The sequence below is a fragment of the Anolis sagrei genome, chromosome X (genome assembly GCF_037176765.1).
Source record: "Anolis sagrei isolate rAnoSag1 chromosome X, rAnoSag1.mat, whole genome shotgun sequence".
Classification (NCBI taxonomy): domain Eukaryota; kingdom Metazoa; phylum Chordata; class Lepidosauria; order Squamata; family Dactyloidae; genus Anolis; species Anolis sagrei.
Genome location: NC_090034.1, coordinates 61,662,411 through 61,720,397, shown reverse-complemented (window position 1 = coordinate 61,720,397; position 57,987 = coordinate 61,662,411). Strand labels below are relative to the sequence as shown.

General features: G+C 44.7%; 3 protein-coding genes across 3 annotated transcripts in view; 2 read left to right on the top strand and 1 right to left on the bottom strand.

Annotated features, from left to right (window-relative positions):
- The first annotated feature begins 3,314 nt into the window (after window positions 1-3,314).
- Window positions 3,315-16,775, top strand: LOC132780891 (low-density lipoprotein receptor-like). The gene is made up of 5 exons (XM_060784751.2): window positions 3,315-3,459; window positions 8,004-8,297; window positions 9,277-9,336; window positions 13,637-13,782; window positions 16,267-16,775. Exons 1-4 carry the CDS (start codon window positions 3,333-3,335, stop codon window positions 13,768-13,770), a joined length of 615 nt encoding a protein of 204 aa, XP_060640734.2. The 5' UTR covers window positions 3,315-3,332; the 3' UTR covers window positions 13,771-13,782; window positions 16,267-16,775.
- Window positions 16,776-28,405: 11,630 nt separating this feature from the next.
- LOC132781463 (potassium voltage-gated channel subfamily V member 2-like) lies at window positions 28,406-34,700 on the top strand. Its single transcript, XM_060785737.2, has 2 exons — window positions 28,406-29,984; window positions 31,304-34,700. The coding sequence occupies exons 1-2, from the start codon at window positions 28,746-28,748 to the stop codon at window positions 31,901-31,903; spliced, it is 1,839 nt and encodes a 612-aa protein (XP_060641720.2). The 5' UTR covers window positions 28,406-28,745; the 3' UTR covers window positions 31,904-34,700.
- A 7,263-nt stretch (window positions 34,701-41,963) lies between these two features.
- The window catches only part of LOC132780268 (bone morphogenetic protein 2-like), a 22,681-nt gene continuing 6,657 nt past the window's right edge, over window positions 41,964-57,987 (bottom strand). Inside the window, exons 4-5 of the mRNA XM_060783879.2 lie at window positions 57,766-57,973; window positions 41,964-42,974 (exon numbers count right to left, since the gene is read on the bottom strand). Coding sequence (XP_060639862.2) covers window positions 42,538-42,974; window positions 57,766-57,973 — 645 coding nt within the window. The 3' untranslated portion in view covers window positions 41,964-42,537. The remainder of the gene's footprint in view (window positions 42,975-57,765; window positions 57,974-57,987) is intronic.

The window sequence follows — 57,987 nt, the reverse complement described above, 5'->3', positions numbered from 1 at the left end:
GAATTCCAGAGTTGGGGGGCTACCACCAAGAAGGCCCTCTCCAGATGATCGAAGAGATCGTGTGGGTTCGTACAGAGAAATGCGGTATATATTTACATGTACATGACAACCCAGCACACATATAATAATAAATTATTGGATGGTATCCTTGAAGAGACTGGATTTACCTTGAAGGAGCTGGGGGTGGTGATGGCCGACAGGAAGCTCTGGCATGGGCTGGTTCATGAAGTCACGAAGAGTCGGAAACGAATGAACAACAACAACATCACACTTGGGAAGTGTCTGACGTGTGATCCAATACAACAGCCAGCAGAGTGATCTTGTCTGCTGTGGACTCATCTTGTTGTGGTTTAAAATAATAATAATAATTTTGTTTTAATATTTTTGTATATACCAGGCATGGGCAAACTTCAGCCCTCCAGGTGTTTTGGACTTCAACTCCCACAATTCCTAACAGCCGTTGGCTATTAGGAACTAGCTGTCCCCTGGCATGCATTGCTGTGGCCCAGCCTGGTGATCTGGAAAATAATGTAATGAGAAAGTGTTGGTTTCTAATATATGCAATTACTTTCTGCTTGTGAGTAAACAGTATTTCTTGTTGTTTCTTTGTCATTCAACCTGTGGAGAGGGTCCAGTTTGCCTACTCTGGAATATGCAACATATCATAGTCCTTCTTTAAGGGTCTCTTTCAAATCTATGATACTATATCTGTGTGTGTGTGTGTGAGAATCATATCTATCTATCTATATCTATGGCTGGATGGCTCTTTGTCAGGAGGGCTCTGATTACATTTTCTTGCCCTGGTGAAGAGAGTTGGACTGGATGGCCTTAAGTATTTTCTGTTGGTCATGGGGGTTCTGTGTGGGAAGTTTGGCCCAATTCTGTCGTTTGTGGGTTTCAGAATGCTCTTTAATTGTAGTGAACTATAAATCCCAGTAACTACAAATCCCAAATGTCAAGGTCTATTTCCTCCAAACTCCATCTGTGTTCATATTTAGGCATATGGAATTTTTGTGCCAAGTTTGGTCCAGATCCATCATTGTTTGAGTCCACAGTGCTCTCTGGATGTAGGTGAACTGCAACTCCCAAACTCAAGGTCAATGCCCACCAAACCCTTCCAGTGTGTTCTGTTGATCATGGAAGTCCTGTATGCCATGTTTGGTTCAATTCCATCATTGGTGGAGTTCAGAATGCTCTTTGATTGTAGGTGAACTATAAATCCCAGTAAGTACAAATCCCAAATGTCAAGGTCCATTTCAGTGTTTCTCAACCTTCCTAATGGTGCGACCCCTTCATACACTTCCTCATGTTGTAGTGACCCCCCAACCATAACATTATTTTCCTTGCTACTTCTTAACTGTCATTTTGCTATTGTTATGAATTGTAATGTAAATATCTGAGATGCAGGATGTATTTTCATTCACTGGATGAAATTTGTCACAAATACCTGATACATCTGAATTTGAATACTGGTGGGGTTGGGGTATTGATTTTGTCATTTGGGAGTTGTAGCTGCTGCGATTTGTAGTTCACCTACAGTCAAAGAGCATTCTGAACTCCACCAACAATGGAATTGAACCAAACTTGGCACACAGAGAACTCCCATGACCAAAAAGAGAATACTAGAAGGGTTTGGTGGGTATTGACCTTGAGTTTGAGAGTTGTAGTTCACCTACATCTAGAAAGCACTGTGGACTCAAACAATGATGGATTTGGACCAAACTTGGCATGAAGACTCAATACGCTCAAATGTGAACACTGGTGGAGTTTGGGGAAAATAGACATTGACATTTGGAAGTTGTATTTGCTGGGATTTATAGTTCACCTACAATCAAAGAGCATTCTGAACCCCACCAATGATAGAATTGGGCCAGACTTCCCACACAGAACCCTCATGAGCAAAATAAAATAATGTGTTTTCTGTTGGTCTCTGGCGACCCCTCTGGCACCCCTTCGTGACCCCCTCAGGGGTCCCGACCCCCAGGTTGAGAAACACTGGTCTATGTACTCAGGAGGTGGCCAAGCCTCCTCCCAGCTGTAGAGCGCCAGCCAATCATCGTTGAGCCGGGAGAGGGGCAAGAAGCAGGAAATTCAAACCTGACAGCTCTGTTTTATGTATAAAAAGGCCTTTATTTGTGTACACTGTATGCTTTGCTTGGTGAATTATTGCAGCTTTGCATCCTTTCCAGCTGGATCACAATAAAATCAACTCGGTGGCGTTTCATTCTGCTTTGGTGAGATTCTTTTGGGAATTTAGGCAAATCTTTTAATTGCGGCTTCTCCTTACCTTTGCTCACCAAAGTAGCGAGCCCTCTTTGGGTGAAATGTTGGGAAAGAATGCTTCTGAAGCATGGCCTGGAAAACTCACAACAACCCAGTGATTCCAGCCATGAAAGCCTTTGACAATACAATAATAATAAATACTAGCTGTCCCCTGCCATGCGTTGCTGTGGCCTAGTCTGTTGATATGGAAAATAAAGTAATGAGAAAGTGTTGGTTTCTAATATATGTAATGTCTTTATGCTTGTGGGTAAACAGTATTTCTTGCTCTTGGTGTTTCTTTGTCAGTGTTGATGTGGAGAGTGTCTGGTTTGCCTACCCTTGAACAAGCAACATATAATTGTCCTTCTTTAGGGGTCCCTTTCAAAACTATGATACTATATTTGTGTGTGTGTGTGAATCATGTCTATCTACATCTGTGGCTGGATGGCTCTTTGTCAGGAGGGTTTTGATTATATTTTCTTGCCCTGGTGAAGGGAGTTGGACTGGGTGGCCTTGAGTATTTTCTGTTGGTCATGGGAGTTCTGTGTGGGAAGTTTGACCCAATGCTGTTGTTGGTGAGGTTCAGAACACTCTTTGATTGTAGGTGAACTATAAATCCCAGTATCTACAACTCCCAAATGTCAAGGTCTATTTCCCCCAAACTCCATCTGTGTTCTTATTTGGGCATATGGAATATTTGTGTCAAGTTTGGTCCAGATCCATCATTGTTTGAGTCCACAGTGCTCTCTGGATGTAGGTGAACTACAACTCCCAAACTCAAAAATCATTTTTTTTTGAGTGGAGGACATAAATTGGACTGTTAGGTGTCTTGTGTCCAAATTTGGTGTCAATTCCCCCAGTGGTTTTTGAGTTCTGATGGTAGGACGAACCAACATTACATTTTTATTTATATAGATAGATAGATTGTGGCAGTTGAAGACCAAAACAAAGAGAGAGAGAATGGCGCATGTGCAGTTGGCTCCACTCAGTCAGGAGGGGGATAAGAACTGCGCATGCGTCCTACAGGGAGGCGTTGCTTTCTGAGCCTGCGAACATGTGGCTCCTCGCGCATGCGCAATCTTTCACCGGCTTACCTGCATGCCCGCGGAGAGATCAGTCGGAGTGGCGCTCTTGTCAGAGCCGGCATGGAGCAATGGCTGCTTCCTTTCCTCTTCCTCCTGGCAGCGGCGGAGGCCGGTAAGCTATCTGGAGAGGTGGAAGGCCTAGGCGGGAAACCATGCTGAGGTAAAAAGCGGTTCCCCCCATGTCCCGAAACCACGCTTCGTCTGACGACGCCGATTGGTGGGTTGCTCCGCCGAGTAGGGCGGCGATTGGTCAGACCGGTCTCAATCATCGCCCCGCCTGGTTGGCTGCGCCCTCTCATTGGCTAATTCCTTTCCCGCCCCCGCCCTTTTGGGAATGTCTTTGAGATGGGGCATTCTCAAGCAATAGGGGCGCTAGAAGCCTTTGCTCGCGTGAGCGCATCAGCTGTTGTAGACTCCAACTCCCAGAATTCCTGCGCCTTGGCAGCAATGGCTAAGGCTTCTGGGAGTTGCAGTTCTAAAACATTTTGGGTCTTTTAAGACTTTTTTTTTTGAGGTTTGACTGTTTTGATGATTAAATATGGAGAGCCACATTGGCAGTTTGTTTTATAATTAGCCATTTTGTTACTTTTATATAAGAATAAGTCTTCTCTAGACATTCTGGTGTTCCATATGGGACACATTCTGATTTTATGTATTTATCGTGTCAGGCAACCAAACAGTTGTATTACATTTTTGACAGAACAAACAAACAAACATACAAAAGACACAGAGTTTGCAAGCTTGGTAGTTGATTAAATTCAAATCCGGGGAGAGGTGGATGAGCTCCCTCTATCAGCTCCAGCTCCTCATGCGGGGACATGAGAGAAGCCTCCCACAAGAATGATAAAAACATCAAATCATCCAGGCGTCCCCTGGACAACTTCCTTGCAGACGGCCAATTCTCTCACAGCAGAAGCTACTTGCAGTTTCTCAAGTCGCTCCTGACACGACAAAAAAAAAAGTTGATTAAATGTCCTTTGACCAGTATCTGGCCACTTGGAGTGCTTGGAGTGCTGGCCACTTGGAGATCAAGTACTTTGGCCACTTCATGAGAAGAAAGGAAAGCTTAGAGAAGACAATGATGCTGGGGAAAATGGAAAGAAAAAGGAAGAGGGGCCGACCAAGGGCAAGAGGGATGGATGGTATCCTTATTTATTTATCGTGTCAGTGCAACCAGTCGATTATATTACATTTCTAACAGAACAAAGCAAAAAGAACAGACAAAATACAGAATTGTGAGTTTGATAGTTGATTAAATGTCCTCTGACCAGTATCTGGCCACTTGGAGTGCTTCTGGTGTTGCTGCAAGAAGGTCCTCCATGGTGCATGTGGCAGGGCTCAGGTTGCATTGCAGCAGGTGGTCCAGTGGTTTGCTCCTCTCCACACTCACATGTCGAGGATTCCACTTTGCAGACCCATTTCTGAAGGTTGGCTCTGCATCTCGTGGTGCCAGAGCGCAGTCTGTTCAGTGCCTTCCAAGTCACCCAGTTTTCTGTGTGCCCAGGGGGGAGTCGCTCATTGGGTATCAGCCATTGATTGAGGCTCTGGGTTTGAGCCTGCCACTTTTGGACTCTCGCTTGCTGAGGTGTTTCAGCGAGTGTCTCTGTAGATCTTAGAAAACTATTTTTTGATTTAAGTCATTGACGTGCTGGCTGATGCCCAAACAGAGGATGAGCTGGAGATGTCTCTGCCTTGGTCCTTTCACTATTGGCTGCTACTTCCCGGCGGATGTCAGGTGGTGCAATACTGGCTAAGCAGTGTAATTTTTCCGGTGGTGTGGGGCGCAAACAACCCGTAATAATGTGGCATGTCTCATTAAGAGCCACATCCACTGTTTTAGTGTGGTGAGATGTGTTCCACACTGGGCATGCATACTCAGCAGCAGAGTAGCATAGCGCAAGGACAGATGTCTTCACTGTGTCTGGTTGTGATCCCCAGGTTGTGCCAGTCAGCTTTCGTATGATATTGTTTCTAGCACCCACTTTTTGCTTGATGTTCAGGCAGTGCTTCTTGTAGGTTAAGAGCACGGTCCAGAGTGACTCCCAGGTATTTGGGTGCGCTGCAATGCTCCAGTGGGATTCCTTCCCAGGTCCTCCTCAGAGCTCGGGATGCTTGTATGTTCTTGAGATGAAAGGCACATGTCTGTGTTTTAGAAGGGTTGGGGATCAGCTGGTTTTCCCTGTAATAGGCAGTAAGAGCACCTAGAGCTTCGGAGAGCTTCTGTTCTACCATCTCAAAGCTCCCTGCTTGAGCAGTAATGGCACGATCATCAGCATAGATTAAGCTCTCTGTCCCTTCTGGCAGTGGCTGGTCATTTGTGTAGATGTTGAACATGGATGGAGTAAGCACGCTCCCCTGAGGCAGGCCGTTCTTCTGTTTCCGCCATCTGCTTCTCTGGCCCTGGAACTCAACAAAAAAGCTCCTGTTTTGTAGCAGGTTTCCTATGAGGCGGGTGAGGTGGTAGTCCTTTGTGATATTATACATTTTTCTCAGGAGGAGGTGGTGGTTTACAGTATCATAAGCCGCTGACAGGTCTATGAAGACAGCTCCTGTGATCTGCTGCCTTTCGAAGCCATCTTCTATGTGCTGAGTCAGGTTCAGCACTTGCGATGTGCAGCTTTTGCCTTTCCTGAAGCCAGCTTGCTGTGGGATCAGACATGGGTCTGATGGGAGACATCCATTATTCACCGATACATCACACAGTCCTAGACACTTGGGAAGTGTCCAACGTGTGATCCAATACAACAGCCAGCAGAGTGATCTTGCCTGCTGTGGACTCATCTTGTTGTGTTTCAAATAATAATAATAATAATAATAATAATAATAATAATAATAATAATAATATAAATGTAATACTAATAAATATAATATGCATACAAGTAATTATAATAATAATCTGTAAATAAATTAATAATAAATGTATGCATAAAATAATTACAGTAAAATAATAAATATAATAGGCATATAATAAATATAATAATAATAAATATAATACTAATAAATATAATATGCATACAAATGAAATAATAATCTGTAAATAAAGTAAAAATAAAATAAAAATGTATGAATAATAATAATGTAATAAATATAATATGCATATAATAAATATAATTCCTGCCCTTTAGAAAGAAACTGGCTTTGGGACCAAGCATTCGAACAGTAATGGCAGCAATTTGAGAATGAGACCCAATTTGTATGGCTGAAAATGGATTGACCTGGACTACAATTTTGAACTCACGTGATTTTGAATAATTGTTTTTGTAGTTGTTTTGTTTTAATGGATTTTTTTCATTATATGTTCATTTATGGAATTGACTGAATGCCTGCTTTGAAGCTGCCCTTCGGGAGTGAGAAGGATGGGATACAAATACGTGAAAAAAATAAATAAATAATGTGGGGTGTAAATAAAGTAAAAAAATAAAATAAATATATGCATATAATAATACATGTAATAATAATAAATATAATATGCCTATAATAGTCATAATAATAATCTACAGAGAAAGGTGAGGTATAAATAAAGTTAAAAATAAAATAAAAATAAATATTTATGTAAAATAATAATAAAGGTTAGGGTTATAAACCATAATATATAATTTATGGCTTATGTCACACAGAGGTTTCTTGGAGTAGTAACAATAATAATTGAAGGCATTGGCGTGCTGGCTGATATATCTCACCATGCTAAAACAGTGGATGTGGCTCTTAATGAGACATGCCGCATTATCATAGGATGTCTATACCTACCATATCTGGAGAAATTATACTGTTTAGCCAGTATTGCACCACCTGACATCCGCCGAGAAGTAGCAGCCAGCAATGAAAGGACTAAGGCAGTGACATCTCCAGCCCATCCCCTGTTCAGATATCAGCCAGCACGCCAACGCCTTAAATCAAGGAACAGCTTCCTAAGATCTACAGAGATACTAGCAGGAACACCTCAGCAAGCGAGAGTCCAAAAGTGGCAAGCTAAAACCCGGAACCTCAAGCTGTGGCTGATACCAAATGAGACACTCCCTCCTGGGCACACAGAAATCTGGGCGACTTGGGAGGCGCTGAGCAGACTGTGCTCTTGCACCTTAAGAAATTGTGCCACAAAGTGGAGTCCACGACGTGTGAGTGCAAAGAGCAAACCACAGACCACCTAAAAAGGTAAAGGTAGTCCCCTGACTTTAAGTCCAGTCATGTCTGACTCTGGGGTGTGGTGCTCATCTCCATTTCTAAGCCACCGGGGGCTCCACAGACCACCTACTACAATGCAATCTGCAATCTGAGTCCTGTCACATGCACAATAGAGGACCTTCTTATAGCAACACCAGGGTCACTCCAAGTGGCCAGCTACTGTTCAAAGGATATTTAGCATCAATCCAAGTTTTTTAAACTTTGTGTTTTTTAAATACATTACAACAGTATCCTTGGTTCATTTCTGATACGATAAATAAATAATACGATATTATTCAAATATAGGGTTTATTGCTTACATCACAAACTCAGAAGTTTTTTATAATATACTTTATAGTTTATGTCACAGACTTCCAGGTATCTTGTAATAATAATAATACCTCACTTTCTGTACTGTAGTTCATGCTTTCCCCCCGTTTATGGTGCTCACTTGGTGCATTGGACTAACTCTCCTGCCTTCCTTTCCTCTCGCAGATGGCTCCCAATGTGCCAATGTGGGGGAATTCCTCTGTCCTGGCGGCGGGCCTTGCCTGCCTTCACAGCGCCTCTGTGACGGGCAACGGGACTGTGTGGATGGCTCCGACGAGGCCGAGGAGAGCTGTGTCTCCAGCCGCAGCGCCTGTCGGGAGGATGAGTTCCGGTGTTCGCCAGATGCCGAATGTTACCCGCGGGCCTTCCTGTGCGACCAGCACCCCGACTGCTACGACGGGTGGGACGAAAGGGGCTGCACTCCCCAGGCAACGGAGGTGACAGAAAGGAGCCAGACAGGTGAGTTGGCCGCCATCACAACAATTCTCCCATTATTATAACAATATAATAATAAAACTTTATTTATATACCGCTCTGTCTCCCCGAGGGGACTCAGAGCGGTTCCCAAGTAATATCACAAAACATACAGAGTAAAAACAACATAACCATATGATTAACAAAAAATATATAAACATAAAAATTGTCACCATACACATATATTAAAAATATTCCTGCCTGTTCAAGGCAATTAAAAATTTAATATTATTATTATAGTGTTAACATCATTATATCATCGTATATATTATTATTTTGTTATCATTCTATTATTGTATTATATTATATTATATTATTGCATTATTATCATAATTATATCATTATATATTGTTATATTGTATTATTGTCATATTATATATTTTTATTGTGTTATTATCATATTGTTTTTATTGTATCATTGTCATCACTAATTATATTTTATTGTATTATTAACATATTATCATAATTATTGTATTTTATTGTATCATTGTCATCACTATATTACCATTTATTATTATGTTTTATTATTGTATTATTAGTATATATTATATTACTAATGTATTATCATCATTATATTATCATATATTACTATATTTTATTGTTGTATTATTATCATATTATCCTATATTATTATATTACTATTGTATTATTGTTATCATCATTATGGTATCATATCATATATTACACTTCTTTATTATTATTTTGTCCTTATCATAATTATATTATGATATATTCATTTTAAAAAACAAAGTACAACCAAATCCTCAATTTCTTCCCAATCTTCAGTTTGAATTATGACAAAAAATAAAACAGCTGGTATGACTGAATGCACACCAAGTACTAAGTACAATTTCTCTCTCTTTTCGTACTGCTTTGCTTCAAAATGCAAATCAAAATGATTTGCTTCCAAGATCAAAAAGTGTTTGTATGAAGCATCCATTGCCTTGTTTCTTTCTTTCTTTAGAGCCCGTGGATGACCCTGAAAGTACGGCGGACAAACACTGGGACATTCTTACCATTGTTGGTGAGTAACCACAGGAAGTAATGGATGGACATCTTTCAGGAGTGCTTTCCTTACATAATTCCCATGGTAGAATGGGGATGGGATAGATGGCTCTCAGATTCTGTCTTCTCTAATGAGACTTAAGCATACAGTCCTGTGTGTTTTACAATTCTGCTCAATACAGCCTACTTTCTTGTCTGTCCTATTTAATTATTATTGTTGTTGTTGTAATATTATCATCATCATCATAATTATATCATAATTATATATATATATTATTATATCATCATTATATATATTATTGTATTGATATCATTATATCATCATATATAACTCTTCAGGCAGCACAGAGCATTTTGTCCCCTATCTCTGAAGCCAAGAGAGAATAGTGGATAAAGATGATAACAGAAGTCGATATGGACAGGAGCAGTCAGAAGGCATGGAGGCTGATCAACTGCCTTAACAGCAATGACGCCTCACAAACCAATACCCATGCCAACATAAATTTATAATATCACAAAGGATTACCACCTCACCCGCTTCATAGGAAATCTGCTACAAAACAAGAGCTTTTTTGTTGAGTTCCAGGGTCAGAGAAGCAGATGGTGGAAACAGAAGAATGGCCTGCCTCAGCCGAGCGTGCTTGCACCATCAATGTTCAACATTTACACAAATGATCAGCCATTGCCAGAAGGGACATAGTTTCATCTATGCTTACGATCATGCCATCACCGCTCAAACAGGGAGATGGTTAAACAGAAGCTCCCCAAAGCTTTAGGTGATCTTACTGCCTATTACAGGGAAAACAGCGGATTCCTAATCCATCTAAAACAGACGTGTGCTTTTCACCTTAAGAAGAGACAAGCATCTTGAGCTCTGATAATGATCTGGGAAGGAATCCCACTGGAGCATTGCAGCACACCCAAATACCTGGGAGTCACTCTGGACCGTGCTCTGACTTACAAGAAGCACTACTTGAATATCAAGCAAAAAGTGGGTGCTAGAAATAACATCGTACGAAAGCTAACTGGCACAACCTGGGGATCACAACCAGACACAGTGAAGACATCTACCCTTGCGCTTGGCTACTCTGCTGCTGAGTACGCATGCCCAGTGTGGAACACATCTCACCACACTAAAACAGTGGATGTGGTTCTTCATGAGACATGCTGCATTATCATAAGATGTCTACACCCCACAACGCTGGAGAAATTACACTGTTTAGCCAGTATTGCACTACCTGACATCTGCCGGGAAGTAGCAGCCAATAATGAAAGGACCAAGGCAGTGGCTCATCCTCTGTTTGCATATCGGCCAGCATACCAGTCCATGACATGCGAGTGCATAGAAGAGCAAACCATAGACCACTAACTACAATGCAGCCTGAGCCCCGCCTCATGCGCAGTGGAGGACTTTCTCACAGCCACACCATGTTACTCTAGGTGGCCAGCTTCTGATCAAAGGACATTTAGCATCATTTAGCCAAGTTTTTTTAAAACTTTGTTTTTAAATGCATTTTAAATGTACCCTCAACTTGCTTTTGACACAATAAATAAGTACATAAGTAAATAAATCATATATTGTTATATTATAGTATTATTATGACTGCATTATTATCATCAGTATTATATCTTATAATATTGTTATATTATTATATATTTATGATTGTGTTATTAATGTAATCATTGTATTATATATTATATTTTTATTATTCGTATTATTATATTATATTGTTATATTATCATATAATATCATAAAATTTTCATATGATTATATTTTATTATTTCTGGTATTATTATTGCATTATTACCTTATATGATTATATATTATTACACTTGAAGGATACTGTTGACCACGGTATCCTTCTGGGATGCCTCGCGGAAATGGGACTTGGATAGTACTGCTTTGCAGTGGCTCCAATCCTTCCTGGAGGGTTGGTCTCAGAAGATATTACTGGGTCCCTGTTCAACTCCACAACCATTGTCTTGTGGAGTCCCTCAGGGTTCAGTACTGTCCCTGATGTTGTTTAACATCTACATGAAGCCGCTTGGGGAGATCATCCGGAGTTTTGGAGTAAGGTGTTATCTTTATGCAGATGACGTCCAAATCTGTCACTCCTTCCCACCCGTTACTAAGGAGGCTGTTTAGACTTGGCTGCTGTGTCAGACTGGATGAGGGCTAACAAATTGAAATTGAATCCAGACAAGACAGAGGTCCTCCTGGTCAGTCGAAAGCTCAAACAGGGCATAGGGTTACAGCCTGTGTTGGATGGGGTCACACTTCCCCTGAAGACGCAGGTTCGCAGCTTGGGAGTGATCCTGAACTCATCACTGAGCCTGGAACCCCAGGTCTCGGCTGTGGTCAGAGTAGCTTTTGCACAACTAAGACTTGTGCGCCAGCTGCGCCCGTACCTTGGGAAGTCTGACTTGGCCACGGTAGTCCACGCTCTGGTTGCATCCCGAATAGATTACTGCAACACTCTCTATGTGGGGCTGCCTTTGAAGACTGTTCGGAAACTTCAGCTGGTACAACGGTTGGCAGCCAGATTACTAACTGAGGCGATGTACAGGGAACATACCATCCCCCTGTTATGTCAGCTCCACTGGCTGCTGGTCCAGCTCCGAGCCCAATTCAAAGTGCTGGTTTTGACCTATAAAGCTCTATACGGTTCTGGCCCAGCTTACTTGTCCGAACACATCCACCCCTACGTCCCATCTTGAAACCTAAGATAATCCGGGGAGCCCTGCTCTTGCTTCTTCAACAGCACAAATGTGCCTGGCGGTGGCTCCCCACCTATGGAACACACTCCCAATTGAAGTAAGATCGGCCACCTCCCTCCTGGCTTTTCGAAAGAAATTAAAGGCATGGTTTTGGGACCAGGCTTTTGGACAATAGATGGAAGCAGCACCTTAAAGAGATGGATTGGAATGACGACATGTCTGATGAGACTAGTTTAATGTTTTAATGATGGCTTATGTATTTTAACTATGTATTTTAATTATGATGTGTTCAACTGGTGATTTTATTGTTGTAACTGTCTTGTAATAGCCTCATAACAGGGCCCACTGTTAGCCGTCCTGAGCCCCCCTTCGGGGGTTGAGATGTGATGGGATAGAAATGCGGGAAATAAATAATACAATTACCGTATATACTCGAATATAAGCCGACCTGAATATAACCCGAGGCACCTAATTTTAGCACAAAAACTAGGGAAACGGATTCACTCAAGTATAAGCCTAGGATGGGAAATGCAGCAGCTACTAGTAAATTTCAAAATAAAAATAGATACCAATAAAATTACATTAATTGAGGCATCAGGAGGTTATATGTTTTTGGGTATTTACATAAAACTATGATTTAAGATAAGATTGCCCAACTCTGTTTAAACCATTATTCTAACCTTCTTAAATGTAGATGTGTTTACATATCCTTTGTAATAATAGAGTAAAATAATGAAAAAGTGATAATAACTAATAATAAAGTAAAATAATAAATGTAATAATAACAACGATAAAAAAGTAAAATAATAAATGTAATAATAATAGAGTAAAATGATAAATGAAAAATAATAATAAATACAGTATAATAATAAATGTAATAAAATAATAATAATAACAGAGTGAAATAATAAATAACCTTGACTCAAGTATAAGTTGGGTGAGACTTTTTAAGCCTAAAAAAAGGCTGAAAAACTAGGCTTATACTCGAGTATATACAGTATATAATATGTAATATTGTATATGATAATATTTTATCATTACCTGTATTATTATATTTTATTATTTGTATTATCATCATTATGTTATCCTATTATTACCATATAATATCATCCAATATTTTTATTTCATTATTTTTATTATTGGTATTATCATATTTTATTATTAATAATATTAATATTATGTTATCATATAATATATTATTATAATTACCTATATTATCATATTATATTTTATTATGATTTGTATTATAATTTTATGATATTAACATATGTCATCTAGTATTTTTATATTTTTATTATTATCTGCATTATTATTGTATTATTATATTTTATTATGATTTGTATTATTATCATTATGTTATCATATTATTATCATATAATGTCATCTAATATTTTTATATTATTATATTCATGTAGTGAAACCCACAACCCAGTTCACAGCTTCCATCTCTCAGATCTTGCCTATATAACAAATGCTGTGAAAACTCTCCTGCATTATATAATTATAATGTATAAGTATAGTAGAATATAGATTTTATATATGTATATAGATACATATAACCATAGATAGATATATATTTCTCTCCTGTCTCTGCTCCATAGCACTCCTGCTCTTGGCGGCCACAGTCCTTGTGGTCAGTGTCCCATGGGTCAGTCGCAAAGCCAAGCCCCTCCTGTTGAGATTCCGTCAGGATCAGGCCTCTGAGGAGCAACTGATGAGGAAAGAGCAACCATGAAGTCCGCTTTGGGTAAGTGTCCTTTTGGATTTAATGCAATTCAGAACCCCCTTCCTTTTCATAATGGGTCTGTGTGCCAGGTTTGGGTCCCATCTGTTGTTGGCAGGAGTCACAGGGGCCACCTTGGAGAATACATGCAAACACAGATGGAAACAAATATACATACATACAAAGACATTTTTGCTTTTCTTATACATATAGATATTTTAATTTTAATTTTTAGTTAATATTTTAGTATTAATAATTTCATGTAATAATTTGTTTTAATTTATTATTAAATAATATATATATATATATATATATATATATATATATAATGATATTGTATTATATGTAATCATATATGATATTATATCAATATAATTATATAATTATAGTAGAATATAGATATATAGAAAGATAGCGATATATTGAATATAGACTATAGAATATACATGTCAATAGATTTTATATATGTACTAGCTGCCCCTTGCCACTCGTTGCTGTGGCCCAGTCTGTATATATGTTCTTTGTGTGTGTGTATATGTGTGTTTGTGTATATATATGTGGTTTTGCACATGTGTTGTAATGTATTTTTTATTTTTTGGCTTTTTAAGTCTCTTCTACTGTGTCTTTCAGTGGTTTTATGAGTGATGGTCACTTGTTGGCCTGATAGGTGTATTGTGTCCAAATTTGATGTCAATTCGTCCCGTGGTTTTTGAGTTCCGAACATTACATTTTTATTTATATAGATACTAGCCGTCCCCTGCCACACGTTGCTGTGGCTCACATGGGGGTTTTGTGTGGGAGGTTTGGCCCAATTCTATCGTTGGTGGGGTTTAATGGAGTCTTTACTAACCCATTCCCTCTCTCGCCACTTTCCATCCCAGCCTTTCCCAGGTTCCAGCCTCTCTTTCCCTTTTCAGTCCTATTCCTTTTCCCACTGCAGTTTCCCACTTTCCAGCCCCACTTTCCATCCCAACCTTTCCCAGTTTCCAGCCCCACTTTCCCACCTCAATCTTTCCCCTTTCCACACTTGCTCCCTTCCCACCTCAATCTGATCTACTTTTCCAACTACCCCTTTCCACCTCATTTTCCCACTTTTTCAAACACTCCTTCCCATTCCAACCTTTTCCTGTTTCCAGTCCTCCTTTGCCTCCTCCTTCCCAAGTCAGTCTTTCCCACTTTTTCTCATTCATATACACACAGCATTTTTCCCAAAATGTATAATGTAGTTAAAATAAACTATGGTGTTTATTGGATTACTATTGGTTTTGTTGTTGTTATATTTATTATTTTACTCTATTGTTATTGTTATTGTTACATTTATTATTTTATTCTATTGTTATTATTATTACATTTATTATTTTACTCTTATTATTGTAATGATTACATTTGTTAGTTTACCCTATTTATTATTAGAAGGACACGTAAGCACATTTACATTGAAGGTTAGAATAATGGTTTAATCAGAGTTGGACAGTTTTACCTTATATTACAGTTTTATGTAAACATTCAAAAACATTTACCCTACTGTTGCCTCTATTAATGTAATTTTATCGGTATAAATTTTTATTTTTATTCCTGAAATTGACCAGTAGCTGCTGCATTTCCCACCCTCGGCTTATTCTCCAATACGTTTTCCCAGTTTTTGTGGTAAAATTAGATGCCTTGGCTTATATTTGAGTCGGCTTATACTAAAGTATCTACGGTAACTATTTAGTTCTAATTTATTATAATATTTTATTTATTATTTTTATTAACACACACACACACATATATATAAATATATATATATAATATGTAATGAGATATATATGAATCATATATATGAATCATAGAGTTGGAAGAGACCTTACGGACCATCCAGTCCAACCCCATTCTGCCAAGAAGCAGGAAAATCGCATTCAAAGCATTATTCAAAATATAATATTATAGATATAAAGAAAGATATAGATAGTATAGAATATAGACTATAGAATATATGGATTTTATAGAGGTATATAGATACATACATATAGCTATAGATAAATATCTAGCTATAGATTAGATAGAAATAGATATAGTAGATGTATATCTATATCTCTATATTTATATGCATCCCAATATAAATATAAATATAGAGATAGAGAGATACATATAACTATAGAGATATGTAGGTTATATAGATATAGATAGATAGATCATATAGGTAGTGGATGTATAGATATAGATTATTCATCCCTATATATATATATTTATACTCACACACACACAGAGCTATAGAGATATATTGATTAGATAGATATAGATAGATCCTATAGATGGTAGATGTATAGATATAGATTATTCATTCCTATAGAGAGTGAAAGAGAGGGAGAAGGAGGGATGGAGAGAGAGATACATATAGCTGTAGAGATAGATAGATAGATAGATAGATAGATAGATAGATAGATAGATAGATAGATTTTGCACTCAATACAAATATAATAACTAAATCTATGCCTTACTCCTTTGCTGAATTTCTGGCTCTCTTAGGCTGGATCTACACTGTCTTGCCATGCACTTTCTGAAGGAAAGCAAATTCAACTGAACTGGATGATAGATGAATCTGCATGCAGAACGGATTGGTCTCCGTCGGATGCCAAGAAGACCACCGAAGGACGCGAAATTCCCTTCAGATGACGGATTATAAACACAGAAACAGACCTGGGTGGGCTTTAAAGCCAAAGTCTCCAAGGAATGCCCTTTCTTTCCATAATTTGGAAAACTGGGAAAATGTGGCTTGTCTGGACTTGCTTGGACCCAGAATCCCCCACTCTGAGCTGGAATGGGTAAGGGATGATGGGCGTTGTGGTCTGAGTCGCACACCTGGATAGAGCTTCTCTCTTGCAGCCTTGTTTCTCCTTATAGCGTCCCATTCTCATTGCAGATCCCATTGGGGGATCCCGTCAGGTCCCCAAACTTTGCCGCATTTAGTCTTCTGTTGGTTTTTTCCCATTCATGTCACCATTTGGATGACCAGATAAAGATCCATTTCCATCTTCCCCTCCATCTCCTTTGTCTTTATTTTACATCCATTTCTCAGTGCACTCTTTCACAACTTCTCTTCATTTATTCAGTTCGTCTTCTAACCACCCCACAAATCTAATATAATAAACATACCATGATTGCCGTTAAAATACAGTACATGTCATAGATCATAGAGTCACATGTGGCTCGTACAGGACATCATATCGTATCCCATATTTGTATCCCATCTTTCAATCCCATAGGGACATAATCATTATTGCTGTATTTACTCAATTTGAATGCTCACCTTTTTTGACTAAATTACCTTCCTAAAATCAGGGTGAGCATTAGATTCGCATAATAGAATATAATACTTTGGGGGGGGGGTTCAAGATTTTAAAAATTGAGGTACGCATTAGATTTGATGGCGCATGAGACCCAAGTCAATATGGGTATTATAATTATATGACACTAGCTGCCCCCCTGCCACACGTTGCTGTGGCCCAGTCTGGTGATCTGCAATATAAAGTAAAGAGAAAGTGTTGGTTTCTAATATATGTAATTCCTTTATGCTTGTGAGTAAACAGTATTTCTTGTTTCTTTGTCAGTGTTGATGTGGAGAGTGTCTGGTTTGCCTACTCTGGAACATGCAACATATAATTGTCCTTTTTTAGGGGTCCCTTTCAAATCTATGATACTATATCTGTGTGTGTGTGAATCATATCTATCTATCTATATCTATGGCTGGATGGCTCTTTGTCAGGAGGGCTTTGATTACATTTTCTTGCCCTTGTGAAGAAGAGAGTTGGACTGGATGGCCTTAAGTATTTTCTATTGGTCATGGGGGTTCTGTGTGGGAAGATTGCCCCAATTCTGTCATTGGCGGGGTTCTGAATCCTCTTTGATTGTAGGTGAGCTATAAATCTCAGTAACTACAACTCTCAAACATCAAGGTCTATTTCCCTCAAACTTCATCTGTGTTCATATTTGGACATATGGAATATTTGTGCCAAGTATAGTCCAGATCCATCATTGTTTGAGTCCACAGTGCTTTCTGGATGTAGGTGAACTGCAACTCCCAAACTCAAGGTCAAGGCCCACCAAACCATTGTAGTGTTTTCTGTTGGTCATGGGAGTTCCGTGTGCCAAGTTTGGTTCAATTCCATCATTGGTGGAGTTCAGAATGCTCTTTGATTGTAGGTGAACTGTCAATCCCAGTGACTACAACTCCCAAATGTCAAGGTCTATTTCCCCCAAACTCAATCTGTGTTCATATTTGGGCGTATTGAGTGCTTGTGCCAAGTTTGGTCCAGATCCATCATTGTTTGAGTCCACAGTGCTCTCTGGATGTAGGTGAACTACAACTCCCAAGCTCGAGGTCAATGCCCACCAAACACTTCCAGTATTTTCTGTTGGTCATGGGAGTTCTGTGTGTCAAGTTTGGTTCAATTCCATTGTTGGTGGAGTTCAGAATGCTCTTTGATTGTAAGTAAACTATAAATCCCCGCAACTAGAACTCCCAAATGACAAAAGCATAATATTTTGAGTGATGGTCACTCCTTGTGTTGTGAGACGTTTGGTTGCCAAATTTGGTGTGATTTCATTCATTGGTTCTTTTGTTTTTAAGGTACTCATTATGCACAGAGCATTTTATATATATAGATATATATATAGCCATAACTTTCAAAATGTGTGTGTGTATATATACACACACACACACACGTATACACTCACAGACACCTGTCTTTTCAAAATTCCAAGACAATCCTGCAAAAAGACCCTTTTTAATGCTGTTCTTGCAGGGCCATCGGTCACCAGAAGGGGGCGCTGCTGCACAAGGATTTCCAGTTCTTGCAAACGCCCAACAGGAGGTGGCGTTGCATTGCATTACATATCATTCTCGTTACTTTCTTGGCTTAAAAAGCAGCTATCATCATGTTATTATTATTATAATTATTATATCAATATTATTACATTAATGATACTACATAGAGTATCATGTGAACTGTACGTGAACTGTGAATCCCAGTGACTACAACTCCCAAATGTCAAGGTCTGTCCCCCCCCCCCCCCCCCCCCAAACTCCATCTGTGTTCATATTTGGGCGTATTGGGTGCTTGTGTCAAGTTTGGTCCAGATCCATCATTGTTTGAGTCCACAGTGCTCTCTGGATGTAGGTGAACTACAACTCCCAAACTCAAGGTCAGTGCCCACCAAGCCCTTCCAGTATTTTCTGTTGGTCATGGGAGTTCTGTGTGTGGTGGAAGCTCCTTCTTTGAAAGCTTTTAAACAGAGGCTGGATGGCCATCTGCCGGGGGTGCTTTGAATGCGATTTCCCTGCTTCTAAGCAGGGGGTTGGACTGGGTGGCCCATGAGGTCTCCTCAAACTCTATGATTCTATGATTCAATTCCCTCGTTGATGGAGTTCAGAATACTCTTGGATTGTAGGTGAATTATAAATCCCAGCAACTACAAATCCCAAATGACAAAATCATAATTTTTTGAGTGATGGTCACTCCTTGTGTTGTGAGACGTTTTGTTGCCAAATTTGGTGTGATTTCGTTCATTGGTTCTTTTGGTTTTAAGGTACTCATTATGCACAGAGCATTTTTATATATATAGATTGATAACCCAGGGGCAAAATTTCTATTCTACATAGTGTTTATGCTTTATAAAGAAATACTACAACTCAGCTCTGCGAGTGCAGCATTTTTCCGAGTGAAGCAGAGAGTGAGGACGGGGACATCCATAGGGATACCAAGGTGCTTGTCTATAAAGCTATTGTCCTCCCAACCCTGCTATATGCCTGCTAAATGTGGACTGTCTACAGACGTCACATGCAACTCCTTGAACAATTCCATCTGCGCTGGCTCAGGAAAATCCTGCAAATCTCTTGGGAAGACAAGCGGACTAACGTCAGCGTGCTGGAAGAAGCAAAGACCACCAGCACTGAAGCAATGGTCCTCCGCCATCAACTCCGCTGGGCCAGCCACGTTGTCCAGATGCCTGACCACCGTCTCCCAAAGCAGTTGCTCTACTCCGAACTCAAGAACGGAAAACAGAATGTCAGTGGACAGGAAAAGAGATTTAAAGATGGGCTCAAAGCCAACCTTAAAATCTCTGGCATAGACACTGAAAACTGGGAAGCTCTGGCCCTTGAGTGCTCCAGCTGGTGGTCAGCTGTGACCAGCAGTGCTGCAGAATTTGAAGAGGAACGAATGGAGGGCAAAAGAGAGAAACGTGCCAGGAAGAAGGCGCGCCAAGTCAACCCCAACCGAGACCACCTTCCACCTCGGTGGTATCTTAAACCTTTCTCCTCTGCAGATCGTGAGGAAGGGAAAGAGGGAATGCTTTTAAGGAGATTTTATTTATAGAAAGAAAACAAAATCCCTAAAAATTGGGGGACCATGTGTGGTGATTTTCCTAAAACTGAGGGTAAGGGGAGCCTGGGAAGGCCGCCCAGATTGGCCAATGGTCCGGAAATTTTTGTTCATTCGGATGAAAGAACAAAACAGATTACCATATATACTCGAGTATAAGCTGACCTGAATATAAGCTGAGGCACCTAATTTTACCACAAAAACTGAGAAAACGGATTGACTCGAGAATAAGCCAAGGGTGGGAAATGCAGCAGCTATGGGTAAATTGCAAAATGAAAATAGACACCAATTAAATTACATTAATTGAGGAATCAGTAGGTTATATATTTTTGAATATTTACAAAAATGGCAATTTAAGATAAGACTGTCCAACTCTGATTAAATGATTATTTACCTTCTTCAGTGTAAATGTGCTTGCGTATCCTTCCAATAATAATAGAGAGTAACATAATAAATGTAATAATAATAAAAAGAGTAAAATAATGAATGTAGCAATAACAACAATTATACAGTAAAATAATAAATGTATAATAGAGTAAAATGATAAATGTAATAATAAATAGAATAAAATAATAAATGACATAATAATAATATTAATAATAATAACAGAGTAAAATAATAAATAATCTTGACTCGAGTATAAGCCGAGGGGGACTTTTTCAGCCTAAAAAAAGAGCTGAAAAACTAGGCATATACTGGAAAGGCCCCCGTTTTCGGAAGCCACGCTCAAAAATGAAAATAAGGCCATACAAATGAAACAAACCGAAACGGATAGCAATTCTATACGAATGCACAGGACTAATTATTATCATGTGACATAACCCAGGAACAAACATTGTGTTACATAGTGTTATCATCATATCATCAACAATATTACTATCGTTATAATATCAGCACTGAGTCCTTGTAGACTCCACACTGATGCTTGAAGCTCAAGTGTCGGCAGTGGCCAGGAGGGTCTTCACATAGTTAAAGCTTGTATGACCGTTCCTCAAAAAGCCTGACTTGGCCATGGTGGTCCTTGCCTTAGTCATATCCAGAATGGACAACTGCAATGCATTCCATGTGGGGCTGCCTCTGAAGATGGCTTGGAAACTTCAACGAGTGTGCCTTTCATCTCAAGAACAGAGAAGCATCCCGAGCTCTGAAGATCACCTGGGAAGGAACCCCACTGGAGCATTGCAGCGCACCCAAGTACCTGGGAGTCACTCTGGACCGTGCTCTGACCTACAAGAAGCACTGCTTGAATATCAAGCAAAAAGTGGGTGCTAGAAACTATCATACGAAAGCTGACTGGCACAACTTGGAGATCACAACCAGACACAGTGAAGACATCTGCCCTTGCGCTATGCTACTCTGCTGCTGAGTATGCATGCCCAGTGTGGAACACATCTCACCACACTAAAACAGTGGATGTGGCTCTGAATGAGACATGCCGCATTATCACGGGGTGTCTGCGCCCTACACCACTGGAGAAATTACACTGCTTAGCCAGTATTGCACCACCTGACATCCGCCGGGAAGTAGCAGCCAATAGTGAAAGGACCAAGGCAGAGACATCTCCAGCTCATCCCCTGTTTGGGTATCAGCCAGCACGTCAACGACTTAAATCTAGAAATAGTTTTCTAAGATCTACAGAGACACTCGCTGGAACACGCCAGCAAGCGAGAGTCCAAAAGTGGCAGGCTCAAACCCAGAAGCTCAAACAATGACTAATACCAAATGAGAGACTCCCTCCTGGGCACACAGAGGACTGGGCAACTTGGAAGGCGCTGAACAGACTGCACTCTGGCACCACGAGATGCAGAGCCAACCTTCAGAAATAGGGCTACAAAGTGGAATCCACGATATGTGAGTGTGGAGAAGAGCAAACCACTGACCACCTGCTGCAATGCAACCTGAGCCCTGCCACATGCACAATGGAGGACCTTCTCGCAGCAACACCAGAAGCACTCCAAGTGGCTAGATACTGGTCAAAGGACATTTAATCAACTACCAAACTCACAAATTTTGTATTCTGTATTTTGTATTTTTGTATTTTGTCTGTTTGTTTGCTTTGTTCTGTTAGAAATGTAATATAATGGACTGGTTGCTGATGACTCGATAAATAAAATAACCAGTGCAAAGATCAGCAGCCAGGCTACTAACTGGGGCTAGCTATAGGGAGCGCTTCACACCCCTAATAAAGCAGCTCGACTGGCTGCCTATGAGTTTCCCAGCTTAATTCAAAGTGAAGGTTATTACCTACTAGCTTGGATCCTTGACATTGCCCATGTTGGTTGAAAAAAAGTCAATTTTTTACTTGTCTAAATGGTGAACTACAACTCACACCATGCTAGTTTAACCCTAAGAAACTCCATCAGTACTTTTAGTTTGTGTTGTTGGGCAAGTTTGTTTTGGATGCATCATGATTGGGTGGGGTTCAGTGTGATCTCTGGCTGTAGAGTAAACTACAACTCCTACCATGTTGGATCAGTCCCCTCAAACCCCTCCAGTAGGTTGAGTGAGTCAAGGGGATTCGGTGTGCCAAGTGTGATCCAGGTCCATTATTAGTGGTGGTCACTGTTTCCCTGGTTGTTGGTGAACTACAACTCCCAGAAAGGAAGGTCAGTTCCCCACCCACAAACCCCTCCAGTAATCAAATTTGGGCATATCAGGTATGTGTGCCAAGTTTGCTCCAGATCCATTGGTGTTTGGGTTCACAGTGCTCTCTGGATGTGGGTGAACTACAACTCCCCCAAATCAAGGTGTATTCCCCCCAATGCCATCTTTGGTGGAGTTCAGAATGCTTTTTGATTGCAGTTGTAGGTACATCCCAGTACCGACAACTCCAAAATGTCCAGGCCAATTCTCCTCAAAACCCACCAGTATTCAAATGTGGGCATATCGGATATGCATGCCAAGTTTGGTCCAGATCATTGTTTGGGTTCTTAGTGTGCTCTGTATGTAGGTGAATTACAACTCCTTGAATCTCTCCAAAGATCTCCAGTATTTTTGTGGATCATGGGGGTTCTGTGTGCCAAGTTAGTTCCAGGTCCATTGTTGGAGTTCAGAGTGCAGTTCTTAGATTGCAGGGGAACTATACATCCCAGGACCTAGTAAAGGTAAAGGTAAAGGTTTTCCCCTGACATTAAGTCCAGTCATGTCCAACTCTGGGGTGTGGTGCTCATCTCCATTTCTAAGCCAAGGAGCCACCGTAGTCCATAGACACCTTCAAGGTCATGTGGCTGGCATGACTGCATGGAGTGCCATTACCTTCCCGCCGGAGAGGTACCTATTGAACCACTCACATTTGCATGTTTTCGAACTGCTAGGTTGGCAGAAGCTGTGGCTGACAGCAGAAGCTTACGTCGCTTCCCGGATTCGAACCTGCGAGCTTTTGGTCAACAAGTTTAGCAACTCAGTTTAGCAACTGAGCTCCCAGGACCTACAAACCTCTTATTCAGTTGCTGATCAATTCCTGTTTGCTGTGTGCCATAGGAAAGGGTTAACGGAGAGGCAGTGGGTGGGGTCATGCAAATTCCAAACCCATGGAGAGAGAAAGGAACCCTGGGGTGTCCATTCTGGAGAAAAATCAGAACATCTAGGATGAAATTCTCCCCGAATGAAAGCCTTCACTTAGGTGGCGGGCAGGATGGTGTTTGTGGAGGACATTGGCTACATGTTTGTGTTTGTGGAGGACATTGGTTTGAGCTACATGTTCAAGTCTGATCTGGCCACGGTGGTCCACACTCTGGTTACATCCCAAATAGAGTACTGCAACACACTCTACGTGGGGCTGCCTTTGAAGACGGTTCGGAAACTTCAGCTAGTCCAACAGGCGGCAGCCAGATTACTAACTGAGGCAGCAGCCAGGGACCATACAACTCCCCCTGTTGTGCCAGCTCCACTGGCTGCCAGTCCATCTTTGAGTCCAATTCAAAGTGCTGGTTTTGACCTATAACGCTCTATATGGTTCTGGCCCAGCTTACTTGTCCGAACGCATCCACCCCTACGTCCCATCTCGTAATCTAAGATCATCCGGGGAGGCCCTGCTCTCACTCCTGTCAGTTGCGCAAATGCGTCGGGCTGGGACAAGAGACAGGGCCTTCTCGGCGGTGGCCCCTCACCTATGGAACACACTCCCAAATGAGGTAAGATCTGCTCCCTCCCTCCTGGCTTTTAGAAAGAAATTAAAATCATGGCTTTGGGACCAGGCCTTCGGACAGTAGATGTCTGTAGAGTTTAAAGGACATGGACTAGAATAACAATACGACTGGCGAGACTGTTTTTATTGTTGTAAGGATTGCTTATGTACTGTCTAATGATTTATGCTTAATTGTCGTTTTATTATTGTGGTCTTTATGGATTGGTATCACGTCAGTGTCCAATGTATGGCACTGAAGTTTTGCCAGTTATGTGTAAACCACTTTGATTCCCCTAGGGGTGGGAAAAGCGGTATAGAAATACTTAGGGAACTGGGCATGTTTAGCCTGAAGAAGAGAAGGCTGAGAGGAGATATGATAGCCATGTATAAATATGTGAGAGGAAGCCACAGGGAGGAGGGAGCAAGCTGGTTTTCTGCTTCTATGGAGATTAGGACAAGGAACAATGGCTTCAGACTACAAGAGAGGAGATTCCATCTGAACATGAGGAAGAACTTCCTGACTGTGAGAGCCGTTCAGCAGTGGAACTCTCTGCCCCGGAGTGTGGTGGAGGCTCCTTCTTTGGATGCTTTTAAGCAGAGGCTGGATGGCCATTTGTCAGGGGTGATTTGAATGCAATATTCCTGCTTCTTGGCAGGGGGTTGGACTGGATGGCCCATGAGGTCTCTTCCAACTCTTTGATTCTATGATTCCATGATTCTATGACTGTAAATCTATATAAATAAAAATGTACTGTTCGTTTGTGATACCATCAGAACTCAAAAACCACTGGGGAAATTGACACCAAATTTGGACACAAGACTCCTAACAACCCAATGTATGTCCTCCACTCAAAAAATTGATTTTGTCATTTGGGAATTGTTGTTGCTGGGATTTATAGTTTACGTACAATCAAAGAGCATTCTGAACTCCACCAATGATGGAATTGGGCCAAACTTAGCACACAGGGCTCCCATGACCAACAGAAAAAACTGGAAGGGTTTGGTGGGCATTGACCTTGAGTTTGGGAACTGTAGATCACCTACATCCAGAGAGCACTGTGGACTCAAACAATGATGGATCTGGACCAAACTTGGCATGAATATTCCATATGCCCAAATATGAACACAGATGGAGTTAGGAGGAAATAGACCTTGACATTTGGGAGTTGTAGTTGCTGGGATTTATAGTTTACCTACAATCAAAGAGCATTCTGAACTCCACCAATGATGGAATTCAACCAAACATGGCACACAGGACTTCCATGACCAACAGAACACACTGGAAGGGTTTGGTGGGCATTGACCTTGAGTTTGGGAGTTGTAGTTCACCTACATCCAGAGAGCACTGTGGACTCAAACAATGACGGATCTGGACCAAACTTATTTATTTATTTATTTATTTGCTATATTTATATACCGCCGTTTCTCAGCCTAGCCGGCGACTCAACGCGGTTTACAACATAATATAACAATCAACAGTAAAAAAGTTAAAAGCATAAAAAACATAAAAACATAAAAACACAATTCATACATCAATACCAATCCAGTTCGACTCTTAACTAAAAACGTGATCCAGTTCGTCATCCATGTTGCCAGTCCTTTAGTCAGTTACCATTCGTTGCATTGGGTTAACCAAATGCCTGCTTAAACATCCAGGTCTTCAATCTTCTTCGGAATATCATCAATGAAGGGGCTGATCTTGGCACTTGGCACAAATATTCCATATGCCCAAATATGAACACAGATGGAGTTTGGAGGAAATAGACCTTGACATTTGGGATTTGTAGTTACTGGGATTTATAGTTCACTACAATTAAAGAGCATTCTGAAACCTGCAAACGACAGAAATGGGGCAAACTTCCCACACAGAACCCCCCTGACCAATAGAAAATACTTAAGGCCATCCAGTCCAACTCTCTTCACCAGGGCAAGAAAACGTAATCAGAGCCCTCCTGACAAAGAGCCATCCAGTCATAAATATAGATAGATAGATATGATTCTCACACACACACACAGCTATAGTATCATAGATTTGAAAGAGACCCTTAAAGAAGGACTATGATATGTTGCATGTTCCAGAGTAGGCAAACCAGACACTCTCCACATCAACACTGACAAAGAAACAACAAGAAATGCTGTTTACTCACAAGCATAAAGGAATTACAGATCACCAGACTGGGCCACAGCAACGTGTGGCAGGGGACGGCTAGTAAATAAATAAATAAATAAATAAATAAATAAATAAATAAATAGTGATTGCCATTTATTTTATATTCTGCAGCTTGTATTGCTGCATTTTACTGATCTTAACCCGGGGGGGGGGGGGGGAGGGTATGATGTTTATGTTACTTGTTATTGCTTTTGCGTTATTGTCTTTCCACTTTTTTTTTTGTATTTTTGCATGTTTGCACTTTAAGTGCTTGTGAGCCACCCCAAGTCCCTCCAGGAGATGGTGGCGGGGTATAAATAACGTTTGTTTGTTTGTTTATTTATTTATTTGCAGTATTCATATTCTGCTCTTCTCACCCCAAAGGGGACTCAGGGTGGATCACAGAACACAACTAGATAAGGTAAAGGTTTTCCCCGACATTAAGTCTAGTTGTGTCCAACTCTAGGTTGCTCATCTCCATTTCTAAGCCGAGGAGCTGACGTTGTCCATAGCATTGTCCATAGTGCCGTTACCTTCCCACCAAAGCGGTACCTATTGATCTACTCACATTTGCATGTTTTTGAACTGCTAGGTTGGCAGAAGCTGGGCCTAACAGCAGGAGCTCACCCCACTCCCAGGATTCAAACTGTTGACCATTTGGTCAGCAAGTTCAGCAGCTCAGTGGTTTAACCTAGAGAGGCAACCCAGAAGGGGTCCATAGGGACATCATCATCATCATCATCATCACTTACTTTATTTGTATCCCATCTTTCTCCCCATAGGGACAACAATAAGAACAATAACAATAATAATAATGGGTTGCTGTAGATTTTTCCGGGCTATATGGCCATGTTCTGGAGGCAATTTTTCTCCTGACGTTTCGCCTGCATCTATGGCAAGCATCCTCAGAAGTAGTGACCTCACTACCTCTGAGGATGCCTGCCATAGATGCAGGCGAAACGTCAGGAGAAAAATTGCCTCCAGAACATGGCCATATAGCCTGGAAAAACCTACAACAACCCAGTGATTCCGGCCATGAAAGCCTTCGACAATACAATAATAATAATAATAATAATAATAATAATAATAATTTATTTTTACCCCATCTTACTCTCCATAGGGACTCAAGGCAGCTTGCAATAACATTATTATTGTTATAATTATCATTACTATTGTTATATGTCATTGTTATTGCTTTTTGCGTTATTGTCTTCCCACTTTTTTGTATTTTTGCATGTTTTAAGTGCTTGTGAGCCACCCCAAGTCCCTCCAGAAGATGGTGGCGGGATAGAAATAAAGTTTTGTGTTTTATTTATTTATTTACAGTATTGATTACATTGATAAAAGGTAAAGGTAGTCCCCTGACATTAAGTCCAGTCATGTCTGACTCTGGGGTGTGGTGCTCATCTCCATTTCTAAGCCGAAGAGCCAGCGTTTTCCATAGACACCTCCAAGGTCATGTGGCCGGCATGACTGCATGGAGCGCCCTTACCTTCCCGCTGGAGCGGTACCTATTGATCTACTCACATTTGCATGTTTTCGAACTGCTAGGTTGGCAGAAGCTAGGGCTGACAGCGGAAGCTCACACTGCTCCCCGGAATCGAACCTGCGACCTTTCGATCAACAAGCTCAGCAGCTCAGTGCTTTAACCCACTGCGCCACCGGGGGCTCCCGATTACATTGATACAAAGGGGCAAAAATTGTGTTTTACATAGAGCCCCCCCCCCCCGGTGGCGCAGCAGGTTAAACCTCTGAGCTGCTGAATTTGCTGACCAAAAGCTTGGCAGTTCAAATCCCGGGAGTGAGGTGAGCTCCCGCTGTTAGCCCCAGCTTTTGCAAACCTAGCAGTTCGAAAAAATGCAAATGTGAGAAAATCAATAGGTACCACTTCTGCGAGAAGGTAACGCTGCTCCATGCAGTCATGCCAGTGGCCACATGACCTTGGAGGTGTCTACGGACAACTCTGGCTCTTCAGCTCAGAAAAGGAGATGAGTCCCAGAGTCAGACAGGACTAGACTTAATGTTGAGGGAAAACCTTTATCTTTTTACGTAGTGTAATGCTTTATGAAGAAATATTCCAGCCGTTGCAGAAGATGTGCTTCTTTCCCTAAACTTTTGGATCCGATTGGGGTGGAAAGATAAACCCAAGGGCCCGAAATAGCTTGCTTAACATGAAAGGTTAACCTGGTAATCTTATTAGGGCACTAAAGAGCTTGCTGTGGGGAAGGCAGCAGCGAGGGTTGCAGGAGCTGGAGGCTCTCGTCCAGGAGCAACTCTTGCTGCAGATTTTGCAGGAAGAAGCACCCCAAACCTTCCGTCCTTTGGGGGCTGTGTTTGCGAACAGGGGACGATGGCGGGGCAGCGGCGGAGAGCAGTCAGCCTGTCGTCCAACCTGAAGATCGGGGACTACCGGCGATGCTGCTTGACGCCGGCTGAGGAAGAGCTGTACATCCCCTTTGCACAGGACAAGCTGGTCAAGCCCTGGCGCTCCCTGCACAACGTCTCCGGCGGGGTTCACACCGTGCGGCGCGGGCGCAGCAGCAACTTGAACCTCAATGTTGGCGGTCGGCGCTTCCAGATCTCGTACGCGGCGGCTGCCCGGCATCCGACAACCCGCCTGGGCCGCCTTGCTGTCGCAACGCAACCGTCGCAGCGGGCAGCCTTGTGCGACGACTACTCGGTGCCGGAGAATGAGTTCTTCTTTGACCGCGACCCGGTGGTCTTCCTGTACGTCTTCCACTTCTATCGCAGCGGGGTGATGTGGGTGATGGAGGAACTGTGCCCGTCCAACTTCGCGGAGGAGGTGGCCTACTGGGGGCTGCACATGAAGCACGCCCAGCGCTGCTGCCGCATCCTCTTCGAGGAGAAGCAAGATGAGCTGGCTGAGTACTTGAAGATCCAGCGCGAGCTGGAGGCCGAGCTGGAGCCCGTTGAGCGCGAGGAGCACTTTGAGGGCAAGTTCCTCGGTGAAATCCGGAAAGCAATCTGGAACCTGATTGAGAACCCATACTCGTCCATCCCAGCTAAGGTGATCGCCATCCTCTCCAGCTTCTTTGTGCTGATCTCCATCGTGGGCATGACGCTGAGCACGGTGGAGGAGATGCAGCACAAGGCCAGCAAGCGCTGCATGCAGCAGCTGGAGACAGTATGCGCCATCTTCTTCACCCTGGAGTACCTCATGCGGCTGGTATCCACCTCCACCTTCCGGCAGTTCCTTCGGGCTGCCTTCAGCGCCATCGACCTGGTGGCCATCCTGCCCTTCTACGTCCAACTGCTCTTCGAGAACCTGGGTGAGGCCGAGGGCGACTACCACGAGGAGCTGCACAAGATGCGCAGCGTGGGCAAGCTGGGCAAGGTGCTCAAGCTCATCAAGCTCATGCGCATCTTCCGCATCCTCAAGCTGGCCCGCCATTCCACCGGCCTGCGGGCCTTCGGCTTCACCCTGCGCCAGTGCTACCAGCAGGTCTGCTGCCTCTTCCTCTTCATCGCCATGGGCGTCTTCACCTTCTCTGCCCTCATGCACTCCGTTGAGCACGACGTGCCCGGCACCAACTTCACCAGCATCCCCGACGCCTGGTGGTGGGCCGCCGTAAGTCCCACCCCTTCCAGCCTTTTAGTAGTAGTGGGATGATGATGATTATTATTACCAGTATATATGATAGTATTATTATATTATCACTAGCCGTCCCCTGCCACGCGTTGCTGTGGCCCAGTCTGTGTATATGTGTTTTGTGTGTGTATATCAGTGGTTCTCAACCTTCCTAATGCCGCGACCCCTTAGTACAGGTCCTTATGTTGTGGTGACCCCCAACCATAACGTTATTTTCGTTGCCACTTCATAACTGTAATTTTGCTACTGTTATGAATTGTAATGTAAATATCTAATATGCAGGATGCATTTTCAGTCACTTGACCAAATTTGGCACAAGTACCCGATACGCCCAAAATTTGAATATTGGTGGGGTTGGGGGTGATTGATTTTGTCATTTTCTGGAATTGCTGGGATTTATAGTTCACCTTAAATCAAAAAGCCTTCTGAACTCCATCAATGATGGAATTGAATCAAACATGGCACACAGAATTCCCATGACCAAGAGAAAATATTGGGAAGGTCTGGTGGACATTGACCTTGAGTTTTTGGAGTTGTAGTTCACCTACATCCAGAGAACACTGTGGACTCAAGCAATGATGGATCTGGATCAAACTTGGCACAAATACTCAATGTGCCCAAATGTGAACACTGGTAGAGTTTGGAGAAAATAGACCTTGCCATTTGGGAGTTGTAGTTGTTGGGATTTATAGTTTGCCCACAATGAAATAGCATTCTGAACCCCACCAACGATAGAATTGGATCAAACTTTCCACACAGAAACCCCATGATGAACAGAAAATACTATGTTTTCTGATGGTCTTTGGTGACCCCTCTGACACCCCCTCATGACCCCCACAGGGGTCCCGACCCCCAGGTTGAGAAACGCTGGTGTATATATATATGTGTGTGTTGTTGTTATTCATTCGTTCAGTTGCTTCCAACTCTTTGTGACCTCCTGGGGACTCCCAGAGGTCAACTGGCCCACCCCTTTGCTTTATGCAGGTGTTGTCCAGCTTCTGTTAGCTATATTATTCTTATATTGATATTATTTGTTGTGAGGTCATTTAGCCCCCAAAGGACTGGAGTATATATGGTATTGCTATTACAATATTGTTATAATTATTATTACTATTCCTGGGTATGGGGACCCTCAGAGGTCAGCTGGTCCACCCCCGTGCTCCACACAGGTGTAGTCTGGTCGTTGAAGGCTGTTATGGTGATGATGATGATGATGATGATGATGATGTGTGGGAAGGGACCCCCAGAGGTCATCCGGCCCTAATGTTTCTCCTTTGGCCTCTTCTCCCCCTTTGCAGGTGAGCCTCTCAACGGTGGGCTATGGGGACACGGTGCCAGACACGCTGCTGGGCCGCATGGTGGCCTTTGGCTGCATCTCCTTCGGCATCATCCTCAACGGGATGCCCATCTCCATCCTCTACAACAAGTTCTCCGACTACTATGCCAAGCTCAAGTCCCACGAGGTGCAGGCCACGGGGTCCCTCAAGGCAGCCCGCCAGCTGCACCTCAAGGAACGCGCCTGGAAGAAGTTTGCTGAGACCTGCTGTGCTGAGTACAGCAACCATGAAGGGACTGGCCCCACGACACGAAGGCTGGAGCCCCCTCACCTCAGCCACCCTTTGCACCACCCCCCACCGCCCCCCACCCCTGTCGTCCGGCAACCGCCCCCCACTCCCCGCGCACCCCGCACCCCCATGGGCCGGCGGCTGGACTACCCGGTCCCACACCCACACCATGAGTACCTGGACCATCACCCAGCCCACCTCACCCCGCTCTCCGGCCACCCCACCCCGCCCCCGCCCTACGTGTTCCCGCCACCCGCCCTCCAGAGGCACCGCTCCAGGAAGAGAGCCGAGGGGGGTGTCCTGCTCCACCACCACAGAGGGGCCAGCCCCTGAGGACCAAGGGACATCCCAAAGTGGCACCCATGGAAACCCAGCAGGAGACCTGGGATATTATTATTCAGTCCCTATGGGGAGAAAGATGGGATACAAAGAAAGTCAGTAATAATAATCGTTATTTATTTCATGTCAGAAGCATTGCATAAGGATACAACTGATAAAAAATAGAAGGAGCACAAGTGGCTAAATAATTTTTAACCAAAAACGGGCAACAGCGACCACATTCCCTGTAGCTTGAAACAGTTCTTCCTCTGTGCATGAGGCAGGGCGCTGTGGGCAGGCATAAAGGTGTGGAGTTGTCTGCCCTGTTCCACAGTCACACAAGGTGGAGGATTCTTTTGGTCATGCCATTTGGCCAGGTTGTCTTTTGATAATAATAGTAATTACACTATGGAACATGATGTTTGTTCCTGGGTTATCAATGTCAAATAACAACAACAACAACAACAACAACAACAACCTTACTGGGATCTGCACGCATTATTTGACAATACATCACACAGTCCTAGACACATGGGAAGGGTCCGATGTGTGATCCAATACACCAGCTAATCTTGTCTGCTGTGGACTCATCTTGTGTTTCAAATTATTATTATTATTATTATTATTATTATTATTATTATTATTACTAGCCGTCCCCTGCCACACGTTGCTGTGGCCCATTCTGGTGATCTGGAAAATAAAGTAATGAGAAAGTGTTGGTTTCTAATATATGTAATTCCTTTATGCTTGTGAGTAAACAGTATTTCTTGTTGTTTCTTTATCAGTATTGATTCGGAGAGTGTCTGGTTTGCCTACCCTGAAATATGCAACATATCATAGTCCTTCTTTAAGGGTCCCTTTCAAATCTATGATACTATATCTCTGTGTGTGTGTGAGAATCACATCTATCTATATTTATGACTGGATGGCTCTTTGTCAGGAGGCCTCTGATTACATTTTCTTGCCCTGGTGAAGAGAGTTGGACTGGATGGCCTTAAGTATTTTCTGTTGGTCATGGGGGTTCTGTGTGGGAAGTTTGCCCCATTTCTGTCGTTTGTGGGTTTCAGAATGCTCTTTGATTGTAGGTGAACTATAATCCCAGTAAGTACAAATCCCAAATGTCAAGGTCTATTTCCTCCATACTCCATCTGTGTTCATATTTGGGCATATGGAATTTTTTTGTCAAGTTTGGTCCAGATCCATCATTGTTTGAGTCTACAGTGCTCTCTGGATGTAGGTGAACTACAACTCCCAAACTCAAGGTTTGCCCACCAAACCCTTCCAGTGTGTTCTGTTGGTCATGGAAGTCCTGTATGCCATGTTTGGTTCAATTCCATCACTGGTGGAGTTCAGAATGCTCTTTAATTGTAGTGAACTATAAATCCCAATAAGTACAAATCCCAAATGTCAAGGTCTATTTCCTCCAAACTCCATCTGTGTTCATATTTGGGCATATGGAATATTTGTGTCAAGTTTGGTCCAGATCCATCATTGTTTGAGTCCACAGTGCTCTCTGGATGTGGGTGAACTATAATTCCCAAACCCAAGGTCAATGTCCACCAAACCTTTCCAGTTTTTTCTGTTGCTCATGGGAGCCCTGTGTGCTCTGTTTGGCCCAATTCCATCATTGGTGGAGTTCAGAATGCTCTTTGATTGTAGGTGAACTATAAATCCCAGCAACGACAATTCCCAAATGACAAAATCAATTTTTTTGAGTGGAGGACATAAATTGGACTGTTAGGTGTCTTGTGTCCAAATTTGGTGTCAATTCCCCCAGTGGTTTTTGAGTTCTGATAGTAGCATGAACTAACATGACATTTTTCTTTATATAGATTATTATTATTATTATTATTATTATTATTATATCCCTATGAGAAGAAAGATGGGATACAAATAATGTGCGTTGTTGTTGTTGTTGTTGTTGTTGTTGTTATATGACATTGATCAGCCAGAGAGGAGAGACATCCCAAAGGGAGGCCTGTAACACTATTATGAAGTCCCTATGGGGAGAAAGGTGGGATGCGAATTAACATACATTGTTGTTGTTGTTGTTAGATACACAACAGGATTAGTCCACAGCAAACAAGATCACTATGCTGGCTGTTGTATTCGATCCCACATCAGACACTTCCCAAGTGTCTAGGACTGTGTGATGTATCGGTGAATAATGCATGCAGATCCCAGTAGGGTGGCCTTTTGCAGGTGGCAGGTGGCAATTTTATCAGCGCCGATTGTGTTTAAGTGCAGGCCAAGGTCTTGAGGCACTGCACCCAGTGTGCTGATCACCACTGGGACCCCTTGACTGGCTTGTGCCAGAGTCTTTGCAGTTCGATCTTTAAATCCTCATATCGTGTCAGCTTTTCCAGTTGTTTCTCGTCCATTCTGCTATCCCCTGGGATTGCAACTCTGTCTGAATTCAGAAGTCCCAGAGTAGTTTGACGTGTTCATTTTCCATAACTTTTTCCGGCTTGTGATGTCACCAGTTCTTTGTTGCAGACAGATGGTATTTGTGGCGCAAGTTCCAATGGATCACCTGAGCAATGGTGTTGTGCCTTTGCTGGTTGTCTGTACAGGTGGTCCCAGTGGTCATTGGCACACTGGATGCCGTGCGAAAAGATCTCAGCCGGCATTTGGAAACAATAAACATTGACAAAATCACGATCTGTCAGCTGCAAAACGCCACCTGACTTCGATCTGCATGCATCATTTGAAAATACATCACACAGTCCTAGACGCTTGGGAAGTGTTTGACTTGTGATTTTGTGATTCGAAGTCCAGCATATAGATCTCGTTTGCTGTGGCATGCTGTGGTTTTCTGTCAGTAAAATAATATAATAATAATATATTATTATTATTTTATTGACACAAAACCACAGCATGTCACAGCAAACAAGATATCATTATTATCATTATTATTATCATAAATAATAGTAATAATCATAGAATCATAGAATCAAAGAGTTGGAAGAGACCTCATGGGCCATCCAGTCCAACCCCCTGCCAAGAAGCAGGAATATTGCATTCAAATCACCCCTGACAGATGGCCATCCAGCCTCTGTTTAAAAGCTTCCAAAGAAGGGGCCTCCACCACACTCCGGGGCAGAGAGTTCCACTGCTGAACGGCTCTCACAGTCAGGAAGTTCTTCCTCATGTTCAGATGGAATCTCCTTTCTTGTAGTTTGAAGCCATTGTTCCTAGTCTCCAGGGAAGCAGAAAACAAGCTTGCTCCCTCTTCCCTGTGGCTTCCTCTCACATATTTATACATGGCTATCATGTCTCCTCTCAGCCTTCTCTTCTTCAGGCTAAACATGCCCAGCTCCTTAAGCCGCTCCTCATAGGGCTTGTTCTCCAGACCCTTGATCATTTGAGTCGCCCTCCTCTGGACACATTCCCGCTTGTCAATATCTCTCTTGAATTGTGGTGCCCAGAATTGGACACAATATTCCAGTGTGGTCTAACCAAGGCAGAATAGAGGGGGAGCATTACTTCCCTGGACCTCCTATTGATGCAGGCCAAAATCCCATTGGTTTTTTTGCCGCCAAATCACATTGTTGGCTCATGTTTAACTTGTCCAAGATCTTTTTCACATGTACTGCTCTCTAGCGAGGCATCCCCCATTCTGTATCTTTGCATTTCGTTTTTTCTGCCAAAGTGGAGTATCTTGCATTTGTCACTGTTGAACTTCATTTTGTTAGTTTTGGCCCATCTCTCTAATCTGTCAAGATCGTTTTGAATTCTGCTCCTGTCCTCTGGAAATGTCAGGAGAGAATGCCTCTAGAACATGGCCATATAGCCCGAAAAAACCTACAACAACCCATTGATGATCATGCTTTCTAACCCTTCGTCTAAGTCAATAATAAAGATCCTGAACAGGACCGGGCCCAGGACGGAACCCTGCTGATGGCACTCCACTTGTCACTTCTTTCCAGGATGAAGAGGAAGCATTGGGGAGAATCACCCTCTGGGTTCGTCCATTTAACCAATTACAGATCCACCTCACCGTAGTTTTGCCTAGCCCACATTGGACTAGTTTCCTTGCCAGAAGTTCATGGGGGACCTTGTCGAAGGCCTTACTGAAATCCAGGTACTCCACATCCACGACATTCCCCGCATCTACCCGGCTTGTAACTCTATCGAAAAAAGAGATCAGATTAGTCTGGCATGACTTGTTTTTGATAAATCCATGTTGACTATTAGCAATGACCGCATTTGTTTCTAAGTGTTTGCAGACCCCTTCCTTAACAATCTTTTCCAGAATCTTGCCTGGTATCGACGTGAGGCTGACCGGACGGTAATTGTTTGGTTCATCCTTTTTTCCCTTCTTGAAGATTGGGACCACATTGGCCCTCCTCCAATCTGCTGGAACTTCTCCCGTTCTCCAAGAACTCTCAAAGATGGTTGCCAATGGTTCCGAAATGACTTCCGCTAGTTCCTTCAGTACTCTTGGGTGTAGTAATAATAATAATAATGTCCCCATGGGGAGAAATATGGGATAAAAATAACGATTAGGCCTTATATGGTCTGGGGCCGGCATACCTGAAGGCTCGCTTATCCCCCTACCAACCCCAGAGATTACTTCGGTCCGAAGACCAAAATTTGTTTGAAGTCCCCAACATCCGGACTTATCATCTGTCCTTCTCGATCGTGGCCCCTTATTTATGGAAGGCCTTGCCAGTTGAAACCTGATCTATCCGAGACCTACTTGCTTTTTGGAAAGCCTGTAAAACCTTTCTCTTCTGACAAGCTTTCGATGGGTGAATAACTCAGGACTATATCTGTTCTTGTTTTTATTGTATTTTAAAGTTAACTGTATTGTTTTAATCTACTGCTGTAAACCGCTCCGAGCCAAATTGGGAGTAGCGGTATTCAAGTCAAATAAATAAATAATTATTATTATTATTATTATTGCCTTATGGCAGTGTTTCTCAACCTGGGGGTCAGGACCCCTGTTGAGGTCATAAGGGCTTTTCAGAGGGGTCACCAAAGACGTATAAGTAAACATATATTTCTGATGGTCATAGGAAACGGTTTGGCAGAGAAGGCTGGAGATCTCTCTGCCTGTCCATCTCTTCTTTTTTTGGAAACAGACGATGACTCCTCCCACCTACATCCAGAGAGCCCTGTGGACTCAAACAATGATGGATCTGGACCAAACTTGGCACAAATACTCAATATGCCCAAATGTGAACACTGGTGGAGTTTAGGGAAAATAAACCTATACATTGGGAGTTGTAGTTGCTGGGATTTATAGTTCACCTACAATCAAAGAGCATTCGGAACCCCACCAATGATAGAATTGGGCCAAACTTCCCACACAGAACCCCCATGCATTGAAGGGACTTGCTGGTACGAACCTCCCTTCAGCCTCACATGCTCTCCCTCACCCATGCATGTGTACTACACTGCCGTGCTCTCCCCTCCCCACTTGGAGTCTCAGAAACAACCTTCCCCTTGGCTGAGAGGCCGGCCAGTCACAGCAGAGGAGGTTTTGGTGGGAGATGCGTTCCACACTGGGCATGCATACTCAGCAGCAGAGTAGCATAGCGCAAGGGCAGATGTCTTCACTGTGTCTGGTTGTGATCCCCAGTCAGCTTTCGTATGATATTGTTTCTAGCATCCATTTTTTGCTTGATATTCAGGCAGTGCTTCTTGTAGGTAAGAGCACGGTCCAGAGTGATTCCCAGGTATTTGGGTGCGCTGCTGTGCTCCAGTGGGATTCCTTCCCAGGTAATCCTCAGAGCTCGGGATGCTTCTCTGTTCTTGAGATGAAAGGCACATGTCTGTGTTTTGGAATAGGGATCAGCTGGTTTTCCCTGTAGTAGGCGGTAAGGGCACCTAGTCCTTCGGAGAGCTTCTGTTCAACCATCTCAAAGCTCCCTGCTTGAGCGGTGATGGCACGATCATCAGCACAAATGAAGCTCTCTGTCCCTTCTGGCAGTGGTTGGTCATTTGTGTAGATGTTGAACATGGATGGAGCAAGCACGCTCCCCTGAGGCAGGCCGTTCTTCTGTTTCCGCCATCTGCTTCTCTGGCCCTGGAACTCAACAAAAAAGCTCCCGTTTTGTAGCAGGTTTCCTATGAGGTGGATTAGGTGGTATTATGATATTATACATTTTTCTCAGGAGGAGGCGGTGGTTTACAGTGTCATAAGCCGCTGACAGGTCTATGAAGACAACTCCTGTGATCTGCTGCCTTTCAAAGCCATCTTCTATGTTCTGAGTCAGGTTCAGCACTTGCGATGTGCAACAATATTTTCGAATGATGCATGCAGATCCAAGTAAGGTGGCCTTTTACAGTTGACAGATCCTGATTTTGCCCATGTGTATTGTTTCCAAATGCCAGCTGAGATCTTTTGGCACGGCACCCAGTGTGCCGATTATAACTCGGACCACCGGTACTGGTTTATGCCAGAGACTTTGCAGTTTGATATTAAGGTCCTGCTAACGGCAGGTTTATTTCTGTTTTCATCAATTCAACTATTACCTGGTAAGGTGACATCAATAATCTAAACTTTTTTTCTTTTCCACAATCGTGATGTCTGGTGTATTATGTTCCAAAACTTTGTCAGTCTGGATTTGAAAGTCTCACAATATTTTTGCGTGTTCATTTTCCACGACCTTTGCGGGTTTATGCTCCCACCAGTTCTTGACTACTGGCAGGTGGTAATTGTGACATAAGTTCCAATAAATCATTTGAGCCACAGAGTTGTACATTTGTTTGTAGTCTATCTGTGCGATTTTCTTGCAATCCTCCTCCTCCTCCTTATATAATACTAGCTGTGCCCTGCCACGCGTTGCTGTGGCCTATAGTAAGAATTTTCGAAGTAGTGGTATAATCTGGACTATTATGAAAGAGAGGTACCTACCTACCTATTCCTTCCCCCTTTTTTCTTCCCCTTCCCCTTTCTTCCTTCCCTACCTCTTTCTTTCATTCCTTCTTTTGCTCTTTGGTTTCATCCTTCCTTCTCTCTTTCCTTCCTTCCCTCCCCCTTTCTCTGCTTTGTCCTTTGTCTCCTTTTTTCCCTCCCTGTTTCCTTCCTTCTTTCAGTTTTTATTTCCTTTTCTCCTTCCTTCTTTACCTCTTTTGCTGAATTTCCCTCCATTTTTCTTTCCTTTTTCTTTCTCTTCTTCCTTCCTTTGGTACCTCTTTCTTTCCTTCCTTCTCTCCTTCCTTCCCTCCTTCCTTCTTTCCCTCTCTCCTCTCTTTCATTCCTTCCCCTTTTCCCTCCCTCCTTTCTTCTCTCCTTCCTTCCTGTCTGTTCTCCCCCAATACCATGATAGAGTCCCTTCCAACTCTATTCTATGAGTCTATTTAATATAGTAATATATAGTAGTAACATTATATTATATAGTAGTATATATAACAATAATATATATAATATAATATTTATTTATTTATTTATTTATAGCTTTTTATATTCCGCCCTTCTCACCCCGCAGGGGACTCAGGGCGGATTACAGTGTACACATATATGGCAAACATTCAATGCCAATTTTTGACATACAAACATATACGGACATGCACAGAGGCTATTTAACTTTTTTTTTCTGGCCACCAGGGGAGCTGTCGCTTTCCTCGTCCACCTGCGACGCTGATGAAGCACTTCCGCATTTCCCGCATGCTTCCCCGCTGGAATGCTTTGCTGGAGTCTTCTTTATGGTCTCATAAATCAGTTAATTTAGCCTCCCCACACTTTAAGGTGGTACCTTATTTTCCTACTTGACAGATGCAACTGCCTTTCGGGTTGCAAAAGTCGACAACAGGCTACACACATTTGGTTGGAAACCCACTCCAACCCGGGCTGGCTTCGAACTCATGGCCTTTTGGTCAGAGTGATCTTAATGCAGCTGACACTCAGCCAGCTGCGCTACAATCCCGGTGCTATATTACTATCCAACATCCATCCATATATGTGTGTGTGCGTGTGTCTACACTGCCATATAATCCAGTCCTAAGTAGATAATCTGGATTTAACATGGCAGTGTGGAAGGGTTGACTTTGGGTGCATCTACACTGTAGATTTAATAAAGGAGGATGAAACTGGTGAGGGGAGGAGGAAAAAAAGGAAAGAATTGAGGGAGGGAGGGAGGGAAGGAGAAGGAAGGGAAGTAGAGAAAGGGAGGGAGGGAAGGAGGGGGTTGGACCGGATGGCCTTTAGGGTTCCCTTCCAACTGGTTGTAAGGGTTTTAATTGTGTCTTTCTTTACTGCCAAATGAGGTTGGGATGGATGGTCCTTGAGGCTCCTTTCCAAGCTCCTTTCCAAGCTCACAACGTCTGTTATAGAATTCCAATACGCTGATGATAACGTAGTCTGTGCTCATTCAGAGGAAGACCTACAAGCGACTCTAAAGACCTTTGCAGAAGCATATGAGAAGCTTGGCCTCTCACAGAACATCGAGAAAAGCAAAGTGCTCTTCCAGCAGGCACCAGCCAATCCCTCTCCAATGCCAGAAATATTATTATTATTATTATTATTAACTTTATTTGTATCCCGCTAGCATCTCCCGAAGGACTCGATGCGGCTTACAAAGGCCAAGACATTCAATAAAACAATAACATAGCAATACACACAACTCATAAGCAAACCAAAACAATTAAAGCAATATACCTTAATGGTGTAACATTAGAATATGTGGACCATTTCCGCTCCCTTAGCAGCCACCTCTCCACAAAAGTCAACATTGACACTGAAATATAACATCACCTGAGCTCTGTGAGTGCAGCTTTTTTCCGAATGAAGCAGAGAGTGTTTGAGAACTGGGACATCCATAGGGATACCAAGGTGCTTGTTTATAAAGCCATTCCCCTCCCAACCCTGTTCTATGCCTGCAAAACGTGGACTGTCTACAGATGTCATACTCAACTCCTGCAACAATTCCATCAGCATTGCCTCAAAAAAATTCCTGCAAATCACTTGGGAAGACAGGCAGACAAATGTCAGCATGCTGGAAGAAGAAGCAAAGACCACCAGCATTGAAGCGATGCTCCTCCGCCATCAACTCCGCTGGACTGAAGGCCACGTTCGAATGCCTAATGATCACAGTCTCCTAAAGCAGTGACTGTACTCTCAACTCAAGAATGGGAAACATAACGTTGGTGGACAAGAAAATAGATTTAAAGATGGGAGGAAACTCAACCTTAAAAACTGCGGGAAAGACACCAAGAGAGAACTGGGAAGCCCTGGCCCATGAGCGCTCCAACTGGAGGTCAGCTGTGACCAGCAGTGCTGCAGAATACGAAGAGGCACAAATGGAGGGTGAAAGAAAGAAACGTGCCAAGGGGAAGGCGCGTCAAGCCAACCCCAACCGGGACCGCCTTCCACCTGGAAACTGATCTTCTCACTGTGGGAGAACATGGGGATCTATGGACCCACTGCCAGGACACAGCACTTGGAGGATCATCATCCTCAAGCTACCAGGGATTGCCGAAGTAAGTAAATACATGAATATGGTCTGATTGTATTTTATTGTCCTCATTTGAGGCTGAGAAAGTTGACCTACCTAAAAGGCCAGCAGGGATTCGAGCAAAAATGCCATTGGACAAGTAAAACAAACTCAATTATTTCAATGCTTTTAATGAATATTTCACACAATACACAGCAATGCCATTATTTACATACTGGGCGTGTGTAAATCCAGACCTGTCCAGTAGGTGGCAAACAAGCCATTGCAACTAATCCTGCATTCAAACCCCAATACTTTTTTAAAAGGCAGATCTATTTACAAGGAGATGCTGTACAAGTGGGTTAAAGCCCTGAGCTGCTGAGCTTGTTGATCGAAAGGTCGCAGGTTTGATTCCAGGGAGCGGCGTGAGCTTCCGCTGTCAGCCCTAGCTTCTGCCAACCTAGCAGTTCGAAAACATGCAAATGTGAGTAGATCAATAGGTATCGCTCCGGCGGGAAGGTAACGGCGCTCCATGCAGTCATGCCGGCCACATGACCTTGGAGGTGTCTACGGACAACGCTGGCTCTTCAGCTTAGAAATGGAGATGAGCACCACACCCCAGAGTCAGACATGACTGGACTTAATGTCAGGGGCCTACCTTTACCTATATACATATACATATACATACACACACACACAGAGAGATATATAAATACACACATTTATAAATATTGTAATTGCTTTGGATACACTGTACAATATGGTACATGCTGAAGAGAAATGGGTTGGGATGGAAGGAAGGTGTATATATATATATATATACACACACACACATATGGATGGCATGGGCCAACTTCGGCCCTCTGCCAAAATTTGTTCATGCCCTCTCTCTCTCTCATTCTCTCTCTCTCTCTCTATATATATATAAATTTTCAGTGATTGGTTGGGGTGGGTGGGTGCTAAAATATTGTTTGCTTAAACTTGAACATTACCTAGGGCCGGCTCTGGAGAAGATGGATTAGCTATATCTGTATCTATGGCTAGATGGCCATCTGTTGGGAGGGATCAGATTGTGCCTTCTTGCTTGACATGAATAGGATGGCCTTTTGGAGGGGGGTCCCTTCTGACTCATAGAGATGATGGATAGCTATATCCGTATATGGCTGGATGGCCATCTGTCAGGAGGGATCCTCTGTACTACCTTCTGACTCCCACCTGCCTCTCTCCATTAATGCCTATCGCAGTGGAGGGGCTGGGGGGGTGCCCTCAGCGGCACCCGCAACTGGCGGCCACCATGTCGGGGAACTGCTTTAGGACGACATTGTCACGGTCGCCTCCGTCGAAGTAGAGGAGGTTGATGGGGAGGAGGGCGTCCGGGACGCAGCAGGGGGCGGGGGGCGCACGAGGGCCGGGGGGACGCAGGGCACGGGCAATAGAGCGCAGGACGGCATGGTTGGAGGGGCGCAGGCCAGCCCCCAGCGGGAAGGGGCAACCCCCCCGGCACTGGTAGGCCCCCACCCCTCGTGGGGAGATCACCCACCCTCCCCAGCCCAGATCCTCCACCTCCACCACCAGTGGGAGCCGGCGGCATGGGCCCGGCGCAGGGGGAGAGTCCGACTCCTCCTCTGCCCACACTGACACTTCTGCCGAGCGGGACCCCCGGATGCGGTTCAGGGACGGAGCTGGAAGGGGCCACGCCACATCTGTGGAGAGAGAGAGAGAGAGAGAGAGAGAGAATGCGGTCAGCACACTCTGCACAGGCTCAGAGACACGGATGGGATTGCACAGTCCAAGGCTTCCCTGGCACCAGAGACATGCAATATGTATATGCACTCTGCACAGGCTCAGAGGCACGACTGGGATAGAATAATAGAAGGCTTTCCTGGCATCGGGATCATATAATATGTAAAGGCACTCTAAACATGCTCCAAGGGAGGGAATAGCCATGCACTAAATGGGTCCATGCACTCTGGATATGCTCAGAGGCATTGCAGGAAGGGAATAGCCATGCACTAAATGGGTCAATGCAGTCTGGGCATGATGAGAGGCATGGCTAGAGGGAATAGCCATGCACTAAATGGGTCCTTGCACTCTGGATATACTCAGAGGCATTGCAGGGAGGGAATAGCCGTGCACTAAATGGGTCAATGCACTCTGGATATGCTCAGAGGCATTGCTGGGAGGGAATAGCCATGCACTAAATGGGTCAATGCAATCTGGGCATGATTAAAGGCATGGCTAGAAGGGAACAGTCATGCACTGAATGGGTCCTTGCACTCTGGATATGCTCAGAGGCATTGCTGGGAGGGAATAGCCATGCACTAAATGGGTCAATGCACTCTGGACATGATGGGAGGTATGGCTAGAAAGGAATAGTCATGCACTGAATGGGTCCTTGCACTCTGGATATGCTCAGAGGCATTGCAGGGCTGGAATAGCCATGCACTAAATGGGTCAATGCAGTCTGGGCATGATGAGAAGTATGGCTAGAAGGGAACAGTCATGCACTGAATGGGTCCTTTCACTCTGGATATGCTCAGAGGCATTGCAGAGAGGGAACAGCCATGCACTAAATGGGTCAATGCACTCTGGGCATGATTAAAGGTATGGCTAGAAGGGAACAGTCATGCACTGAATGGGTCCTTGCACTCTGGATATGCTCAGAGGCATTGTAGAGAGGGAATAGCCATGCACTAAATGGGTCCATGCACTCTGGACATGCTCAGAGGTATGGCTAGAAGGGAACAGTCATGCACTGAATGGGTCCTTGCACTCTGGATATGCTCAGAGGCATTGCAGGGAGGGAATAGCCATGCACTAAATGGGTCAATGCACTCTGGATATGCTCAGAGGCATTGAAGGGAGGGAATAGCCATGCACTAAATGGGTCAATGCAATCTGGGCATGATTAAAGGCATGGCTAGAAGGGAACAGTCATGCACTGAATGGGTCCTTGCACTCTGGATATGCTCAGAGGCATTGCTGGGAGGGAATAGCCATGCACTAAATGGGTCAATGCACTCTGGACATGATGGGAGGTATGGCTAGAAAGGAATAGTCATGCACTGAATGGGTCCTTGCACTCTGGATATGCTCAGAGGCATTGCAGGGCTGGAATAGCCATGCACTAAATGGGTCAATGCAGTCTGGGCATGATGAGAAGTATGGCTAGAAGGGAACAGTCATGCACTGAATGGGTCCTTTCACTCTGGATATGCTCAGAGGCATTGCAGAGAGGGAACAGCCATGCACTAAATGGGTCAATGCACTCTGGGCATGATTAAAGGTATGGCTAGAAGGGAACAGTCATGCACTGAATGGGTCCTTGCACTCTGGATATGCTCAGAGGCATTGTAGAGAGGGAATAGCCATGCACTAAATGGGTCCATGCACTCTGGACATGCTCAGAGGTATGGCTAGAAGGGAACAGTCATGCACTGAATGGGTCCTTGCACTCTGGATATGCTCAGAGGCATTGCAGGGAGGGAATAGCCATGCACTAAATGGGTCAATGCACTCTGGATATGCTCAGAGGCATTGAAGGGAGGGAATAGCCATGCACTAAATGGGTCAATGCAATCTGGGCATGATTAAAGGCATGGCTAGAAGGGAACAGTCATGCACTGAATGGGTCCTTGCACTCTGGATATGCTCAGAGGCATTGCTGGGAGGGAATAGCCATGCACTAAATGGGTCAATGCACTCTGGACATGATGGGAGGTATGGCTAGAAAGGAATAGTCATGCACTGAATGGGTCCTTGCACTCTGGATATGCTCAGAGGCATTGCAGGGCTGGAATAGCCATGCACTAAATGGGTCAATGCAGTCTGGGCATGATGAGAAGTATGGCTAGAAGGGAACAGTCATGCACTGAATGGGTCCTTTCACTCTGGATATGCTCAGAGGCATTGCAGAGAGGGAACAGCCATGCACTAAATGGGTCAATGCACTCTGGGCATGATTAAAGGTATGGCTAGAAGGGAACAGTCATGCACTGAATGGGTCCTTGCACTCTGGATATGCTCAGAGGCATTGTAGAGAGGGAATAGCCATGCACTAAATGGGTCCATGCACTCTGGACATGCTCAGAGGTATGGCTAGAAGGGAACAGTCATGCACTGAATGGGTCCTTGCACTCTGGATATGCTCAGAGGCATTGCAGGGAGGGAATAGCCATGCACTAAATGGGTCCATGCACTCTGGATATGCTCAGAGTCATGGCTAGAAGGGAATAGTCATGCACTGAATGGGTCAATACACTCTGGACATGCTCAGAGGCATTGCAGGGCTGGAATAGCCATGCACTAAATGGGTCAATGCACTCTGGACATGCTCAGAGGCATGGCTAGAAGGGAATACTCATGCACTGAATGGGTCCTTGCGCTCTGGATATGCTCAGAGGCATTGCTGGGAGGGAATAGCCATGCACTAAATGGGTCAATGCAGTCTGGGCATGATGAGAGGCATGGCTAGAGGGAATAGCCATGCACTAAATGGGTCCTTGCACTCTGGATATACTCAGAGGCATTGCAGGGAGGGAATAGCCGTGCACTAAATGGGTCAATGCAATCTGGGCATGATTAAAGGCATGGCTAGAAGGGAACAGTCATGCACTGAATGGGTCCTTGCACTCTGGATATGCTCAGAGGCATTGCTGGGAGGGAATAGCCATGCACTAAATGGGTCAATGCAATCTGGGCATGATTAAAGGCATGGCTAGAAGGGAACAGTCATGCACTGAATGGGTCCTTGCACTCTGGATATGCTCAGAGGCATTGCTGGGAGGGAATAGCCATGCACTAAATGGGTCAATGCACTCTGGACATGATGGGAGGTATGGCTAGAAAGGAATAGTCATGCACTGAATGGGTCCTTGCACTCTGGATATGCTCAGAGGCATTGCAGGGCTGGAATAGCCATGCACTAAATGGGTCAATGCAGTCTGGGCATGATGAGAAGTATGGCTAGAAGGGAACAGTCATGCACTGAATGGGTCCTTTCACTCTGGATATGCTCAGAGGCATTGCAGAGAGGGAACAGCCATGCACTAAATGGGTCAATGCACTCTGGGCATGATTAAAGGTATGGCTAGAAGGGAACAGTCATGCACTGAATGGGTCCTTGCACTCTGGATATGCTCAGAGGCATTGTAGAGAGGGAATAGCCATGCACTAAATGGGTCCATGCACTCTGGACATGCTCAGAGGTATGGCTAGAAGGGAACAGTCATGCACTGAATGGGTCCTTTCACTCTGGATATGCTCAGAGGCATTGCAGAGAGGGAACAGCCATGCACTAAATGGGTCAATGCACTCTGGGCATGATTAAAGGTATGGCTAGAAGGGAACAGTCATGCACTGAATGGGTCCTTGCACTCTGGATATGCTCAGAGGCATTGTAGAGAGGGAATAGCCATGCACTAAATGGGTCCATGCACTCTGGACATGCTCAGAGGTATGGCTAGAAGGGAACAGTCATGCACTGAATGGGTCCTTGCACTCTGGATATGCTCAGAGGCATTGCAGGGAGGGAATAGCCATGCACTAAATGGGTCCATGCACTCTGGATATGCTCAGAGTCATGGCTAGAAGGGAATAGTCATGCACTGAATGGGTCAATACACTCTGGACATGCTCAGAGGCATTGCAGGGCTGGAATAGCCATGCACTAAATGGGTCAATGCACTCTGGACATGCTCAGAGGCATGGCTAGAAGGGAATACTCATGCACTGAATGGGTCCTTGCGCTCTGGATATGCTCAGAGGCATTGCTGGGAGGGAATAGCCATGCACTAAATGGGTCAATGCAGTCTGGGCATGATGAGAGGCATGGCTAGAAGGGAACAGTCATGCACTGAATGGGTCCTTGCACTCTGGATATGCTCAGAGGCATTGCAGGGAGGGAATAGCCATGCACTAAATGGGTCAATGCACTCTGGATATGCTCAGAGGCATTGAAGGGAGGGAATAGCCATGCACTAAATGGGTCAATGCAATCTGGGCATGATTAAAGGCATGGCTAGAAGGGAACAGTCATGCACTGAATGGGTCCTTGCACTCTGGATATGCTCAGAGGCATTGCTGGGAGGGAATAGCCATGCACTAAATGGGTCAATGCACTCTGGACATGATGGGAGGTATGGCTAGAAAGGAATAGTCATGCACTGAATGGGTCCTTGCACTCTGGATATGCTCAGAGGCATTGCAGGGCTGGAATAGCCATGCACTAAATGGGTCAATGCAGTCTGGGCATGATGAGAAGTATGGCTAGAAGGGAACAGTCATGCACTGAATGGGTCCTTTCACTCTGGATATGCTCAGAGGCATTGCAGAGAGGGAACAGCCATGCACTAAATGGGTCAATGCACTCTGGGCATGATTAAAGGTATGGCTAGAAGGGAACAGTCATGCACTGAATGGGTCCTTGCACTCTGGATATGCTCAGAGGCATTGTAGAGAGGGAATAGCCATGCACTAAATGGGTCCATGCACTCTGGACATGCTCAGAGGTATGGCTAGAAGGGAACAGTCATGCACTGAATGGGTCCTTGCACTCTGGATATGCTCAGAGGCATTGCAGGGAGGGAATAGCCATGCACTAAATGGGTCCATGCACTCTGGATATGCTCAGAGTCATGGCTAGAAGGGAATAGTCATGCACTGAATGGGTCAATACACTCTGGACATGCTCAGAGGCATTGCAGGGCTGGAATAGCCATGCACTAAATGGGTCAATGCACTCTGGACATGCTCAGAGGCATGGCTAGAAGGGAATACTCATGCACTGAATGGGTCCTTGCGCTCTGGATATGCTCAGAGGCATTGCTGGGAGGGAATAGCCATGCACTAAATGGGTCAATGCAGTCTGGGCATGATGAGAGGCATGGCTAGAGGGAATAGCCATGCACTAAATGGGTCCTTGCACTCTGGATATACTCAGAGGCATTGCAGGGAGGGAATAGCCGTGCACTAAATGGGTCAATGCAATCTGGGCATGATTAAAGGCATGGCTAGAAGGGAACAGTCATGCACTGAATGGGTCCTTGCACTCTGGATATGCTCAGAGGCATTGCTGGGAGGGAATAGCCATGCACTAAATGGGTCAATGCAATCTGGGCATGATTAAAGGCATGGCTAGAAGGGAACAGTCATGCACTGAATGGGTCCTTGCACTCTGGATATGCTCAGAGGCATTGCTGGGAGGGAATAGCCATGCACTAAATGGGTCAATGCACTCTGGACATGATGGGAGGTATGGCTAGAAAGGAATAGTCATGCACTGAATGGGTCCTTGCACTCTGGATATGCTCAGAGGCATTGCAGGGAGGGAATAGCCATGCACTAAATGGGTCAATGCACTCTGGACATGATGGGAGGTATGGCTAGAAAGGAATAGTCATGCACTGAATGGGTCCTTGCACTCTGGATATGCTCAGAGGCATTGCAGGGAGGGAATAGCCATGCACTAAATGGGTCAATGCACTTTGGGCATGATTAAAGGCATGGCTAGAAGGGAACAGTCATGCACTGAATGGGTCCTTGCACTCTGGATATGCTCAGAGGCATTGCAGGGAGGGAATAGCCATGCACTAAATGGGTCAATGCACTTTGGGCATGATTAAAGGCATGGCTAGAAGGGAACAGTCATGCACTGAATGGGTCCTTGCACTCTGGATATGCTCAGAGGCATTGCTGGGAGGGAATAGCCATGCACTAAATGGGTCAATGCACTCTGGACATGATGGGAGGTATGGCTAGAAAGGAATAGTCATGCACTGAATGGGTCCTTGCACTCTGGATATGCTCAGAGGCATTGCAGGGCTGGAATAGCCATGCACTAAATGGGTCAATGCAGTCTGGGCATGATGAGAAGTATGGCTAGAAGGGAACAGTCATGCACTGAATGGGTCCTTTCACTCTGGATATGCTCAGAGGCATTGCAGAGAGGGAACAGCCATGCACTAAATGGGTCAATGCACTCTGGGCATGATTAAAGGTATGGCTAGAAGGGAACAGTCATGCACTGAATGGGTCCTTGCACTCTGGATATGCTCAGAGGCATTGTAGAGAGGGAATAGCCATGCACTAAATGGGTCCATGCACTCTGGACATGCTCAGAGGTATGGCTAGAAGGGAACAGTCATGCACTGAATGGGTCCTTGCACTCTGGATATGCTCAGAGGCATTGCAGGGAGGGAATAGCCATGCACTAAATGGGTCCATGCACTCTGGATATGCTCAGAGTCATGGCTAGAAGGGAATAGTCATGCACTGAATGGGTCAATACACTCTGGACATGCTCAGAGGCATTGCAGGGCTGGAATAGCCATGCACTAAATGGGTCAATGCACTCTGGACATGCTCAGAGGCATGGCTAGAAGGGAATACTCATGCACTGAATGGGTCCTTGCGCTCTGGATATGCTCAGAGGCATTGCTGGGAGGGAATAGCCGTGCACTAAATGGGTCAATGCAATCTGGGCATGATTAAAGGCATGGCTAGAAGGGAACAGTCATGCACTGAATGGGTCCTTGCACTCTGGATATGCTCAGAGGCATTGCTGGGAGGGAATAGCCATGCACTAAATGGGTCAATGCAATCTGGGCATGATTAAAGGCATGGCTAGAAGGGAACAGTCATGCACTGAATGGGTCCTTGCACTCTGGATATGCTCAGAGGCATTGCTGGGAGGGAATAGCCATGCACTAAATGGGTCAATGCACTCTGGACATGATGGGAGGTATGGCTAGAAAGGAATAGTCATGCACTGAATGGGTCCTTGCACTCTGGATATGCTCAGAGGCATTGCAGGGAGGGAATAGCCATGCACTAAATGGGTCAATGCACTCTGGACATGATGGGAGGTATGGCTAGAAAGGAATAGTCATGCACTGAATGGGTCCTTGCACTCTGGATATGCTCAGAGGCATTGCAGGGAGGGAATAGCCATGCACTAAATGGGTCAATGCACTTTGGGCATGATTAAAGGCATGGCTAGAAGGGAACAGTCATGCACTGAATGGGTCCTTGCACTCTGGATATGCTCAGAGGCATTGCAGGGAGGGAATAGCCATGCACTAAATGGGTCAATGCACTCTGGACATGATGGGAGGTATGGCTAGAAAGGAATAGTCATGCACTGAATGGGTCCTTGCACTCTGGATATGCTGAGAGGCATTGCAGGGAGGGAATAGCCATGCACTAAATGGGTCAATGCACTTTGGGCATGATTAAAGGCATGGCTAGAAGGGAACAGTCATGCACTGAATGGGTCCTTGCACTCTGGATATGCTCAGAGGCATTGCTGGGAGGGAATAGCCATGCACTAAATGGGTCAATGCACTCTGGACATGATGGGAGGTATGGCTAGAAAGGAATAGTCATGCACTGAATGGGTCCTTGCACTCTGGATATGCTCAGAGGCATTGCAGGGCTGGAATAGCCATGCACTAAATGGGTCAATGCAGTCTGGGCATGATGAGAAGTATGGCTAGAAGGGAACAGTCATGCACTGAATGGGTCCTTTCACTCTGGATATGCTCAGAGGCATTGCAGAGAGGGAACAGCCATGCACTAAATGGGTCAATGCACTCTGGGCATGATTAAAGGTATGGCTAGAAGGGAACAGTCATGCACTGAATGGGTCCTTGCACTCTGGATATGCTCAGAGGCATTGTAGAGAGGGAATAGCCATGCACTAAATGGGTCCATGCACTCTGGACATGCTCAGAGGTATGGCTAGAAGGGAACAGTCATGCACTGAATGGGTCCTTGCACTCTGGATATGCTCAGAGGCATTGCAGGGAGGGAATAGCCATGCACTAAATGGGTCCATGCACTCTGGATATGCTCAGAGTCATGGCTAGAAGGGAATAGTCATGCACTGAATGGGTCAATACACTCTGGACATGCTCAGAGGCATTGCAGGGCTGGAATAGCCATGCACTAAATGGGTCAATGCACTCTGGACATGCTCAGAGGCATGGCTAGAAGGGAATACTCATGCACTGAATGGGTCCTTGCGCTCTGGATATGCTCAGAGGCATTGCTGGGAGGGAATAGCCATGCACTAAATGGGTCAATGCAGTCTGGGCATGATGAGAGGCATGGCTAGAGGGAATAGCCATGCACTAAATGGGTCCTTGCACTCTGGATATGCTCAGAGGCATTGCAGGGAGGGAATAGCCATGCACTAAATGGGTCAATGCACTTTGGGCATGATTAAAGGCATGGCTAGAAGGGAACAGTCATGCACTGAATGGGTCCTTGCACTCTGGATATGCTCAGAGGCATTGCTGGGAGGGAATAGCCATGCACTAAATGGGTCAATGCACTCTGGACATGATGGGAGGTATGGCTAGAAAGGAATAGTCATGCACTGAATGGGTCCTTGCACTCTGGATATGCTCAGAGGCATTGCAGGGAGGGAATAGCCATGCACTAAATGGGTCAATGCACTCTGGACATGATGGGAGGTATGGCTAGAAAGGAATAGTCATGCACTGAATGGGTCCTTGCACTCTGGATATGCTCAGAGGCATTGCAGGGAGGGAATAGCCATGCACTAAATGGGTCAATGCACTTTGGGCATGATTAAAGGCATGGCTAGAAGGGAACAGTCATGCACTGAATGGGTCCTTGCACTCTGGATATGCTCAGAGGCATTGCTGGGAGGGAATAGCCATGCACTAAATGGGTCAATGCACTCTGGACATGATGGGAGGTATGGCTAGAAAGGAATAGTCATGCACTGAATGGGTCCTTGCACTCTGGATATGCTCAGAGGCATTGCAGGGAGGGAATAGCCATGCACTAAATGGGTCAATGCACTTTGGGCATGATTAAAGGCATGGCTAGAAGGGAATAGTCATGCACTGAATAGGTCCTTGCGCTCTGGATATGCTCAGAGGCATTGCAGGGAGGGAATAGCCATGCACTAAATGCGTCAATGCACTTTGGGCATGATTAAAGGCATGGCTAGAAGGGAATAGTCATGCACTGAATGGGTCCTTGCGCTCTGGATATGCTCAGAGGCATTGCAGGGAGGGAATAGCCATGCACTAAATGGGTCAATGCACTTTGGGCATGATTAAAGGCATGGCTAGAAGGGAATAGTCATGCACTAAATGGGTCCTTGCACTCTGGATATGCTCAGAGGCATGGCTAGAAGGGAATACTCATGCACTGAATGGGTCCTTGCGCTCTGGATATGCTCAGAGGCATTGCAGGGAGGGAATAGCCATGCACTAAATGCGTCAATGCACTTTGGGCATGATTAAAGGCATGGCTAGAAGGGAATAGTCATGCACTGAATGGGTCCTTGCACTCTGGATATGCTCAGAGGCATGGCTAGAAGGGAATAGTCATGCACTAAATGGGTCCTTGCGCTCTGGATATGCTCAGAGGCATTGCAGGGAGGGAATAGCCATGCACTAAATGGGTCGATGCACTTTGGGCATGATTAAAGGCATGGCTAGAAGGGAATAGTCATGCACTGAATGGGTCCTTGCGCTCTGGATATGCTCAGAGGCATTGCAGGGAGGGAATAGCCATGCACTAAATGGGTCAATGCACTTTGGGCATGATTAAAGGCATGGCTAGAAGGGAATAGTCATGCACTAAATGGGTCCTTGCACTCTGGATATGCTCAGAGGCATGGCTAGAAGGGAATAGTCATGCACTGAATGGGTCCTTGCGCTCTGGATATGCTCAGAGGCATTGCAGGGAGGGAATAGCCATGCACTAAATGCGTCAATGCACTTTGGGCGTGATTAAAGGCATGGCTAGAAGGGAATAGTCATGCACTAAATGGGTCCTTGCACTCTGGATATGCTCAGAGGCATGGCTAGAAGGGAATAGTCATGCACTAAATGGGTCCTTGCGCTCTGGATATGCTCAGAGGCATTGCAGGGAGGGAATAGCCATGCACTAAATGGGTCAATGCACTCTGGGCATGATGAGAGGCATGGCTAGAGGGAATAGTCATGCACTGAATGGGTCCTTGCACTCTGGATATGCTCAGAGGCATTGCTGGGAGGGAATAGCCATGCACTAAATGGGTCCTTGCGCTCTGGATATGCTCAGAGGCATTGCAGGGAGGGAATAGCCATGCACTAAATGCGTCAATGCACTTTGGGCGTGATTAAAGGCATGGCTAGAAGGGAATAGTCATGCACTAAATGGGTCCTTGCACTCTGGATATGCTCAGAGGCATGGCTAGAAGGGAATAGTCATGCACTAAATGGGTCCTTGCACTCTGGATATGCTCAGAGGCATTGCAGGGAGGGAATAGCCATGCACTAAATGGGTCAATGCACTTTGGGCATGATTAAAGGCATGGCTAGAAGGGAACAGTCATGCACTGAATGGGTCCTTGCACTCTGGATATGCTCAGAGGCATTGCTGGGAGGGAATAGCCATGCACTAAATGGGTCAATGCACTCTGGACATGATGGGAGGTATGGCTAGAAAGGAATAGTCATGCACTGAATGGGTCCTTGCACTCTGGATATGCTCAGAGGCATTGCAGGGAGGGAATAGCCATGCACTAAATGGGTCAATGCACTTTGGGCATGATTAAAGGCATGGCTAGAAGGGAATAGTCATGCACTGAATAGGTCCTTGCGCTCTGGATATGCTCAGAGGCATTGCAGGGAGGGAATAGCCATGCACTAAATGCGTCAATGCACTTTGGGCATGATTAAAGGCATGGCTAGAAGGGAATAGTCATGCACTGAATGGGTCCTTGCGCTCTGGATATGCTCAGAGGCATTGCAGGGAGGGAATAGCCATGCACTAAATGGGTCAATGCACTTTGGGCATGATTAAAGGCATGGCTAGAAGGGAATAGTCATGCACTAAATGGGTCCTTGCACTCTGGATATGCTCAGAGGCATGGCTAGAAGGGAATAGTCATGCACTGAATGGGTCCTTGCGCTCTGGATATGCTCAGAGGCATTGCAGGGAGGGAATAGCCATGCACTAAATGCGTCAATGCACTTTGGGCATGATTAAAGGCATGGCTAGAAGGGAATAGTCATGCACTGAATGGGTCCTTGCACTCTGGATATGCTCAGAGGCATGGCTAGAAGGGAATAGTCATGCACTAAATGGGTCCTTGCGCTCTGGATATGCTCAGAGGCATGGCAGGGAGGGAATAGCCATGCACTAAATGGGTCGATGCACTTTGGGCATGATTAAAGGCATGGCTAGAAGGGAATAGTCATGCACTGAATGGGTCCTTGCACTCTGGATATGCTCAGAGGCATTGCAGGGAGGGAATAGCCATGCACTAAATGCGTCAATGCACTTTGGGCATGATTAAAGGCATGGCTAGAAGGGAATAGTCATGCACTGAATGGGTCCTTGCGCTCTGGATATGCTCAGAGGCATTGCAGGGAGGGAATAGCCATGCACTAAATGGGTCAATGCACTTTGGGCATGATTAAAGGCATGGCTAGAAGGGAATAGTCATGCACTGAATGGGTCCTTGCACTCTGGATATGCTCAGAGGCATGGCTAGAAGGGAATAGTCATGCACTGAATGGGTCCTTGCGCTCTGGATATGCTCAGAGGCATTGCAGGGAGGGAATAGCCATGCACTAAATGCGTCAATGCACTTTGGGCATGATTAAAGGCATGGCTAGAAGGGAATAGTCATGCACTGAATGGGTCCTTGCACTCTGGATATGCTCAGAGGCATGGCTAGAAGGGAATAGTCATGCACTAAATGGGTCCTTGCGCTCTGGATATGCTCAGAGGCATGGCAGGGAGGGAATAGCCATGCACTAAATGGGTCGATGCACTTTGGGCATGATTAAAGGCATGGCTAGAAGGGAATAGTCATGCACTGAATGGGTCCTTGCGCTCTGGATATGCTCAGAGGCATTGCAGGGAGGGAATAGCCATGCACTAAATGGGTCAATGCACTTTGGGCATGATTAAAGGCATGGCTAGAAGGGAATAGTCATGCACTAAATGGGTCCTTGCACTCTGGATATGCTCAGAGGCATGGCTAGAAGGGAATAGTCATGCACTGAATGGGTCCTTGCGCTCTGGATATGCTCAGAGGCATTGCAGGGAGGGAATAGCCATGCACTAAATGCGTCAATGCACTTTGGGCGTGATTAAAGGCATGGCTAGAAGGGAATAGTCATGCACTAAATGGGTCCTTGCACTCTGGATATGCTCAGAGGCATGGCTAGAAGGGAATAGTCATGCACTAAATGGGTCCTTGCGCTCTGGATATGCTCAGAGGCATTGCAGGGAGGGAATAGCCATGCACTAAATGGGTCAATGCACTCTGGGCATGATGAGAGGCATGGCTAGAGGGAATAGTCATGCACTGAATGGGTCCTTGCACTCTGGATATGCTCAGAGGCATTGCAGGGAGGGAATAGCCATGCACTAAATGCGTCAATGCACTTTGGGCATGATTAAAGGCATGGCTAGAAGGGAATAGTCATGCACTGAATGGGTCCTTGCGCTCTGGATATGCTCAGAGGCATTGCAGGGAGGGAATAGCCATGCACTAAATGGGTCAATGCACTTTGGGCATGATTAAAGGCATGGCTAGAAGGGAATAGTCATGCACTGAATGGGTCCTTGCACTCTGGATATGCTCAGAGGCATGGCTAGAAGGGAATAGTCATGCACTGAATGGGTCCTTGCGCTCTGGATATGCTCAGAGGCATTGCAGGGAGGGAATAGCCATGCACTAAATGCGTCAATGCACTTTGGGCATGATTAAAGGCATGGCTAGAAGGGAATAGTCATGCACTGAATGGGTCCTTGCGCTCTGGATATGCTCAGAGGCATTGCAGGGAGGGAATAGCCATGCACTAAATGGGTCAATACAATCTGGACATGCTCAGAGGCATGGCTAGAAGGGAACAGTCATGCACTGAATAGGTCCTTGCACTCTGGATATGCTCAGAGGCATTGCAGAGAGGGAATAGCCATGCACTAAATGGGTCAATGCACTTTGGACATGCTCAGAAGCATTGCAGGGCTGGAATAGCCGTGCACTAAATGGGTCCTTGCACTCTGGATATGCTCAGAGGCATTGCAGGGAGGGAATAGCCATGCAATAAATGGGTCAATGCACTCTGGGCATGATGAGAGGCATGGCTAGAGGGAATAGTCATGCACTGAATGGGTCCTTGTACTCTGGATATGCTCAGAGGCATTGCAGAGAGGGAATAGCCATGCACTAAATGGGTCAATGCACTTTGGACATGCTCAGAAGCATTGCAGGGAGGGAATAGCCATGCACTAAATGGGTCAATGCACTTTGGGCATGATTAAAGGCATGGCTAGAAGGGAATAGTCATGCACTGAATGGGTCCTTGCGCTCTGGATATGCTCAGAGGCATTGCAGGGAGGGAATAGCCATGCACTAAATGGGTCAATGCACTTTGGACATGCTCAGAAGCATTGCAGGGCTGGAATAGCCGTGCACTAAATGGGTCCTTGCACTCTGGATATGCTCAGAGGCATTGCAGGGAGGGAATAGCCATGCACTGAATGGGTCCTTGCGCTCTGGATATGCTCAGAGGCATTGCAAGGAGGGAATAGCCATGCACTAAATGGGTCAATGCACTCTGGGCATGATGAGAGGCATGGCTAGAAGGGAATAGTCATGCACTAAATGGGTCCTTGCACTCTGGATATGCTCAGAGGCATAGCAGGGAGGGAATAGCCATGCACTAAATGGGTCAATACAATCTGGACATGCTCAGAGGCATGGGTAGAAGGGAACAGTCATGCACTGAATGGGTCCTTGCACTCTGGATATGCTCAGAGGCATTGCAGGGCTGGAATACCCATGCACTAATTGGGTCAATGCACTCTGGACATGCTCAGAGGCATGGCTAGAAGGGAATAGTCATGCACTAAATGGGTCCTTGCACTCTGGATATGCTCAGAGGCATTGCAGGGAAGGAATAGCCATGCACTAAATGGGTCAATACAATCTGGACATGCTCAGAGGCATGGCTAGAAGGGAACAGTCATGCACTGAATGGGTCCTTGCACTCTGGATATGTTCAGAGGCATAGCAGGGAGGGAATAGCCATGCACTAAATGGGTCAATACAATCTGGACATGCTCAGAGGCATGGCTAGAAGGAAATAATCATGCACTGAATGGGTCCTTGCGCTCTGGATATGCTCCGAGGCATTGCAGGGAGGGAAGAGTCTGGATATTAATACATGAAATGGACATGCTCAGAAGATTACTGGAATAAATAGGACCGCACAGTTATATCTGGAATGGGTTAATGTGCTCTGGACATGCTCAGAGGCATTGCAGGGCCTGGATTGCCATATACGGAATGGCTCAATGTGCTCTGGGCATGCTCAGAGGATTGCTGGAATACAGTAGTCATATATGGAATGGATCAATGGACTCTGGCCATGCTCAGAGGTTGGGCTGGAAGGGAACAGTCCTGCACTGAATGGGCCTGACCCCTTGACCCCTATGCTGACCACTCACCCCTGGAGACCCTGCTGGGGAGCGGGGCGGCGGGGCTGTCGTCCTGGGCGAAGAGGACCAGCATGGGCTTCCTGCTGGAGTGGTGGTCTCGCCCGGAAGCAAAACGGACGGTGGGGTCAAGGCCAAGATCAGAGCCAAGGTCTGGCAGCCCGTCCACCGTCACCACCAGGCCCAGGCCGTTGTCCTCCTCCGACACCAAGTCATGCACCTACGAGACAAAGA

Bases quoted from the DNA above. Each gene is read 5' to 3' on its own strand.
- LOC132780891 (XM_060784751.2), top strand. From the start codon at position 3,333: ATGCGCAATCTTTCACCGGCTTACCTGCATGCCCGCGGAGAGATCAGT. The intron at 3,460-8,003 runs GTAAGCTATCTG...TTCCTCTCGCAG, and splicing joins CCTGGCAGCGGCGGAGGCCG to ATGGCTCCCAATGTGCCAAT. The intron at 9,337-13,636 runs GTGAGTAACCAC...TCTGCTCCATAG, and splicing joins GGACATTCTTACCATTGTTG to CACTCCTGCTCTTGGCGGCC.
- LOC132781463 (XM_060785737.2), top strand. From the start codon at position 28,746: ATGGCGGGGCAGCGGCGGAGAGCAGTCAGCCTGTCGTCCAACCTGAAG. The intron at 29,985-31,303 runs GTAAGTCCCACC...CCCCCTTTGCAG, and splicing joins ACGCCTGGTGGTGGGCCGCC to GTGAGCCTCTCAACGGTGGG.